This window comes from Oncorhynchus mykiss, chromosome 23 (genome assembly GCF_013265735.2).
Source record: "Oncorhynchus mykiss isolate Arlee chromosome 23, USDA_OmykA_1.1, whole genome shotgun sequence".
Taxonomy (NCBI): Eukaryota; Metazoa; Chordata; class Actinopteri; order Salmoniformes; family Salmonidae; genus Oncorhynchus; species Oncorhynchus mykiss.
The window spans coordinates 21,856,940-21,929,028 of record NC_048587.1 but is presented as its reverse complement, the minus strand read 5'-3'; the positions used below and the strand labels follow the sequence as shown (position 1 = coordinate 21,929,028).

The 72,089-nt window shown below is 43.6% G+C and overlaps 1 protein-coding gene across 1 annotated transcript; it reads right to left on the bottom strand.

Moving 5' to 3' along the window:
• Nucleotides 1-20,971: 20,971 nt before the first annotated feature.
• LOC110502453 (coiled-coil domain-containing protein 85A) lies at nt 20,972-71,466 on the bottom strand. Its single transcript, XM_021580478.2, has 4 exons — nt 70,823-71,466; nt 69,300-70,335; nt 21,757-21,814; nt 20,972-21,100 (listed from the first exon to the last, which is right to left on the bottom strand). The coding sequence occupies exons 1-4, from the start codon at nt 71,051-71,053 to the stop codon at nt 21,085-21,087; spliced, it is 1,341 nt and encodes a 446-aa protein (XP_021436153.2). The 5' UTR covers nt 71,054-71,466; the 3' UTR covers nt 20,972-21,084.
• Nucleotides 71,467-72,089: the final 623 nt, after the last annotated feature.

The following is a 72,089-nucleotide window of genomic DNA, read 5'->3' as shown; positions in this document are numbered from 1 at the left end:
GACACAAGACAATTAGTATGTTGATTTGCATGTGCCACAGTTGGGCTGTTCTTAATTTCACTGCTTTTCTCTAGCCCTAATGATTTTGGAACAGCAGATTTACCTCAAGTCTCTACCTAAATACCTACTCCATAGAAGTAAGGCAAGGCAACCTCAAAAGAAAATGCCATAAATGCATTAATCCATAGAATTCCAATTACAGTAGGTGTTGTCTCTTGTGAGTGCCCTGAAAATAGTGGTCAGGGCCTAGTTTCCCAGAGCCTTCGTAGCGTTAAGATCATCATTAGTAGCTGAGGTATTTCCCAAAGCCTTCGTTAGTAACGTGGCTCTTAAAACACTTCGCGCATCTACGAGTGATCCAGTCCATTCGCCAAAGTGAATCGTTAGATGCTTTTTTGCCCTTCCTCATCACTTTATTCACAGAAGATCTCAAAAGTAGGCTTTCAATATTTATACCACACGTAGTATGGGGATGTTCTGATACTAATCCTGTCATTAGTGGTAGAGGCAGGGAGAATGCCTTACTACAGTAAAACAACAGTAGTAAGATCACAGACAGGGAAAGGCCCCTGACAATTTAGGCACCTAGATTTCTGATGATGAGTAAAAATGCAATGTCATAGCGCTCTCTCTTTCTCAAATCAATTCAAAGGGGCTTTATTGGCATGGGAAACACGTGCCAAAGCAATTGAAATAAACAATCAGAATCTCTCTCCTCTTCCTCTCCACTCATTGGTGTGGCTAGATTAGCAGTGTTAGAAACTAAACAAAAAGGAATTTCCATAATTGTCAGCAACCCATAACCTCATGTGTTGTCCTTTTTGTGCTGACCAAGATTGTATCTGTTAATTACATCCGAGGTGAGACACTACTTTCGCTCTTGATATTTACAATAGCTACTATCTAAATATGGTCGATTTGGATTACATATCAAACTATGGTCTGATGGTTCCTGAAATATGACCTCAAAAGAGAAATGACTGGAATATTGATGCAAATTCAAGAATCATACACACACACACAAACATACGTATTCACACACACTAATTTGAGAGTAATTAAGGACTTGGACCCTCAAATCAAATTTTATTTGTCACACGCGCTGAATACCACTGGTGTAGACTTTACCATGAAATGCTTGCCTACGAGCCCTTCCCAACAATGCAGAGTTTAAAATAGTAACAAGAGGAATTAAATAAAATACACAAGACTGGAGCTACGAGTACCAGCACCAGATCAATGTGCAGATGCGCAAGGTATTTGAGGAAAAGACACTATATATAGTGCATTCTCTTCTCCACTCAAGCTCTGTCAGGTTGGATGGGGAGCGTCGCTGCACAGCTATTTTCAGGTCTCTCCAGAGATACTCGACCACGTTCAAGTCCGGGCTCTGAATGGGCAACTCAAGGACATTCACAGACTTGTCCCGATGCCACTCCTGCGTTGTCTTGGCTGTGAGCTTAGGGTTGTTGTCCTGTTGGAAGATAAACCTTCGTCCCAGTCTGAGGTCCTTAGCGCGATGGAGCAGGTTTTCATCAAGGATCTCTCTGTACTTTGCTCCTGTTTCTCTTTTCTTCGATCCTGACTAGTCTCCCAGTCCCTGCCGCTGGAAAATATCCCCAGAGTATGATGCTGCCACCACCGTGCTTCTCCGTAGGGATGGTGGCACGTTTCCTCCAGATGTAATGCTTGACATTTACAGTGGGGCAAAAAAGTATTTAGTCAGCCACCAGTTGTGCAAGTTCTCCCACTTAAAAAGATGAGAGAGGCCTGTAATTTCCATCATAGGTACACTTCAACTATGACAGACAAAATGAGAAAAAAAAATCCAGAAAATCACGTTGTAGGATTTTTAATGAATTTATTTGCAAATTATGGTGGAAAATAAGTATTTGGTCAATAACAAAAGTTTATCTCAATACTTTGTTATATACCCTTTGTTGGCAATGACAGAGGTCTAACGTTTTCTGTAAGTCTTCACTAGGTTTTCACACACTGTTGCTGGTATTTTGGCCCATTACTCCGTGTAGATATCCTCTAGAACAGTGATGTTTTGGGGCTGTTGCTGGGCAACACGGACTTTCAACTCCCTCCAAAGATTTTCTATGGGGTTGAGATCTGGAGACTGGCTAGGCCACTCCAGGACCTTGAAATGCTTTTTACGAAGCCACTCCTCCGTTGCCCGGGCGGTGTGTTTGGGATCATTGTCATGCTGAAAGACCCAGCCACATTTCATCTTCAATGCCCTTGCTGATGGAAAGAGGTTTTCACTCAAAATCTCACGATACATGGCCCCATTCATTCTTTCCTTTACATGGATCAGTCGTCCTGGTCCCTTTGCAGAAAAACAGCCCCAAAGCATGATATTTCCACCCCCATGCTTCACAGTAGGCATGGTGTTCTTTGGATGCAACTCAGCATTCTTTGTCCTCCAAACACGACGAGTTGAGTTTTTACCAAAAAGTTATATTTTGGTTTCATCTGACCATATGACATTCTCCCAATCTTCTTCTGGATCATCCAAATGCTCTCTAGCAAACTTCAGACGGGCCTGGACATGTACTGGCTTAAGCAGGGGGATACGTCTGGCACTGCAGGATTTGAGTCCCTGCCGGCGTAGTGTGTTACTGATGGTAGGCTTTATTACTTTGGTCCCAGCTCTCTGCAGGTCATTCACTAGGTCCCCCCGTGTGGTTCTGGGATTTTTGCTCACCGTTCTTGTGATCATTTTGACCCCACGGGGTGAGATCTTGCGTGGAGCCCCAGATCGAGGGAGATTATCAGTGGTCTTGTATGTCTTCCATTTCCTAATAATTGCCCCCATAGTTGATTTCTTCAAACCAAGCTGCTTATATATTGCAGATTCAGTCTTCCCAGCCTGGTGCAGGTCTACAATTTTGTTTCTGGTGTCCTTTGACAGCTCTTTGGTCTTGGCCATAGTGGAGTTTGGAGTGTGACTGTTTGAGGTTGTGGACAGGTGTCTTTTATACTGATAACAAGTTCAAACAGGTGCCATTAATACAGGTAACGAGTGGAGGACAGAGTAGCCTCTTAAAGAAGAAGTTACAGGTCTGTGAGAGCCAGAAATCTTGCTTGTTTGTAGGTGACCAAATACTTATTTTCCACCATAATTTGCAAATAAATTAATAAAAAATCCTACAATGTGAATTTCTGGAATTTTTTTTCTCATTTTGTCTGTCATATGTTGAAAATTACAGGCCTCACTCATCTTTTTAAGTGGGAGAACTTGCACAATTGGTGGCTGACTAAATACTTTTTCTGTAGGTCAAAGAGTTCAATCTTTGTTTCGTCACACCAGAGTATCTTGTTTCTCATGGTCTGAGAGTCCTTTAGGTGCGTTTTGGCTAACTCCAAGCAGGCTTTCTTGTGCATTTTACTAAGGAGTGGCTTCCGACTGGCCACTCTACCATAAAAGCCTGATTGGTGGAGTGCTGCACAGATGGTTGTCCTACTGGAAGGGTCGCCCATCTCGACAGAGGAACTCTGGAGCTCTGTCAGAGTGACCATCGGGTTCTTGGTCACCTCCCTGACCAAGGTCCTTCTCTCCCAATTGCTCAATTTGACTGGGCAGCCAGCTCTAAGAAGAATCTTGGTTGTTCCAAACTTCTTCCATTTAAGAATGATGGAGGCGACTGTGTTCTTGGGGACCTTCAATGCTGCAGACAATTTTTTGAACCCTACAGAAATGCTTTGTCGAGATCGGTGTGGAAGAACTTGACTGGCCTTCACAGAGCCTTCATGTCAATTTATAAAATATATTATTTCCAAATAGTCCGAATTTGCTACTCATCATCCGTAGAAACTGTACTGTTACTGGGGGAACAAATACATAGAGGCAATGTTGTTGGCTGATGTCCCGGGGCTGGTCAAAAAAAACAAGAAGTCACATAATTGTCCAATCAATCAACCTCAAACTAATAGATATCAGGGTGTTTTATATAGAGACCAGGACTACAGCACACACAGAACACAGGACACAGAGAGAATGGCTGTGGTTACACACCATGGACTTCTGATGGATCTCATGATCAGTACTGCTCTTCTCTTGGCCAGTACTGTAGCCCATGTTATGGGGAGCAGGGGGCTTGGAACATAAATTACATTAATTCATAAATACGGACTTTGTTGTAATTCTCGTTTTTCAACAAATTGTGTTCAAAATGTATGTTTTTGTTAGATACCTGTTTCGTCTATCCAGGTGTCAGTGGAGGTTCCCTTCTCTCTGTACTCTAGTGTGGGGGATGATGTCAGTCTGCCGTGTGCCAATGTGGTCCACTCTGACTGCTCCTCTACAGTTTGGCTCTACAGCAGAACTGGGTCTCACACTGCCATTGAGAAGGTATTTAAAAATTGAGAAAAGGAATGCAGTGAGAGACTGAGAGTGGGGGCTTACTGCTCTATACACGTTTGTAGCATCAGCGCTGAGGATATTGGAGTCTACGTAGCCGACAATGCCTTACAGAGGGTGAAGCACATCTTGGAGAGGATGCAATCTGTCTGTTCCCAACATATCCGTGTCCACACCAGAGACAGATATAAAGCATCCTAGAAACGTAACCAATCATTTCTGGGGGTAAAATACCAATGTAAAAAATTGGTGGAAGTAGCATTTTGGAAATAAACTCTTAATTTGTCTACCTCACTTTTAAGGTCTCAGGTGGTACTATGGATCCTGTCGGGACAATCATCACTGCCCCAAAACAACCTATTGATGTTCAAAGTCGTCCAAAGCCCTCTCATTCAGGTAGCAACAACATCAATTAGTTGCAAATCAGTGGCATAGGGCTCTGTGTGGCACTGTCCTGGATGGTAATCGTAATTGCAGTTTGCACAACTAGGAGGAACCGCCCAAAAGCAGAGGTGTCCTCTGGTATAGAGCTGTAAGTTTAGACTCTAAAGCGAACAAACCACTCTTCCTCACTCTGCCTCCTAGCTTAGTGCCAGACTTACTCTCCAGTACCTTTAATCAAATCAAATCAAATGTATTTATATAGCCCTTCGTACATCAGCTGATATCTCAAAGTGCTGTACAGAAACCCAGCCTAAAACCCCAAACAGCAAGCAATGCAGGTGTAGAAACACGGTGGCTAGGAAAAGCTCCCCAGAAAGGCCAAAACCTAGGAAGAAACCTAGAGAGGAACCAGGCTATGTGGGGTGGCCAGTCCTCTTCTGGCTGTGCCGGGTGGAGATTATAACAGAACATGGCCAAGGTGTTCAAATGTTCATAAATTACCAGCATGGTCAAATAATAATAATCACAGGCAGAACAGTTGAAACTGGAGCAGCAGCACGGCCAGGTGGACTGGGGACAGCAAGGAGTCATTATGTCAGGTAGTCCTGAGGCATGGTCCTAGGGCTCAGGTCCTCCGAGAGAGAGAAAGAAAGAGAGAAAGAGAGAATTAGAGAGAGCATACTTAAATTCTCACAGGACACCGGATAGGACAGGAGAGGTACACCAGATATAACAAACTGACCCTAGCCCCCCAACACATAAACTACTGCAGCATAAATACTGGAGGCTGAGACAGGAGGGGTCAGGAGACACTGTGGCCCCATTCGATGACACCCCCGGACAGGGCCAAACAGGAAGGATATAACCATTAATGAATGTGTAAAACTAAGAGATTATTTGCTGATGTGTTTGTGCTGACATAATACATAAAGGCTTTGAAATAAAACATGAAAAACTAGTGTACGTACAGTACATGGTATTTACTCAATGGGTGATGACAAATACTGTTGTACAAAGATGTTATATTTCTGTTGTGAAACAAGCATTTCTCTTGTCAATTGCCTAAGATTAAGGGGATTGCTTACTCGTAAAACTGTAAAAAAATATCTAACATTCTCTCTGTGTGTTTCTCTAAATCAATCTCATTACCAGCTTCTAGTATCTACAGTATAGTGTTTGTGTGTGTGTGTGTGCGTGCATGTGTGTGAGGTGTGTGCGCACGCGCGCATGAATACGTGCGTATGTGCGAGCATGTCTGTGAGTAGAAAGAGAGAGAGTTGGGAGGCAATGTGTGTATGGCACAGTAGGGCCTGTGAAATGACACACACAAACACTAACACAATCTACACACACGTCATTCTTCAGTTGTATTGTTTGTATATCGTCGTGTTTTACATTTGTGTAGCTGCTCTTGTCTGTCAGTTTATCAGTGTTTTGTTACTTGCCATGTTTTATGTTTTTGTGTGAACCCCCCCACCCCCACTCCCCAGGAAGAGTAGCTGCCGCTTCTGCAAAAGCTAATAGGGTTCAGAATAAACCAATAAAACCAATAACTCTCAGCTACTGCAACAATATAGAGCCAATTAAGAAACCACACTGTTTACTCATTAGCTGCCTCAGATGAAGTTTCCCTCTCACCACAATCTCTTCTTCTGCTTACCTTCTATCATAGAAAATAATGATGGAACCCGTGGGGCAATTTGTGGAGATGGTAATATGGCTTCCTGTAACTATGTGTTCATGTTCTATCGCATAAGCATGCCATAATTGGTTGTCTTTCTAACAGCGATGGCTTTAAAAGAATGCTTACTCCATTCTGTGTCGCTTAGAACCCCATTATATTTGTCTGCTAAAAACAATGCAATTGTGTTGTTACAGGAACAAAGATAACTGGTTGTAACAAACAGCTGGGGAGAACACTGGTGTGTGCAGAGGAAGCTCCTTTGTGAACCCTATGATTGACTGGTGTGCTGTAGAGCAATAGTATTGTCATTTAATACAGAGTGTTGATTTCTTGTTGGTTGATGAATCCGTCCATTCATTGTGTTCCTGTCTTGTGCACACAGTGTAAGAATATAATTACAGTGGTCACCACACCGCCATTCACACTGGGCTCATGCTATTGATTATAGCTAGAAATGACTGTAGCCTCTGTTTACTGTGCTATTGATGGAAACGCTCAGCCTTAATACCATTTGTTTATGCTTTGCAGGCCTCCCTGAAGTTGAAATAGTGGTCATGTGTGTTGTGTGCAAGGTTCAAATGAAAGGAGTGTAATTGGCTAAGTAAACTCTTGCAAATCAGGTAAGTCCCATAGGTTAACCTGGGAACCCCCATATGGTTTGAAAATTGGTTCCACAAAACATTTTCAACACACCAAATAGTTGTTAAATTTGAAACTGTGTGTGAGGATTTGGCAGTGCATGCGGATGTCCTTCAGCCTCTCTGAGTCAGCAGACAGTGTGTCCCACCTGCTCTTCCACTGTCATGCTGATACTGGCATAGCTGAGTCATCCTGGAGTATGGCCATGTTGGTTATTCACAGCAAAGTGGCAAATCACATCAACAGAAAATGAAGGATTCTGTGAATGAATGACCTGAGTGAACGAGGTTGATACATGTACCAGGTATTCCTGTCAGGAGGCTGCACATGTTTATTATGATTTTAACAGGATGTTTTACATTCTCCTGTCAGAAGAAATCTGTCATGTAAATAATGCTTCCAAACAGCAGAAACACAATCTTGAACGTACATAAATTACGCAACAGGTTGGCTTTGTGGTTTCAGCATTTCTTCATTGGCAAGTAAACTTGATGGGTTAAAATAGAGCCAAAATGGAGCAGCTGTTTCATATGAGCAAATCAGTAATTGTCTTTGTCACGTAGAAATCCAATTTCACTATATTCATATGGGCTATCGTGATGAGCATTAGCGTGGTTGAGAACAACCATCATTTCACCTTATATTAAATTCTCATTCAGACAACGTCAGGATGAAATACATTTGGAGGGAGGATGTGTAAAATGGGAAACTGTGACTCTGAGAATTCCGGTCTGGAATTCCACTCAGTCTGTTTAAGTCTGACTAAGACAAAGCCAATCCATCATCACAGGAATCTAATTTCCGCTCTTTGTCCGATGCAAATGAACAATGTTCCCAATCACCGTTGTCTTGCCAATACTCCAGGAGAGGTGGGAAAAATGTCAGACCATCCGTCTTCTGTTTAGTAAATAGCGTGGGTGTTCAACACGAGAGCTCACATCTCATCTGCATAACTGAACAGACACAACATTTGCTCTCTGTTATCACAAATGCTTAGTTTATCTGCTAAAGATGCTATTTAATGTTAATTTCAGAAGTAGCTCATCTTAGAAGAGAAGAGAAATCTGCACACTTCTATTGCTAGTAACAGTGTTGTTTATTGAAGAAATAGCCCATCTGAAATACATTATGTCATCTGTAAATGACCATTTAGAGTGCATTTTTGAAAAGCTCTGTACACATGATCTGTGTCATGCTCCGCCTTGTAGACACATCACAGAACAAAATGAAAGAGCTGAGCAAACGTGTCTTCCTGCTGAAAATATACTGATATCATAATTTCCCAAGAATTTTCCAGAGGGCGGCGCACCCCTAATTGCTTAAAAGGATTGAAATAGAAGTTGAATGAATTATGCAGCCGCGCCACAGACAGGAGATTTCAGGGTGGGAGATAGAGATATGTGAATAATAGCAACACACTGGAGATCCAGAGAGACAAATACACACACACAGTTTGAAAACACAAACTCCTCCATATACTGTACAAGCAAATACCGTACTAATAGGGTATGACATCTCCTTGGTCTTCTGTCGTCTCCTTCGTCCTGTTTTCAAAGGTTTGTAGGGTACAATGCAACTTATTCCGACGACACTGTCCTATAGTGTCAAGTAATGATGGATGAATAATAACAAAACATAAATTCTGAAGTTGCACATACAGTTGGTAAAACAAGCCAATGTCTTGTTTTTCAGCCAAACAAGCCAAATACTCCAAACGTGTTGTTTTAGACTGTTAACACACACCCCCGACAACTAGGGGTCGTGTTTTACAAGGCTTCTCAGAGCCTGAAAATCACATTAAAAGTACCTCGTAGACAAATGATGTTACCTTAAAGTTAAAAGTAGGGGGTTGTTATAAAGCTGTTGAAGAATAGGAAGGGCTCTTGAGAGTGGAGTTAAGTGTACTTTTACTACAGTAGATCTCTAAAGGAAATATTACCATGATGAATCAGCCAACCAACCCCAAAGCTGCAGTTGGACTTGCAGTAGAAGCCATCTGTAATGTTTCATGAACATAATGAATTAACGAGGATTCTTGCGTACAAAGATTATTTGATTATTTCGCGATTCTTTCTTTCATGTTTGCTTTGTTTTATACTGTAATATGAAACAATTTCATTATAATTCAAAAATATATGTTATTTGATAACTGTTGTTTTTCTTGATTAGCCTAGAGGTTTGTAAAAGCAGCTACTATCTTTTTGGAAGTCAATTCTAGTTCTGTTGAACTAACACTCAACCAACATTATCCTAAAAAACGTAGAGGGAAACTCAATAATAACTAAATCATTCAAAAAAAACTCGAAGCCACATTTTTCCTCATGGTTTCTCTGTACTCTCTCTCACTCTATGTCAGACCAGTAGGCTGCGTGGGTAAAATCACTGAGGAAGCCAAGACAGTAAAAAAGACATTTTACAACCTATGTTGTGATAATTGACTTGTTTGCTCAATAACCAATTAGTCACCGTGAGTCACCGTGATATACAATAAGTTTGAGTTTATTTACTCTTGCTCACAGATAAAACTGAAGAAATGCTGAAATTACATTACTAATAGTTGAAAAACAATCATTTTAAAATACACAACACATAATACGTGACATAAATAGAATATTGAACAATTGAAAAAACAGGACATTTTAATGATGGTGTCACGAATATTACCGAAGGTGGCTCCCCTTCTTGTTCGGGTGGCGCTCGGCGGTCGTCGTCGCCGGTCTACTAGCTGCCACTGATCCTTTGTTCGTTTGGTTTTGTCTAATTGGTTTCACCTGTTCATTGTTTGGTTGTTAGGGTGGGGTTATTTAAGTTTGTTTAGCCCGCTTCTGTTTGTGCGGGCTTGTTCTTCTGTATTTGTGAGAGGTGTTAGTGTTTTGTTGGGTTTTCTCGCTGTCCTGGTATTTTCATTATGGTACTATTTTTTGTTTTATAGTTACACCAGTGTTGGGTATACTATTTTGTTCCTGTGAATTTTTGGACAATTAAGCGTGTTTTTTCCCCGCATCCTTTGCTCTCTGCGCCTGACTCCACACCCATTCACTCATTGAGCGTTACAGATGGAAATTTAAATATTAAAATGTAATTTAAAAAATATATAATTTTGGGGTGAACCATTTAAGAGCTAGAGTTATTATACAATCTGATAGCTGTGGATAGAGTGGTGTTTCGCAGGTGATTTGTACAGGCAGTTTAACAGGACAGTTTGTGGCTATTTCTCAGGAGCCTAGTGGTGCAGTTACCTCTTTTTGGAGGGAGCAGGTCATTCAATGGATGGTCAAGAATGTGCATGTCCTTCAGGCCATGAAAACAAAAAGAAAGCAAAAAGACAAGTCACACAGTGGCTGAATAAATTCGATGATGTCCTTGTTTTTGAAAGAAAAGCATTTTTTTTGTCCATTAAAATAACATCAATGAATCAGAAATACAGTGTAGACATTGTTAATGTTGTAAATGACTATTGTAGCTGGAAACGGCTGATTTGTGACGGAATATCGACAGTTGAAGTCGGAAGTTTACATACACGTTAGCCAAATACGTTTTACATTTAAACTCAGTTTTTCACAATTCCTGACATTTAATCCAAGTAAAAATAGTAGAGAGAATTATTTATTTCAGCTTTTATTTCTTTCATCACATTCCCAGTGGGTCAGAAGTTTATATACACTCAAATGGTATTTGGTATTATTGCCTTTAAACTGTTTAACTTGGGTCAAACGTTTCGGGAAGCCTTCCACAAGCTTTCCACAATAAGTTGGGGGAATTTTGGCCCATTCCTCCTGACAGAGCTGGTGTAACTGAGTCAGGTTTGTAGGCCTCCTTGCTCACACACGTTTTTTCAGTTCTGCCCACAAATGTTTTATAGGATTGAGGTCAGGAATTTGTGATGGCCACTCCAATACCTTGACTTTGTTGTTCTTAAGCCATTGTGCCACAACTTTGGAAATATGCTTGGGGTCATTGTCCATTTGGAAGACCCATTTGCGACCAAGCTTTAACTTCCTGACTGATGTCCTGAGATGTTGCTTCAATATATCCACATAATTTTCCTTCCTCACGACATCATCTATTTTGTGAAGTGCACCAGTCCCTCCTGCAGCAAAGCACCCCCACAACATGATGCTGCCACCCCGGTGCTTCACGGTTGGGATGGTGTTCTTCGGCTTGCAAGCGCCTACTTTTTTCCTCCAAACATAACGACGGTCATTATGGCCAAACAGTTTAATTTTTGTTTCATCAGACCAGAGGACATTTCTCCAAAAATTACAATCTTTGTCCCCATGTGCAGTTGCAAACGATAGTCTGGCTTTTCTATGGCGGTTTTGGAGCAGTGGTTTCTTCCTTGCTGTGCGGCCTTTCAGGTTATGTTGATATAGGACCCGTTTTACTGTGGATATAAATACTTGTACCTGTTTCCTCCAGCATCTTCACAAGGTCCTTTGCTGTTGTTCTGGGATTGATTTGCACTTTTCGCACCAAAGTACGTTCGTCTCTAGGAGACAGAATGCATCTCCTTCCTGAGCGGTATGACGTGTGTGTGGTCCTGTGGTGTTTGTACTTGCGTACTATTGTTTGTACAGATGAACGTGGTACCTTGAGGTGTTTGTAAATTTCTCCCAAGTATGAATCAGACTTGTGGAGGTCTACAATTTTTTTCTGAGTTCTAAAGTCATGACATAATTTTTGGGAATATTCCAAGCTGTTTTAATGCAGAGTCAATTTAGTGTATGTAAACTTCTGACCCACTGGAATTGTAATACAGTGAATTATAAGTGAAATAATCTGTCTGTAAACAATTACTTGTGTCGTGCACAAAGTAGATGTCCTTACCAACTTGCCAAAACTGTAGTTTGTTAACAAGAAATTTGTGGAGTGGTTAAAAAATGAGTTTTAATGACTCCAACATAAGTGTATGTAAACTTTCGACTTCAAGTGTACAAAGGTGTACAGAAGCCCATTATCAGCAACCATCACTCCTGTGTTCCAATGGCACGTTGTGTTAGCTAATCCAAGTTTATCATTTTAAAAGGCTAATTGATCATTAGAAAATCCTTTTGCAATTATGTTAGCACAGCTGAATACTGTTGAATACTGAATACAGCTGAAGACCTTTCTTCTGAAACTCGTCAGTCTATTCTTGTTCTGAGAAATGAAGGCTATTCCATGCGAGAAATTGCCAAGAAACTTAACATCTCGTACAGCGCTGTGTATTACTCCCTTCACAGAACAGTGCAAACTGTCTCTATCCAGAATAGAAAGAAGAGTGGGAGGTCCCGGTGCACAACTGAGCAAGAGGACATGTACATTACAGTGTCTAGTTTAAGAAACAGACACCTCATAAGTACGCAACTGGCAGCTTCATTAAATAGTACCCGCAAAACACCAGTCTCAACGTCAACAGTGAAGAGGCTACTCCGGTATGGCGGCCTTCTAGGCTGAGTTCCTCTGTCCAGTGTCTGTGTTCTGTTGCCCATCTTAATCTTTTCTTTTTATTGTCTGAGATATGTATTTTTCTTTGCAACCCTGCCTAGAAGGTCAACATCCCGGAGTCGCCTCTTCACTGTTGACGTTGAGACTGGTGTTTTTTGGGTATTATTTAGCAAGCTAGCTATTGTGAGACATCAACACAAGCAGACCAGAAACAGACACGTTTTTCTGAAAATTACGCTTTGCTTTTTGCTTGCTCTTTTGGTCCAGACAGCATCAGATACATACACTTGTGAATTGACGGAAAAGTATGAAAACACATAGATAATTATTTTACAATTGTAATTTTTTTATTGGAAACATTTAGGTAATACACGCCACTGTCTCAGACTATAGCAGAGGGATATTTATGAGACTCCGATCTGATATATCTTCCTAGAAGCCACACATTCACACATACACACACATACACAGACCTGGGAGACAAACTGGAAAATTGAAAGATAGTGGCGGCACTGTTGACGCTGAGGGATGAGAAAGCAATAAAGCTGCACACACACACACACACGCACGCACGCACGCACACACACACACACACACACACACACACACACACACACACACACACACACACACACACACACACACACACACACACACACACACACACACACACACACACGCGCACACACACACACACACACACACACACACACACACACACACACACACACACACACACACACACACATACCACCCCCACCACATCAACTGAGGTGCACCCCTGATCTAATCAAAAAGTGACAACTGGGAGGGGGGGGGGGAGGGATAGCACAGAGCCAGGAAAGGGGAGATACACTGGTAATCAGTGAGAAGACAGTGTGTTTTAAGTGGCGTTTTAAATGTGTTTAATCCAGATGATAATTGCTGGTGATTGACGAGCCTGGGGGTGTGTGTGTGCATGTGATTGGGGAATCTTAACTGCATGCATGATCCAATGTTACAGTATTTTTTTATCCTTGGTCATTCTTACAGTTTCCAAACGACAAGGTGAGGAAGTGAGAGGAAAAGAGAGACCGAGAAAAAACAGGGGGGGGGGGGAATTCCCCTTCATATTATGGTCAGTTAGGTGCTTGTACATTTCCATACATATGTAAGATGTTAATTTGATCACCCTGTTGCAGGAGAACTTTCCAGGAAATGTAAAACTTGTAGTGTATTTTAGGTTTAAAAAGGCTTCAGAAGTTTGTTTCCACTTTACAATTTCAGGCTTGATTTCCCCTTACAAACAATGTATCAACCCCTACAAAGACGTCAATTAATTATAATACACATTATAATTAACATTTCCTTTTGCTACAGGATTATTTTCCTGCTGTAGCAACCTGACTCAAATTAAGATCCTGCATCTGTAGCCCCTAAGATGTTCTCTCTCTGTAATTGCTGTCCCCAGTCATAATAATGAGTATATTGTAGCTGAGCTGCGCTGGGTTGTATTGAGCTGTCTTCTATTGTAGCCTTGTACTGGTATAATGAAGACTAGCATTAGCTAATGCTAATCTTTCAATTAGCAGGTCATGGAGAATTTTGTGTGTGTGTGTGTGTGTGTGTGTGTGTGTGTGTGTGTGTGTGTGTGTGTGTGTGGTGTGTGTGTGTGTGTGTGTGTGTGTGTGTGTGTGTGTGTGTGTGTGTGTGTGTGTGTGTGTGTGTGTGTGTGTGTGTGTGTGTGTGGCTACTGGTGTATTTCTAAAGGTGCCAACCTGTCTCTGTTCTCCAAATATTTTCAATGAGCTTTCATGTGTCTTTACAGGAGTCAGAGACAGGTTTGAAGGATCAGTGCCTTATTCATGACTAAATGCTTCAAGTGACAGGCATAGACAGATAATTTGAGTTTGAGACATAATGCAGAGATTATTTTGACTTCAAAACATTAAGGAATGAAGTACAGTCGAATCCTGATAAGTGCCCATTGGATACATTCGAACTCGATTTAAGTGCAGTTCCCCAAGAAAAACATACTTTCTTATTTGCTCCAGCTTTCTGAATGCTCTGGTTTAGTGCACACTGACTGGACTTTAGCAGGGTCTTGCTGTGTACAGTTAATAATGAGAGACACAGACAGCAGGTGAGAGAAATTTGGCTTGTCATCTAAAACACTCTCAAACTTCTACAGATGCGCAATCGAGAGCATCCTGTCGGGGATGTATCAAACACTCTCAAACATTTACAGATGCGCCTGCGAGAGCATCCTGTCGGGGATTGCCTGGTATGGCAATTGCACCGCCATCAACCGCAAGGCTCTCCAGAGGGTAGTGCGGTCTGCACAACGCATCACAGGGGGCAAACTACCTTTCCTCCAGGACACCTACAGCATCCGATGTCACAGGAATGCCAAAAAGATCATCAAGGACAACAACCACCTGAGCCACTGCCTGTTCACCCCGCTATCATCCAGAAGGCGAGGTCAGTACAGGTGCATCGAAGATGTGACCGAGAGATGGAAAAACAGCATCTATATCAAGGCCATCAGACTGTTAAACAGCCATCACTAACATAGAGAGGCTGCTGCCAACATACAGACTCAAATCTTTGGCCGCGTAAATAAACTTACTTAAAACTTCTTGTGGCTAGGGGTTCCGCTAGCGGCACCCCTCGACAACATTCTGCTGAAAAGGCAGTGCGCGAAATTCAAACATATTATTTAGAAATATGTAACTTTCACATATTAACAAGTGCAATACACCAAATGAAAGATAAACTTCTTGTTAATCTAACCATCATGTCCGATTTCAAAAAGGCTTTACAGCGAAAGCACAACATATGTGCATATATGTTAGGTCAGAGCCAAGTCACAAAAACACACACAGCCATTTTTCCAGCCAAAGATAGGAGTCACAAAAAACAGAAATATAAATAAAATGAATCACTATCCTTTGATGATCTTCATCAGACGAAACTCATAGGACATCATGTTACACAATACATGTATGTTTTGTTCGATAAAGTGCATATTTATATCCAAAAATCTCAGTTTACATTGGCACATTACGTTCAGTAATGTTTTGCTTCCAAAACATCCGGTGATTTTGCAGAGAGCCACATCAATTTAACAAAATACTCATAATAAACATTGATAAAAGCTACAAGTGTTCTTCACAGAATTAAAGATAGACTTCTCCTTAATGCAACCGCTGTGTCATATTTCAAAAAACGTTTATGGAAAAAGCACACCATGCAATAATCTGAGTACGGTGCTCAGAGACCAAACCAGCCAAAGAAATATCCGCCATGTTGTGGAGTCAACATTAGTCAGAAATAGCATTATAAATATTTACTTACCTTTGATGATCTTCATCAGAATGCACTCCCAGGAATCCCAGTTCCACAATAAATGTTTGATTTGTTCGATAAAGTTCATCATTTATGTCAAAATTCCTCCTTATTGTTAGCGCGTTCAGCCCAGTAATCCATCTTCATGAGGCGCGAGCACTAGGTCCAGACGAAAAGTCAAAGTTCCGTTACAGTCCGTAGAAACATGTCAAACGATGTATAGAATCAATCTTTAGGATCTTTTTAACATTAATCTTCAATAATGTTCCAACCGGAGAATTCCTTTGTCTATAGAAAAGCTACCTCTCACGTGAACGAGCATCACGAGCTTGTGGCACTCTGCCAGACCACTGACTCAAGAGCCCTTATGAGTCCCTCCTTCACAGTAGAAGCCTCAAACAAGTTTCTAAAGACTGTTGACATCTAGTGGAAGCCTTAGGAAGTGCAATTTGACCCCATAGACACTGTGTTTTTGATAGGCCAAGCTTTGAAAAACTACAAACCTCAGATTTCCCAGTTCCTGGTTGGATTTTTCTCAGGTTTTCGCCTGCCTTATGAAATCTGTTATACTCACAGACATCATTCAAACAGTTTTAGAAACTTCAGCGTGTTTTCTATCCAAATCTACTAATAATATGCATATATTAGCAACTAGGACTGAGTAGCAGGCAGTTTACTCTGGGCACGCTTTTCATCCAAACGTGGAAATGCTTACTCCCCTATCCCAAACAGGGAGGTATCACTAGTCACTTTAAATAACGCCACTTTAATCATGTTTACATATCCTACATTACTCATCTCATGTATATATGTATAAATTATGTGGATATATTGAAGCAACATCTCAAGACATCAGTCAGGAAGTTAAAGCTTGGTCACAAATGGGTCTTCCAAATGGACAATGAACCCAAGCATACTTCCAAAGTTGTGGCAAAATGGCTTAAGGACAACAAAGTCAAGGTTTTGGAGTGGCCATGGCAAAGCCCTGACCTCAATCCAATAGAACATTTTTGGGCAGAACTGAAAAAACGTGTGTGAGCAAGGAGGCCTACAAACCTGGCTCAGTTACACCAGCTCTGTCAGGAGGAATGGGCTAAAATTCACCCAATTTATTGTGGGAAGCTTTTGGAAGGCTACCCGAAACGTTTGACCCAAGTTAACAATTTAAAGGCAATGCTACCTAATACTAATTGAGTGTATGTAAACTTCTGACCCACTGGGAATGTGATGAAAGAAATAAAAGCTGAAATAAATCATTCTCTCTATTATTAGTCTGACATTTCATGTTCTTAAAATAAAGTGGGGATCCTAACTGACCTGAGACAGGGAATCCTTCCTGGGATTAAATGTCAGGAATTTTGAAAAACTGAGTTTAAATGTATTTGGCTAAGGTTTATGTAATCTTCCGACTTCAACTGTAGTTATTTTCCTTTGAAATGTAGAATTACGTTTATTGTGTTAGCATGTTGTAACTGAAGATTATGAATACATTTAATAAGGAGCTTCTTGTTTGAGTCCGACACAAATAATCATTAGTACTATAGGCTATATTACATAGACGTTTGGTCTACACTTACATCTACAACGTTTAAATGCATTATTATAATCATCCACTTCATCACATATGTTTGGACCAGAAGTGAACAGTGTTTTCCTTAACAAAAATGTTCATCAAAAATCCAATCAAGTTGTAGAAACATCTCAAGGATGATCAATGGAAACAGGATGCACCTGAGCTCAATTTCGAGTCTCAGAGCAAAGGGTCTGAATACTTATGAATAAGGTATTTCAGTTTATTTTTAATACATTTGAAAATATTTGCAAAAACTAGTTTTTTTCGTTTTGTCATTATGGGATATTTGTGTAGATTGATGAGGGAAAAAATAAATGTTATCCATTTTAGAATAAGGCGGTAACGTAACAACATTTGGAAAAAGTGAAGGGGTCTGAATACTTTCCGAATGCACTATACTTCATGACAGCGTTTCCACAAATGTTATGATATAATTGTCAAGCCCATTCAAAAGATTAGGGATGACCCTGGATGTATGACGTAATGTCGTGTCACATTCATAGCGTGTTTTCGACTCTAGTCGCTTGCCCTCTCATCACTGACCATTGCCATGTGCCCTGCCATTGCTGTGTGTCTCTTTGTGTCATCCTTACATTAAAAATGACTGGTTGCTCATAGTTAGGTCGCTGAGTTAGACAGACACACTCACTGAAACACACAGTATAACACACAGTAACTGTGGAAACCTAGATAATCATAATAGCGTCTGAACGTTTAGGTTTGTTTCCATGGTGATGAGGTCATGTCTCCCATGGTTGTACACAACAGGGCAGTGTTATGTACGTGGTGGAGATGGGGGTTGAATACAACATAGGCAACATGGTGCAAGGCAAAGCAGTGGAAAGAGAAACTTGTGTGTTTGTGTGTGTGAGCATTCATGTGACCTAACAGTAGAGATGAATTAGGATTATAATTGATGTAGGGTGCTAAATGTGTTTAAGATATATGTCCATATTTGGCCTGTCAATCTGCCTTATTGTCGACTCCCCACAGTTGCCCGTTAAGTGTGCACACAGCACTTTTCACGACTTCATGCAGCTATCAAACACAACCTTTCAGTACATACTGACTCAATGAGGGTTTGATACATACTGTAAATCCATGGTACATTTGCAATCCTTTTTATTTTTATGATTCATTCACAAATCTGGATGTGGTACTGTATTTAACTGGTTTCAAATGTATAAGAAAATATTTAGATGGTGGTGGTAATGTATCAAACTTAACCCAGAATCCATTTGATCAAATTGGTTATCCTCGCATTGTGATAGCTACTGTAAGTGATCAAATCCAATACATTGTATATATGCGCTGGGGTCTTGCATTATATTTTTGCAAGCAGCCCCCCTAAGACATAGGCCAGCGGCGTGTTCAGTATGACTGAACGGTGTGAAATGCTTAATTAGACAGAAACAAAACGGTCCTGTAGGCCTAGTGGATGACCAGTTGAAAGACATTGTGATTATGGTGGCCTAGAGGGTGATTGTGTAGGGTGTGCTGCACTTTGATAAATTTGCGATTTCAAATGGTCACACCCATATTGATCAGGCCACAAATTGCCACATCCACCAAACAGGTGCAAACATACACTCTTAGAAAAAAAAAGGTGCTATATAGAACCTAAAAGGGTTCTGTGGCTGTCCCAATAGGAGAAACCCTTTGAAGAACCCTCTTTAGTACCAGGTAGACACACACACACACACCGACGCACAAAAACAGACACACACACACAGTCACACACGCACACAAACAAACCAGGTATGAAAGTGCTAACGAAGGCATGTTGCAACGTAGACAATCGCAGTCTATAGGAATTGTCTTATTTTCTTTGAACAATAGTGCAGTTATGAAATCTATGCCATCCTCTTCGGCCTCCCAGCCTGTTGATGTCTATGTAAGTACAGGATAGACAGATAGACACGGTGTGTATGGTAGTCAGGTAGGCTGACAGAGACACAGCTTGCAGGCAGTAGTGAAGGCAATCCCAGTAGGGCCCACTACTGGTGCATTGCAGTAGGACCATTGCAGTAGGCAGGCAGTTCGGCCCTGCTGACAGAGATAGTGGCAATAAGCACAACACAACACAACACTCCCCTCGCCTACGCCACCCACAGGTTTGCGTTTTTGCGAGTACAAATAATTGTGTGATGAAAAAAAAAAATCCTTTGTGTGATGTCCTTTGTGTGTGTTGGGTTGGAGAGTGTAGAGGTGTATGTGTGTTTCTAACTGTGAGTGAGTGAGTGAGTGAGTGAGTGAGTGAGTGAGTGAGTGAGTGAGTGAGTGAGTGATTGAGTGAGTGTCAGTGTGCGTGGGTGGGTGGGTGGTTTTTATTTGAATTTATTTGATCCGATGCCATCTGAGTAAATAAATAATGTGAGCCCATTACCCATTGTAGCAAGCTGTATCATATAGTGTGTTATGAAAACACACACACAAACAAGTTGACCATAGAGAGATATTGATCAGATAAGCCTCTGAAAATCATATCATCCTCGGTCAAGCAGAGAGGTGAGATTGATCATCATAAGCTCTTATCTGCTCTGTGTAGCTGTGTTGGTCCTGGATCAATGGGTTAAGTGCATAAGTGCTGAATACCTCTGTTGTGGTTCCTTCTGCTGAGGTGAAATAGTCGCTCGCTCTATCCTTAACATGAATCCATGCACTCCTACACACAAACACAAATATAGTGCCAGTGTATGGTGTGTGTGGGACCAAACAGAAGACTCTCCAGATTAGGTATTTTACATAAAGACACTTTATTATCTTATGCATACATCTCCTGATATGATATTTATAGATATAACACCAGTACATCAAAAATAATAACTTTCATTGTTTTATATATATATCTATATATATATATATATATAGAAAACTAAGATGATATACACTACTCTTGACTTATCTTATTTCTATCTTAGTTCTATCACCACAAATGTATCAAGTCACAGGGAGGGGAGATTATACAGCAGTCCGTCGGTAGTAATGAAATGTGTGTATGTTCGCACGCGCGTTTGTGTATGTGTGTGTGGCCCCGCACATATCACATGAATTGAGGATAGGATTTTGATATGTTTGCTCCACAGCCATTGTCATATGAGCAGGTTGAAACCAACGTTTGTGAATTTCAAAATGTATAATATGGGTCAATATGATGCAATCTTCTCAGTTGAACTTTGACACAAGGTTTATGTACTGTACTGTAACACTGGTTGGAACTTCACACAAAGCTGAAAGGGGAACAGAGTATTGCACTGTATTATGGGGAGCATGTGTTGGTCTGTAAAGGGCCCATGGCCTACAAGTCTTGTTCCTTTCTCTTTCATCAGGTTTCTTTCTCAAAGGAGGTAGGACTATTCTGTTGGCAACAGACAGATTATCATATCTCACTGACAGCAATATTCATTTGGCAATCATGGAGTGTTTGGCTTTGCCTCTAAAACCATAATGTTTCCTCTATTTGAAGTCAAGAAGGATCATGGCTGAAGTCAGAGAGTCACCCTCGTCAAGACATTGTCTTTCATTCTTTCTTTGTATCTTTCTGCCCGTCTTTCTTTCTCTCTCTTTATTTATCTTGAACTTTCTCTACTGCAACTGTCTTTATACTGTTTCTCTCTCTCTCTCCCCCTTCCCTTTAGAGACTCTGGTCACAGCAGCATGTATGACTGAGGCTTGTGGTGGTCAGGAGGCATCAAAGCTGAAAGACAAGAATGGAAAATGGGTATTACCATTACTGTGTATGCATGTGCACGTGCCAGTGTCCATGCGTGTGTTTGTGTTTGTGTGCATGTGTGTGTGAGCCTGTGCTCAGCAGAATGAGGAGAGTTAACCTCTCTAAGTAACCTGAGGGCTGATATATTCGGCCATTAAAAGTGCTTCATCATTAAATATTAACCCAGCCCATCACTCACCCTACAGGCAGCACATTAAGACTGGGGTCAGAGCAGAGGGAGCCCAAATACAAGCACACACACGCACACACACATGCAGACACGTAAGCATACAGTAGACGACTACACGTACACACACACACACACACACACACACTCAAGACACATGAAAGAGTCCATTGTCATCAATCTCTTTCCCGAAAATATTTGTGCAGTATGCCTGTGAGCGAGCATGTGTTTGTGTGTGTGCATCAGTGGTGGCTGGTGGGAGGAGCTATAGGAGTATGGGCTATTTCAAATGGCGGGAATGGAATAAATGCAACAGAGTCAAACGTGGTTTCCATATGTTTGATGTGTTTGATACCATTCCATTCATTCCATTCCAGCCATTACAATGAGCCCGCCCTCCTAAAGCTCTTCCCACCAACCTCCACTGGTGTGCATACCTGTGTATATGCCTTACCTGTCCCAAAGCTTCACACTCCTACAGGTGTTGGTGCAGCAGCCAGCAGATATGAGAGCTGCAAACAACATCAATAAATATGATACATAATTTATATGACCAAGGACAAGCACAACATCCTGATGACAATAATACAAGCAAATAATAGAATAGAAAATATTGAAAAGAGTATTGTTGTAATAGTGTGTCTGTTAAATGACTAAATTGTTACGGTACAAGACAATGGGGAGTCTTGATTCCCACAGTATATCCGTGTGTGTGTGTGTGTGTGTGTGTGTGTGTGTGTGTGTGTGTGTGTGTGTTATGTGGCTATAACAGTGAGTCATTGTAGTAATGACAGTCATTAGGTGGAAACCAACCAACTAATTCAAGTGTTTTGTAATATAGCACCATCACTTACAATGAGAGGGTCTGCTGGTTTAATTAGCTTATAATGATAATCTTAATTATGTTCGATATACTGAGTAAGAAGAACACACAGACAGACACACACACACACACAGTGCCCTCTGATACACAAAGGTGTGAAGACCCACAGTGAAAGGCTCAGATGTGTGGTTGGGGCATAAATTAAGTGGATGTATGAGAGTGATGTTACTCTCAGATCTCTCTTAATGTCTGTTACAGCATGGATGACCCCAACCTCTGGGCGCCACTTCCTGTTGCCCATCACCCTCTGCTTCAGTGTCTGTCAACATAGCACTGTGTATCTGCCTGGGAGTAAGAGACGAAGCGGTCTTCTGGTCAGGCTCCGGAGACGGGTACATCGCGCACCGCTGCCGAGCATACTACTAGCAAATGTCCAGTCTATTGACAACAAGGTTGATGAAATCCGAGCAAGGGTAGCATTCCAGAGAGACATAAGAGACTGTAACGTTATTTGCTTCACGGAAACATGGCTCACTCGAGACACGCTATTGGAGTCGGTACAGCCAGCTGATTTCTTCACGCATCGCGCCAACAGAAACAAGCATCTTTCTGGTAAGAAGAGGTAAGGGGGGTATGCCTTATGATTAACGAGGCATGGTGTTATCATAACAACATACAGGAACTCAAGTACTTCTGTTCACCTGACTTAGAATTCCTCACAATCAAATGTTGACCGCATATTCTACCAAGAGAATTCTCTTCGATTATAATCACAGCCGCATATATTCCCCCACAAGTAGACACATCGACGGCCCTGAACAAACTTTATTTGACTCTATGTAAACTGGAAACCACATATCCTGAGGCTGCATTCATTGAAACTGGGGATTTTAACAAGGCTAATCTGAAAACAAGACTCCCTAAATTCTATCAGCACATTGATTGTGCTACCAGGGCTGGTAAAACCCTGGATCATTGTCATTCAAAGTTCCGCGACGCATATAAGGTCCTCCCCCACCCTCCTTTTGGAAAAGCTGACCACGACTTAATTTTTGTTGCTCCCAGCCTATAGACAGAGACTAAAACAGGAAGCTCCCGCGCTCAGGTCTGTTCAACGCTGGTCCGACCGATCTGATTCCAAGATTGCTTCTATTGCTTCGATCACGCGGATTTGGATTGGGATATGTTCCGCACTGCGTCAAACAACAACATTGACGAAAACGCTGATTCGGTGAGCGAGTTTATTAGCAAGTGCATCAGCGATGTCGTACCCACAGCAACTACCCACAGCAACTTCCCAAACCAGAAACCGTGGATTGATGGCAGCATTCGTGCGAAACTGAAAGCGCGAACTACGGCTTTTAACCAGGGCAAGGTGAACGGAAACATGACCGAATACAAACAGTGTAGCTATTCCCTCCGCAAGGCAATCAAACAAGCTAAGCGTCAGTGTAGAGTCGCAATTCAATGGCTCAGACACAAGAGGTATGTGGCAGGGTCTACAGTCAATCACGGATTACAAAAAGAAAACCAGCCCCATCGCGGACCAGGATGTTTTGCTCCCAGACAGACTAAACAACTTCTTTGCTCGCTTTGAGGACAATACAGTGCCACTGACACGGCCCACTACCAAAACCTGTGGATTCTCCTTCACTGCAGCCTACGTGAGTAAAACATTTAAACGTGTTAACCCTCGCAAGGCTGCAGGCCCAGACGGCATCCCCAGGAGTGTCCTCAGAGCATGCGCAGACCAGCTGGCTGGTGTGTTTACGGACATATTCAATCAATCCTTATCCCAGTCTGCCTTTCCCACTTGTTTCAAGAGGCCCACCATTGTTCCTGTTCCAAAGAAAGCTAAGGTAACTGAGCTAAACGACTACCGATCAGTAGCACTCACTTCCGTCATCATGAAGTGCTTTGAGAGACTAGCCAAGGACCATATCATCTCCACCCTACCTGACACCCTAGACCCACTCCAATTTCCTTACCGCCCCAATAGGTCCACAGACGACGCAATCGCAACCACACTGCACACTGCCCTAACCCATCTGGACAAGAGGAATACCTACGTGAAAATGCTGTTCATCGACGACAGCTCAACATTTCACACCATAGTACCCTCCAAACTCATCATCAAGCTCGAGATCCTGGGTCTCGACCCCGCCCTGTGCAACTGGGTACTGGACTTCCTGACGGGCCGCCCCCAGGTGGTGAGGGTAGGTAACAACATCTCCACCCCGCTGATCCTCAATACTGGGGCCCCACGAGGGTGCGTTCTGAGCCCTCTCCTGTACTCCCTGTTCACCCACGACTGCGTGGCCATGCACGCCTCCAACTCAATCATCAAGTTTGCAGACGACACTACAGCGGTAGGCTTGATTACCAACAACGACGAGACGGCCTACAGGGAGGAGGTGAGGGCCCTCGGAGTGTGATGTCAGGAAGATAACACTCAACATCAACAAAACTAAGGAGATGATCGTGGACTTCAGGAAACAGCAGAGGGAGCACCCCCCTATCCACATCGACGGGACAGTAGTGGAGAGGGTAGTACGTTTTAAGTTCCTCAGCGTACACATCACGGACTAACTGAATTGGTCCACCAACACAGACAGCGTGGTGAAGAAGGCACAGCAGCGCCTCTTCAACCTCAGGAGGCTGAAGAAATTCAGCTTGTCATCAAAAGCACTCACAAACTTTTACAGATGCACAATCGAGAGAATCATGTCGGGCTATATCACCACCTGGTACGGCAACTGCTCCGCCCACAACCGTAAGGCTCTCCAGAGGGTAGTGAGGTCTGCACAACGCATCACCGGGGGCAAACTACCTGCCCTCCAGGACACCTACACCACCCGATGTCACAGGAAGGCCATAAAGACCATCAAGGACAACAACCACCCTAGCCACTGCCTGTTCACCCCGCTATCATCCAGAAGATGAGGTCAGTACAGGTGCATCAAAGCAGGGACCGAGAGACTGAAAAACAGCTTCTATCTCAAGGCCATCAGACTGTTAAACAGCAACCACTAACATTGAGTGGCTGCTGCCCACATACTGACTCAACTCCAGCCACTCTAATAATGGAAAAATGTATGGAAAAATGTATCACTAGCCACTTTAAACAATGCCACTTTATATAATGTTTACATACCCTACATTACTCCTCTCATATGTATATACTGTACCCTATACCATCTACTACATCTTGCCATCTTTATGTAATACATGTATCACTAGCCACTTTAAAAACAAACCAGTTGATTGCAATGAAACCAAACATGCCTGGAAAAGTCATGTTTCGTGTGTGTATTTACATCGAATGTGTCATCGAAAATGGAATGAGACGGAATTCACGACACAAGCGGTTCACAAAATGTTTTGTGTTAGGCTATAAAAATTGATTTTATCAAACAAAAGACCATTCATTGTGTAACAATGAGCATTGGGATTGCAAACAGAGGAAGATCGTCAAAGGTAAACGATTTATTTTACTGCAGTTTGTGATTTTGTTACGCCTGTGCTGGTTGAAATAGTTGTTTTTTATGGGGCTCTATCCTCAGATAATCGCATCGTATTCTTTCGCAATAAATCCTTTTCGAATCTGACAACGCAGTTGGATTAGCAAGATTCTAGGCTTTCGAAACATGTGAGACACTTGTATTTTTATGAATGTTTAATATGACTATTTATGTAGCGACCACCGTATGTTGTCGAATTTCATCCCGCTAACGGGTTCTGTGCGCAGAGAGGTTAAACAATGCCACTTTTATGTTTACATACCCTACATTACTCATCTCATATGTATATACTGTACTCTATACCATCTACTGCATTTGATTTGATTTGAGAGAGATGTCATCCTTTTTGGCTTTTCTGTCTGTTCCTCACACATCACATCTATTTCCTTCACTCTGTCTTCTTGTATGTGAATCTAGCTCCACCTGTCTATCCTTCTTTCTTTCTCACTCACTCACTCACTCACTCACTCACTCACTCACTCACTCACTCACTCACTCACTCACTCACCCCCACTCACCCCCACTCACTCACTCTCTCTTTCATCTCTGTCTCCCTATCTTTCTCTCTCTCTCGCCATAATAAAGGTGTTATTCTGTTAGGACTGAGATATCGGTTGTATGTTCAGTCACACTAGATCAGGCACACATGCAGGCACACAAACACACACACACAGCCTACACACGCATAGCGACAAATAGCATTCCATTTAGCCATAAATCACTTACACATTTTAACTGTGACCCTAGGCCTCTTTAACTAGAAATTACCATTATTGAGTATCAGTTGCCATGGTCACACTTTGGCTTTGAGCTAAACTGATTGTCTACCAATGACAAGAATACATATGAATGTCCTTGGGAAGGGGCAGAGATAAAGGCAAGGCACTGCTTTGAAAGCAATTATCAACACACATACCACTACACTGACTCTCTATGTGGAGCTAGGTACTTAAAAACCCAATACCTGGGTATCAATGGTCAAAATAACTCCTTAAAGCACTATTACTTCAGCATGTGTATTGTCACATCCACTCAAATTCCACTACAACACCATGGTACTTGCATACTGAGCAGCAAGGGGAACTGCCCTTCCCTACCTGAAGGCTATGCTCAAACCCTACACCCCAACCCGACTACTCTGTTCTGCCACCTCTGGCCTCTTGGCCCTAAGCATCACTCTCTAAGGGAGGGCAGCTCGCGCTCAGCCCAGTCCAAGCTCTTCTCTGTCCTGGCACCCAATGTTGGAACAAGCTTCCCCCTGACACTAGGACAGCAGAGACCCTGCCTATGTTCCTGAAAACGTCTGAAACCCTACCTCTTCAACGAGTATCTTAAATAATCACACAGCACCCACCCCCTTTTTTGTCCCTACTAGCACTGACTTTGCTGATAACTACTTTATTGAGTGAAAATGTATTTACTATGACTGAGATATGTGGTTGTCCCACCTAGATATTTTGAAATGAATGCACTAGCTGTAAGTCGCTCAGGATAAGAGCGTCTGTGTCACGCCCTGACCTTAGAGATCCTTTTAATTCTCTATTTGGTTAGGTCAGGGTGTGACTAGGGTGGGAAATCTATGTTTTATATTTCCTTGTTGGCCTGGTATGGTTCCCTATCAGAGGCAGCTGTCTATCGTTGTCTCTGATTGGGGATCATATTTAGGCAGCTTTTCCCACCTGTTGTTTGTGGGATCTTGTTTTTGTGTAGCTGCCTGTGAGCAGCCCAGAATATCACGTTTCGTTTTCTTCTGTATTGTTTTTGGTGAGTTTCATATTTATTAAAGATGTGCCTTGGTCCATTCATTCAAACGATCGCGACAGTCTGCTAAATGACTAAAATGTAAATGTAATGTGTTGTCGATATTAGGCAGTAAATTTGTACCGTTCAGAGCCCTCAGCCATCTTGGTTATTCATGCAGGACCAGATCAAACTTCCAGTGAGCATGTGGCAGAACAGGTGTTCAGAAGGAGAGGCAGGAAGAAAGAAGAGTTGACGAGGGACCACGGTCATTCATCATCTGTCATACACATGGAGTGTGTTTGTGTGTGTGAGCGTGCATTTGAGTCTGCGTTTACTAAATACATCCCTTTTGAGCAGAGAGACCCTGGTCCTCTGGCCCCTCTCTGCCCCTATTGACCTGCTTCCTCCTGCACTCCCATTGGTCCAGCCAGAGACGGGGACAAAGACCTCCGGCTAGTCCACAGCTGTCTGCTCTGCCTTGCTGCACCTGTGTGTGTGTGTGTGTGTGTGTGTGTGTGTGTGTGTGTGTGTGTGTGTGTGTGTGTGTGTGTGTGTGTGAGAGGGTGTGTTTTGGCTCTCCTTTGTTAGGGTCCTCTGAGGCATAGCCTCATTGTGAGGGGAAGATAGAAGGGAGCATAGAAAGAAGTGACTCTTTGATCAACAGCACCGTGCTTCTATGAAGATTTCCAAGAGTAAACACACACACACACAGACAAACACACATACCAAGGTGAAGACACACACACCGACCCACACGCAAAACAACACACACCACATCAACAATATTCATTATGTTCCTGAATACCTCCATGGCAGCCAACAGACACAGTGTCAGTGAAGGTCTGTTCTGAATCTGAACCCCTGCATTAGGCTATTTCCCTTGTGGGCGGCCAAAAAGCTCAAAGCACCGGGAACAACCCCTAAGTGTTGCTTACACTAGCAAATAAACAGTGCATCTATTTGATTACATAACACAGTGTACACTAGGAACAGTCAGCTGACGTGGATAGGGGAGTGTATATTATAATAATAATAATTTGATGGGTGCTTATATTTGTCCAATTTACACAAGTGTGTATTATACACGTGCAATTCATTTTTTTTTTGCATATCCTAACTACCCCTGAGACACCCTCAGAGATTCAAACTAGTGACCTTTAGGTTACTGGCCCAATGTTCTTACCGCTAGGCTACCTGCATCCCAAACCATTGCCCAACTTGGGACATGTGTGTGTGTGTGCGCGTGCGTGCATGCACAGACAGATATTCGCATGTATGCATGTGTACGTGAGTACATGGATCTGCTCATGAAAGTGTGTGTGTGGGTGGGTTAACTTCACACGTAAGCAATTAATATGTCAAATATTCCTCTTCAGAAGAAAATGCTTCAAAGTGGAAATGTAAATGAGAAGCCAGGGAAGCAGCTGTTGGCCTAGATTAGGAGCTGTCCCCAGTAGAGGACCTATGATCACTATCACACACACATACACACTGGACGAGGTATTGTGGCTACACTGCATTGCCAAAAGTATGTGGACATTGTCATGCTGAAACAGGAAAGGGCCTTCCACAAACTGTTGACACAAAGTTAGAAGCACAGAATCGTCTAAAGTGTCGTTGTACTTTACAGTTGCCACTATGCATTTGGGCAAGTAGCGTTCTCCTGGCATTCGTCAAACCCGTATTCGTCCGTTGGACTGCCTGATGGTGAAGCAGGATTCATCACTACAGGGAACGTGTTTCCACTGCTCCAGAGTCCAATGGCGGCAAGCTTTACGCAAGCCAATGCTTGGCATTGCGTATGATGATATTAGGCTTGTGTGCGACTGCTGGGCCATGGAAACCCATTTCATGAAGCTCCCGACAAACAGTTATTGCGCTAACGTTGCTTCCAGAGGCAGTTTGGAACCCGGTAGTGAGTGTTACAACCAAGGACTGACCATTTTTACGCGCTGCGCGTTTCAGCACTCTGCGGCCCCGTACCGTGAGCTTGTGTGGCCTTCCACTTCATGGTTGAACCGTTGTTGCACCTTGACATTTCCACTTCACAATAACAGCACTTACAGTTGACCATAGCAGCCCTAGAAGGGCATACATTTGACGAACTGACGGTTCCACATTGAAAGTCATTGAGCTCTTCAGTAAGGCCATTCTACTGCCAATGTTTGTCAATGGAGATTGCATGGCCGTATGCTCGATTTTATACACCTTTCAGCAACGGGTGTGGCAGAAAATAGCTGAATCCACTAATTTGAAGGGATATCCACATACTTTTGTATATATAGTGTATATGGTAGTAGAATAGTGGCCTGAGGTCACACAATGTGTTTTGAAGTCATTTGTAAAATGCATTGTAATGTTTTTAAAATTGTATTTAACTGCCTTAATTTTCCTGGACCCCAGGAAAAGTTACTGCTCCCTTGGCAATTGAACGACATCAATTGAAAAACATCTATTTCAGGATAAATCAGTGTTAAAGTGTACCTAGCTGGCCATATATGGATGTTAAATTTTATTTTATGGATTGGTTATGTAGGCGTCTTCTAACCCATCGCTTTCTACTACTCCAATAAATGTTATTCCCCTTGATCTTCAAGAATAAGACTTGGAAATATGGAAGTATGGATAAGCCAAATTGTTTTACCTGAGCATGACCCCAAAACTAAGGACTTATTGGCCAGCCCTACTCTGTTTATTATTTTGTTGTCATGGAGGACCGATTGGGCTCATTGATTCGAGTTTAAAAATAAATGTTGCGCTCATGGAATTACGTGCTCTGCCAAGAGTGTGCAAAGCTACCATCAAGGAAAAGGCTGGCTACTTTGAAGAATCTAAAATCTAAAATATATTTTGATTTGTTGAACACTTTTTTTGGTTACTACATTATTCCTTATGTGTTATTTCATAGTTTTGATGTCTTCTCTATTACTCTACAAAAATAAAGAAAAACCCTTTAATGAGTAGGTGTGTCCAAAATTGACTGGTACTGTATGTATAATTTATACATCAAAACATGGATGTAGTAAATACAGATTGCCCCTTTAAGTCTATCAAAAGTGTGCAAGTTTGAGCATGTGTCCATTAGGCCTATGGATTTTCAGCATGAATTAGATTGCGCAAAAAAGGCCCCACTTTTATTCCATAAACTTGGATCCGCACTATGCAGCTGTTGCAAGAGCGCATTTTTCACTGGCTGTCCACCGGTTTCAAAAATAATGATTGATAGGCAGTTTAAACTTCTTGAATTCAACCATTACTGGGTTCAAATACACATTTAGATTTGTGAACAGCCATAAAACAACAGCCACAATCCGTAAGCAGCAAATAGCTAAATGATAGAGTAGCAGTGTGATTCACATCAATGCGCTATGTAGATATCAATAATAAGTGCTATCCGTATCGCTGAAGACTACACCACTACTGTCATCCTTACCTCCAAGCGTTCATTCAAATTGGATAATCTTTGGATGCCTACAGCAGCCGCACCATTGGAAGACATAGCTTAGATTGTAGCCTACAAAAGCCTGTTCCTCATCTTTTCCCACAAACCATCAAACACATTTGGTGTGTCATCATATTGGTCGCTGACATCTGGTCAGACTCGCTCAGGTCGAACAAACTTAAACTTGCTCCTTTTTTCAATGTTGATTTGAATGTCATTAAGAAAACAGAAAAGTGTCAAAATAGTTTTTTTTCCGCAAACATCCTTTCTGAATTTAAAAGTAATCCTCGAAGTAATCATCTAGTTTTTCAAAAGAATCGGTAATCTGATAACAAAGACAGACACAAAGAAGAATGATTGCTGGCACTGGCTCTTGCCTCACAGTCCCATGGACCTCCCCTGACCTCCTCCAACATCCCATAATCCAACAGCACCCCAGGTCAACACAATGAGTTTCTTACCAAATATCTGTGGTGGGTTTACCACCTTATTGGCCTACTTCCTTCCTGCTAGCAACCAAAAGAGCAAAAAAATACCCAACAGTGGCAGCACATACACACTCTCACACTTCCAAACACACTTTCCAGTTGTAGTTGTTTTTTGTTTCCTAGCGCTCACAGCCGGGAGCCAGGAGACGGCGCCTAGAGATGGAGTAAATGTAAGTGATTGGAGCACGTCAGGGAATCAGCGCTGTTAGGAGGATAAACTACTATTTAAAAACCCTATGATCAAACACACTCACACACTGATGCTGTGTGTGTCGTCTCTGGAGGCAAATTAGGCTTACCCAGAACGTCTACCCACCACAGAGCAATGTTGTCACTCTTCTCTTCTCTCAGTAGAAACACAGCAGGGGTACTGGAGAACACTCAATACAATATATAAAGTCCTGGTCTAGCTACTGTTTGCCTGCCCTGGTACTGAGAGGTAGTGTGGTAAAAAGCATGTGTTGGTACGTTATATACTACCACAGAGAATTAATCAGAATTGGTACCAAATGGTATATACAGTTGAAGTCGGAAGTTATACATACACCTTAGCCAAATACATTTAAACTCAGTTTATCACAATTCCTGACATTTAATCCTAGTAAAAATTCCCTTAGGTCAGTTAGAATCACCACTTTATTTTAAAAATAATTATATTTGGTAGTATTGCCTTTAAATAGTTTAACTTGGGTCAAACATTTCGGGTAGCCTTCCACAAGCTTCCCACAATAAGTTGAGTGAATTTTGGCCCATTCCTCCTGACAGAGCTGGTGTAACAGAATCAGGTTTCTAGGCCTCTTTGCACACGCTTTTTCAGTTCAGGCCACACATTTTCTATAGGATTGAGGTCAGGGCTTTGTGATGGCCACTCCAATACCTTGAATTTGTTGTCCTTAAGCCATTTTGACACAACTTTGGAAGTATGCTTGGGGTCATTGTCCATTTGGAAGACCCAAGCTTTAACTTCCTGACTGATGTCTTGAGATGTTGCTTCAATATATCCACATAATTTTCCTACCTCATGATGCTATTTATTTTGTGAAGTGCACCAGTCCCTCCTGCAGCAAAGCACCCCCACAACATGATGCTGCCACCCCCGTGCTTCACGGTTGGGATGGTGTTCTTCGGCTTGCAATCCTACCCCTTTTTCCTCCAAACATAACGACGGACATTATGGCCAAACAGTTCCATTTTTGGTTCATCAGACCAGAGGACATTTCTCCACAAAGTATGATCTTTGTCCCCATGTGCAGTTGCAAACCGTAGTCTGACTTTTTTATGGCGGTTTTGGAGCAGTGGCTTCTTCCTTGCTGAGCACCCTTTCAGGTTATGTCAATACAGGACTCGTTTTACTGTGGATATAGACTTTTGTACCCGTTTCCTCCATCATCTTCACAAGGTCTATTGCTGTTGTTTTGGGAATGATTTGCACTTTTCGCACAAAAGTATGTTCATCTCTAGGAGACAGAACGCGTCTCCTTCCTGAGCGGTATGACGGCTGTGTGGTCCCATGGTGTTTATACTTGCGTACTATTGTTTGTACAGATGAACATGGTACCTTCAGGCATTTGGAAATTGCTCACAAGGATGAACCAGACTTGTGGAGGTCTACAATTTTTTTTCTGAGGTCTTGGCTGATTTCTTTTGATTTTCCCATGATGTCAAGCAAAGAGGCACTGAGTTTGAAGGTAGGCCTTGAAATACATCCACAGGTACACCTCCAATTGACTCAAATGATGCCAATTAGCCTATCAGAAGCTTCTAAAGCCATGACATAATTTTCTGAAATGTTCCAAGCTGTTTAAAGCACAGTCAACTTAGTGTATGTAAACTTCTGACCCACTGATATTGTGATACAGTGAATTATAAGTGAAATAATCTGTCTGTAAACAATTGTTGGAAAAATGACTTGTGTCATGCACAAAGTAGATGTCCTAACCAACTTGCCAAAACTATAGTTTGTTTACAAGAAATTGAAAAACAAGTTTTAATGACTCCAACCTAAGTGTATGTAAACTTCCAACATTAACTGTAGTAGTATTGTTGCTCTACATACACCAGAAACACATGCACACATAAAATCAAATACATACCAGACATAGTCCATGCATCAATTACAAAAACATCTTCCTTGTCACTATGCTGTTGGGTTGTGCAACGCTATATTGAGTTCAGCACTAATGCTATTCTGAAATGTTTACACAGCTTATCATTTAAAGTGAATGCAGCCCAGTTAGCACGCCTGTCATGACAACAGGAATGCTATTGACAGTTAAAACAGGATGTAGAGCATATGCTGACATCATATCCTCTTTCTCAGCGTCTTTATTCACAGCTAGAGCAGGGCTCAAATCTCAGGCCTAAAAATAGCCCAAGCACAATACACTATATGAGACCCTAGAGAATAAACAGCCACTGTTTTTCCTCTATTCGCCACTCCAATCTCTCTTTCATGCATGCTCGAATGCACGCACGCACACTGCCATGAGGAGAGGTAGGTGTGGTTAACCCTTTATTGAAGGAGTGAAGAAGCCATGTCATCAGTTCTGTAGACAGTCTGCCTCAGGAGCTTTTCTGCTCACTCTATATGACTTCCCGTTAGAACTTCATGTTGATCAGGTGTAGGGCTGTGGTGGTCATGACATTTTGGCAGCCGGTGATTGACAAGCAAATAACTGCCGGTCTCACGGTCATTTACTGTTAATTAACCCTTTAGAACCCATAGTTGCCGTCAACGGCATTTTTAAAATTACTATAGCGGCCGCGAATGGCCTTGTTTTCTAACAATATCTGTGTCAATACAGCAAATGAACTTGCTAACAACGTGTTCTCGTATTCACATGGCTGTTGTCATCAACCAGAAACAGGAAACAGGGATGCTGTCATTTGACCTGTTACGTATTTTTTAAACTTAATTACTGACAATGATTGTGCCAAAGGGGACAATACTTTTTACTGTGAAAGAGGCTGTATCTATATTGGTTGGTGATACGGATTTGGACACGTCCACGCACTTTGAAAGCGATGATGTCGAGGTGAGTGAAATAAGTAAACAGCAGCTATATGTTTGGTGTTGTCGATGTTTGATGCTGTGAAATTTGGGGAATAGCTCTCAGATTAGCAAGTCAAGCCATAATAACTTGGATGGTACAGGCAAGCATATCAGCGGTGGAGCTCATGGAAATAGTTGCAGTGTTTAGCTTTATAGAGTCAGTTAACTTGTTGGTTGTTTTGTCTTGTTTCTACCGAGGTAATACATATGGAAACGGACCAATATGCTTTCTATAGCTAGCTAGCTAACTAGTTAGTCTGTCAGGTAAGAAAAGTTGGGTGTTGTGGTAAATTAGGGCTGCACTCATGAAGTGTCAACCTCAGCTGTCACTTTCATAAGTTAGTCAACCAGCTAACCAGCCCCCGAAATGAAGGCTAGAGTAATTCATTTTTATCTGTTGGGCTTAGGTTATGGTTTGTCATGCTTGCTAGGTGCAGATATTCACAGTCTATACATTACCTCGTTTTCCTATCATTTGACAGCTCAGCTGCCGTGTTAGGCTAGTACATGCTCGCGCAGTGAACCTCATATGATGAGCTGGATATTTGTTTACATAGAAAGCTAACAAGTTGCTTGTTTTGTCCCGTTTTTACCGATGCAATTCATTTGGAAACTGTCCCAGCTTCGTAACTAATCAGTTAACATTGGTGAACACTGTAGTTTGTCTGTCAGCCAACAAAGCAAGAGTTGATTGAGAGAGATAGTGAGTGAGTGTGGAATGGGAGGTGTGTAACTTTATCACACAATTTATTATGGAAACTGTCTGAAAGCTTGAGTTCATTTGCACACAAAAAAATTCATACAATGAATGTAAGACCTGTGTGTTGTCCTTGTTAATGCAGACAGAGAAGAGCTCCAACTTCTTAATCATAGCCTCAATATTGTCCCGCACATTGAATATAGTTGCGGAGAGTCCCTGTAATTGCAACAGTATTCGTCGTCTGAAGAAGAGGAATCATCGGACCAAAGCGCAGCGTGGTAAGTGTTCATGCTTTCTTTATTAAAACTGAACACTATAACAAAATAACAAAGCGAATAACCAAAATAGTCCTGAAAGGTGCAAAACACTAAACATAAATTAACTACCAACAAAAACCCTGTGGGAAAAAGCTACCTAAGTATGGTTCCCAATCAGAGACAACGATAGACAGCTGTCCCTGATTGAGAACCATACCCGGCCAAAACAAAGAAATGCAAAAATATAGAAAAAGGAACAGAATGCCCACCCAAATCACACCCTGACCAAACCAAAGGTCAGGGCGTGACAGTAATCCTCGATTCAGATCATTCAGGCGAGAAAAGACATCACCCAGATAGGCCAGTCGTCTGAGAAACTCGTCATCATGCAAGCGGTCAAACAAGTGAAAATTATGGTCAATAAAGAAAGCTTTAAGCTCGTCTCTCAATTTAAAAAAACGTGTCAATACTTTGCCCCTTGATAACCAGGGCACTTCTGTATAATGTAAAAGCATTACATCGTCGCTGCCCATATCATTGCATAGTGCAGAAAATACGTGAGAGTTCAGGGCCTTACTTTAACCTGTTGAAACTAGGGGGCACTATTTTCATTTTTGGAAAAATAACGTTCCCAAAGTAAACAGGCTATTTTGTCAGGAAGATGCTAGAATATGCATATAATTGACAGCTTAGGATAGAAAACACTCTAAAGTTTCCAAAACTGTAAAAATATTGTCTGTGAGTATAACAGAACTGATATTGCAGGCGAAAGCCTGAGAAAAATCCAATCAGGAAGGAACTCTTATTTAGAAAGCTCTGCGTACCTATGCGTCCCTATTGAGCAGTGAATGGGATATCAACCAGATTCCTTTTTCTATGGCTTCCCTAATGTGTCTAGTGTCACAATACATAGTTTCAGGCTTTTATTTTGAAAAATGAGCCTGAACGACAACATTGCGTCAGTGGTCAGCTGAAGGCTCTCAGAGTGATTTGTGCGTAATAGACAAATGCGACCATTGTTTCTCTCTCTCCTACTAAGAAGCCACCTGTCCCGGTTCATATATTATCGAATAGATATTTGTAAAACACCTTGAGGATTGATTATTAAAAACGTTTGCCATGTTTCTGCCGATATTATGGATCTAATTTGGAATATTTTTCGGCGTTGTCGTGACCGCAGTTTCCGGTGGATTTTTTAACCAAACGTGTAATACAAACAGAGGTATTTCGGCTATAAAAATAATCTTTATGGGACAAAATGAACATTTGCTGTCTAACTGGGACTCTCGTGAGTCCAAAACGTCGATCAAGCTGTCCATTGGCAGCAAGAGCCTCTCGGTGGATGCTGCAGTGTACCCAAGTGGTGTCGGGAGCAACTGCTTGCATGAGCGTTACCACTCCACTATGTCTCCCTGTCATGGCTTTTGCACCATCAGTACAGATACCAACATGAGCAGCAGCTACGTTTGGCTACATACGGACCGTTAGTGGAATTCCCGTAAGAGAGTAACGGTTAATGTGATTGGATGTTAATTATTTGACTAAATAAACTCAAGGTATTGGTAGACTACCTCATGATAAGCTGAAGACCACACCATCTACCAAGAGTTCTCACATATATTTTTCTTAGCCGTCTATTTACCGCCACAAACCGTTGCTGGCACTAAGACCGAACTCAACAAACTGTATAAGGCCATAAACAAACCAGAAAATGCTCATCCAGAAACGATTAGACAGCGGAGGAGGTCAGAGACTTGGCAGTACGGTGCCAGGAAAGCAACCTCTCCCTTAACGTGAGCAAGACAAAGGAGATTATCGTGGACTACAGGAAAAGGAGGGCCAAACACGCCCCCATTCAAGTTCCGTACAGCCCATTACATCACTGGGGCCAAGCTTCCTACCATCCAGGACCTATATAATAGGCGGTTTCAGAGGAAGGCCCAAAAAAGTCTCCAGTCATCCAAGTCATAGACTGTTCTCTCTGCTACCACCTGGCAAGTGGTACCAGAGTGCGAAGTCTGGGGGTAGAAGATCCTTAACAGCTTCTGCCTCCAAGCCATAAGACAGGTGAACAATTAATCAAATTGCCACCTGGACTATTTGCATTAACAAACCTTTGTTTTTACACTGCTGCTACTCACGGTTTATTATCTATGCATAGTCACTTTACCCCTACCAACATTTACAAATGACATCGACTAACCTTTACCCCGAACACTGACTCGGTACCGGTACCCACTGTATGTAGCCTCATTATTGTTATTTTATTGTGTTACTTTTTAAAATGTATTTTATTTTTTACATTATTAATATTTTCTTAACTATAACAAAACGTAACAAAAACAACAAGCCCGCACAAACACCAGCGGGCTAAACGAACTTAAATAACACCAATCCCAAAACCCCAACAAGGAACAGGTGAAAACAATTAGACAAAAACAAACGAAAAGGAAAAAGGGATCGGTGGCAGCTAGTAGACCAGCGACGACGACCGCCGAGCGCCACCCGAACAGGAAGGGCAGCCACCTTCGATGGTATTCGTGACAGTACCCCCTGCCTGACGCGCGGCTCCCGCAGTTGCGCCAACACCAGCCTCGGGGACGACCCAGGGGGGGGTCGAGGCGCAGGGCGATCCGGATGGAGGCGATGGAACTCCCTTAGTATAGCTGGATCCAATATATCCCCCACCGGGACCCAGCACCTCTCCTCCGGCCCGTACCCCTCCTAGTCCACGAGGTACTGCAGGCCCCTCACCCGGCTTCTGGAATCCAGAATGGACCGTATCGTGTACGCCGGGGACCCCTCGATGTCCAGAGGGGGCGGAGGGACCTCCGGAACCTCAACTTCCTGCATGGGACCAGCTACCACCGGCCTGAGGAGAGACACATGAAACGAGTGGTTAATACGATAATACGAAGGGAGTAACAATCGATAACACACCTCGTTTATTCTCCTCAGGACTTTAAATGGCCCTACACACAGCTTCCGGCTGGGCAGGCGGAGGGGCAGGTTTCGGGTCAAGAGCCAGACCCTGTCCCCCGGTGCAAACATGGGGGCCTCACTGCGGGGACGGTCAGCGCTCCTCTTCTGCCGTCCACTCGCTTGACGCAATGACTCATGGACGGCTCTCCAGGTCTCCTTAGAGCGCTGCACCCACTCCTCCACCGCAGGAGCCTCGGTCTGCCTCTGATGCCATGGTGCCAGAACCGGCTGGTACCCCAACACACACTCAAATGGTGACATGTTGGTAGAGGAGTGGCTTAGTGAGTTCTGGGCCATTTCTGCCCAGGGGATGTATCTCGCCCACTCCCCTGGCCGGTCCTGGCAATACGACCGCAGAAACCTACCGACTTCCTGGTTCACTCTCTCTACCTGCCCATTACTCTCTGGGTGATAACCTGAGGTCAGGCTGACCGAGACCCCCAGACGCTCCATAAACGCCTTCCATACTCGGGACGTAAACTGGGGACCCCGATCAGAAACGATATCCTCGGGCACCCCGTAGTGCCGGAAGACATGGATGAACAGTGCCTCTGCAGTCTGCAGGGCCGTAGGGAGACCGGGCAATGGGATAAGACGGCAGGACTTGGAGAACAGATCCACAACGATCAGGATCGTCGTGTTCCCCTGGGACAGGGGTGATCAGTAAGAAAATCCACCGATAGATGGGACCACGGCCGTTGTGGAATGGGGAGGGGTTGTAATTTCCCTCGTGGCAAGTGCCTAGGAGCCTTACTCTGAGCGCACACCGAACAGCAGGAGACATAGAATCTCACGTCTCTCACCAAGGTAGGCCACCAGTACTTCCCTCTAAGACCTCGCACCGTCCTCGAAATACCCGGGTGACCTGACGAGGATAGACTATGAGCCCACCGAATCAATTGATCACGAACAGCGAGCGTACCTACAACCCTCCGGGAACTGTGGAGGCGCAGGTACCTCCCATACTACCGGTGCTACCAGCTTGGCATCCGGAATGATGGGAGTAGGATCGATGGACCGGTCATCAGTGTCGTATAGGTGGGACAGCGCATCGGCCTTAGCATTGAGGGAACCTGGTCGTTCTGAGATCGTAAAACGAAATCGGGTGAAATACATGGCCCACCTTGCCTGACGAGAATTCAGTCTCCTAGCTGATCGGATATACTCCAGGTTACGGTGGTCAGTCCAGATAAGGAAAGGGTGCTTAGCCCCCTCAAGCCAGTGTCTCCACACCTTCAGGGCCTTAACCATGGCCAACAACTCCCTATCCCCCACATCCTAATTCCGCTCCGCTAGCCTGTGCTTCTTCGAAAAAAAAGCACAGGGGCGGAGCTTCGGTGGCGTACCCGAGCGCTGGGAGAGCACAGCTCCAACCCCAGCTCCGGCTGCGTCCACCTCTACTATGAATGCCAAAGAAGGGTCCGGATGCGCCAACAGTGGCGCGTCGGTGAACAGCGCCTTCAAACGACGGAAACGTCCGCCTCTGCTGACCACTGCAAACGCACCGGCCCCCCATTCAGCAGTGAGGTAATCGGTGCCGCTACCTGGCCAAAGCCCCGGATAAACCTCCGGTAGTAATTTTCAAACCCTGAGAACCGCTGCACCTCCTTTACCGTGGTCGGAGACGGCCAATTACGCATGGCCTTGACGCGGTCACCCTCCATTACCACCCCCAAGGTGGAAATGCGACAACACAGGAAGGAAACGTCTCGTTTGGAAAACTCACATTTCTCCGCCTTCACATACAGGTCATGCTCCAGTAGTCGCCCAAGAACCTTGTGCACCAGAGACACATGCTCGGCGCATGTAGCGGAGTAGATCAAGATGTCGTCAATATACACCACTACACCCTGTCCGTGCAGGTCTCTGAGAATATCATCAACGGAGGATTGAAAGATGGCTGGAGCATTCTTTAACCCGTACAGCATGATGAGGTACTCATAATGTAACAGTAACAGTGCAGCTATTCCCTCCGCAAGGCTATCAAACAAGCTAAGCGCCAGTACAGAGACAAAGTAGAATCTCAATTCAACGGCTCAGACACAAGAGGCATGTGGCAGGGTCTACAGTCAATCACGGACTACAGGAAGAAACCCAGCCCAGTCACGGACCAGGATGTCTTGCTCCCAGGCAGACTAAATAACTTTTTTGCCCGCTTTGAGGACAATACAGTGCCACTGACACGGCCTGCAACGAAAACATGCGGTCTCTCCTTCACTGCAGCCGAGGTGAGTAAGACATTTAAACGTGTTAACCCTCGCAAGGCTGCAGGCCCAGATGGCATCCCCAGCCGCGCCCTCAGAGCATGCGCAGACCAGCTGGCCGGTGTGTTTACGGACATATTCAATCAATCCCTATACCAGTCTGCTGTTCCCACATGCTTCAAGAGGGCCACCATTGTTCCTGTTCCCAAGAAAGCTAAGGTAACTGAGCTAAATGACTACCGCCCCGTAGCACTCACATCCGTCATCATGAAGTGCTTTGAGAGACTAGTCAAGGACCATATCACCTCCACCCTACCTGACACCCTAGACCCACTCCAATTTGCTTACCGCCCAAATAGGTCCACAGACGATGCAATCTCAACCACACTGCACACTGCCCTAACCCATCTGGACAAGAGGAATACCTATGTGAGAATGCTGTTCATCGACTACAGCTCGGCATTCAACACCATAGTACCCTCCAAGCTCGTCATCAAGCTCGAGACCCTGGGTCTCGACCCCGCCCTGTGCAACTGGGTACTGGACTTCCTGACGGGCCGCCCCCAGGTGGTGAGGGTAGGCAACAACATCTCCTCCCCGCTGATCCTCAACACTGGGGCCCCACAAGGTTGCGTTCTGAGCCCTCTCCTGTACTCCCTGTTCACCCACGACTGCGTGGCCACGCACGCCTCCAACTCAATCATCAAGTTTGCGGACGACACAACAGTGGTAGGCTTGATTACCAACAACGATGAGACGGCCTACAGGGAGGAGGTGAGGGCCCTCGGAGTGTGGTGTCAGGAAAACAACCTCACACTCAACGTCAACAAAACTAAGGAGATGATTGTGGACTTCAGGAAACAGCAGAGGGAACACCCCCCTATCCACATCGATGGAACAGTAGTGGAGAGGGTAGCAAGTTTTAAGTTCCTCGGCATACACATCACAGACAAACTGAATTGGTCCACTCACACAGACAGCATCGTGAAGAAGGCGCAGCAGCGCCTCTTCAACCTCAGGAGGCTGAAGAAATTCGGCTTGTCACCAAAAGCACTCACAAACTTCTACAGATGCACAATCGAGAGCATCCTGGCGGGCTGTATCACCGCCTGGTATGGCAACTGCACCGCCCTCAACCGTAAGGCTCTCCAGAGGGTAGTGAGGTCTGCACAACGCATCACCGGGGGCAAACTACCTGCCCTCCAGGACACCTACACCACCCGATGTCACAGGAAGGCCATAAAGATCATCAAGGACATCAACCACCCGAGCCACTGCCTGTTCACCCCGCTATCATCCAGAAGGCGAGGTCAGTACAGGTGCATCAAAGCTGGGACCGAGAGACTGAAAAACAGCTTCTATCTCAAGGCCATCAGACTGTTAAACAGCCACCACTAACACTGAGTGGCTGCTGCCAACACACTGACACTGACTCAACTCCAGCCACTTTAATAATGGGAATTGATGGGAAATGATGTAAATATATCACTAGCCACTTTAAACAATGCTACCTTATATAAATGTTACTTACCCTACATTATTCATCTCATACGCATACGGATATACTGTACTCTATAGCATCGACGGTATCCTTATGTAATACATGTATCACTAGCCACTTTATACTATACTATGCCACTTTGTTTACATACTCATCTCATTTGTACATACTGTACCCGATACCATCTACTGTATCTTGCCTATGCTGCTCTGTACCATCACTCATTCATATATCCTTATGTACATATTCTTTATCCCCTTACACTGTGTACAAGACAGTAGTTTTGGAATTGTTAGTTAGATTACTTGTTATTACTGCATTGTCGGAACTAGAAGCACAAGCATTTCGCTACACTCGCATTAACATCTGCTAACCATGTGTATGTGACAAATAAAATTTGATTTGATTTGATTTGATAATGGCCAGATGTGGTACTAAACACGGTTTTCCACTTAGCTCCCTCCCGAATACGCACCAGATTATACGCGCGCTCCTGAGGTCCAGTTTCGTGAAGAATCGCGCCCTGTGAAATGATTCCACCGCCATAGCGATGAGAGGTAGTGGGTAACTAAAACCCACAGTGATGGAATTTAAACCTTGATAATCAATACACGGACGCAAACCACCCTCCTTTTTCTTCACGAAAAATAAACTTGAGGAGACGGGTGACATGGAGGGCCGAATGTACCCCTGTCCCAGGGCTTCCGTGACATATGTCTCCATAGCCAACGTCTCCTCCTGGGACAAAGGATACACGTGACTCCTGGGTAGTGCAGCGTTTACCTGGAGGTTTATCACGCAATCCCCCTGTCGATGGGGTGGTAATATCTTCTTATTGAAGGCGATAGCCATATCGGCATACTCAGCAGGAATGCGCACGGTGGAAACCTGGTCTGGACTCTCCACCGAAACTCCTAAACACCTGCTTGAACACTCATCAGACCACCCCTGGAGAGCTCCCTGTCTCCACGAAATATTTGGATTGTGAATAGCCAGCCAGGGAATCCCCAGCACCACCGGAAACGCAGGTGAATCGATAAGGAACAGACTAATCAGCTCCTTATGATTCCCCCGTGCAATCATCTCCAGAGGAATCATGGCCTCCCTGACCAGCCCTGACCCTAACGGTCGACTATCTAAGGAGTGCACGGGGAAGGGGGGGGGGTCTACCTTAACCAACGGAATCCTCAACCTCTGGGCGAGTCCGCGATCTATAAAATTCCCCGCTGCGCCTGAATCGACTAGCGCCTTATGCTGGAGAGAGGGGAAAAACTTCAGGAAACAAATTAACAAAAACATGTGACCAACAGGAAGCTCTGGGAGAGTGTGGTGCTGACTCACCTGGGGTGACCGAGGAGTGTTCTGCCTGCCCTCTCGACTCCCAGATGGACTCCTCCAGCACCAATCGGAAGTGTGTCCTCTCCGGCCACAATAGGTACAGGAGGGTCCTCCTCCTCCGGTCTCCCTAGACGCAGCCCCTCCTAGCTCCATCGGGATGAGAGCGGGGGGGCCAGGAGGTGGAACTGACAGGACCCTTTCAGAACATCCGCGAGAAGATGGTCTAGCTGGATTGACATGTCGATCAGCTCATCCAAGCTGAGCGTAGCGTCCCGACAAGCCAGCTCCCTGCGGAAGTCCTCTCTTAGGCTACACCTATAATGGTCTATCAGGGCCCTGTCGTTCTACCCCGCTCCAGCGGCCAAGGTCCGGAATTCCAGCGCAAAGTCCTGTGCGCTCCTCGTCCCCTGCCGGAGATGGAACAACCTCTCACCTGCCGCTCGGCCCTCCGGAGGATGATCGAACACAGCCCGGAAACGGCGGGTGAACTCCAGGTAGTTGCCCCTCGCTGAGTCGGGCCCGTTCCAGGCGGCATTGGCCCACTCCAGGGCTCTACCCGTCAGGCAGGAGACGAGGACACTCACTCTCTCCTCGTCCGAGGGAGCCGGCCGAACGGTGGCTAGGTAGAGCTCTAGTTGTAACAGGAATCGCTGGCACACCGAAGCCGCTCCATCGTACTCCCTCGGAGGCGTGATGTGCAGAGCGCTGGCACCCGGATCCCGCCGGAGGAGATGGTAGAGTTGCTGGTGGGAGGGTAGGTGGGGTAGTAGTGAGACCACTCCTCTCCCAACGGTCCATCCTCTCCATCATTTGATCCATCGCTGACCCGTTGCGATGGAGGATGGACGTATGATGAAGGACTCTATCCTCCATCGTGGGGAGAGTGGTGGTCGCTGCTCCTGCTGACTCCATATGGTGGCGCGAGCGTCTTTAACGCCGGGTGAATGATGGGTGTGGAGTCAGACGCAGAGAGCAGAAAATGAACGGGGAAAAAACGCTTTAATGTCCTCTTTCAAAGTAACAGGTCCAAACTTGGGTGAAGCCCTAAACACAGGTGCAAACAAACCCAAAACCACTGTTACAAAAATCTGGATAGCGAAAACCCAAAACCCAAAAGACAACGACACACCACTAACGTAACAATAACAACAAGCCCGCACAAACACCAGCGGGCTAAACAAACTTAAATAACACCCATCCCAAAACCCCAACAAGGAACAGGTGAAAACAATTAGACAAAAAAAACGAAAAGGAAAAAAGTGAACGGTGGCAGCTAGTAGACCGGCGACTACGACCGCCGAGCGCCCCCCGAACAGGAAGGGGAGCCACCTTCGTTGGTACTCGTGACAATAGATCCCAAATTAATACAACCACTCGCATCAAAAACACTTTTAAAAGCAATGATGCTGATGCAACAGATCAGAATGTTTAGCTTAAAATGTTGATAAACTATTAGGCTATTTATTTACATTATAAGCGCAACAATGCACACACAGCAGTAGGCTATAAGCGTGAATGTTCCAAAATGCAATCAATAGGCATTCATTTTTTTCTAGGAAGTGGCAGCAAATGTGATTACGCATGTAATGCATTTTTATGGTGAAAATGATCTTCCCCAAACTTGAAACTCACATGATGTATGACGCAACCTAGTTATGCCAGTTAGACTCTACACCGCTTATAAAGCAGATTAATGTGGTCAATTTTAAGATGTCATTTGACCACTTTAGTGATACAAACCTTATCAAAATAGGCTATGGGCTAGGCTTACATGAGGTGTGCGACTATGATTTGAAAAAGTCACAAAAAAAAAGGTATGCGCTGTTTCTTGCCATACTGCACAAGCTGGGAATCATTCACAAGTGATAATACATAATTCACAAGTGATAGGCTAATATTCACCCATCAGACTATTATTAATTTAATGTTGTCTTTACATAATACTAAATAATATATGTGTGTAATTAGTTTTGATTTGGAATGGACCATTATCATGCACCTGTCTAAGAACAGTGGCATGGGAAAAAAGAACACGTCATCAATACACTTAAAATGTGAATGGAGGATTTTTTTCCCGTGGTTGATTTTTGCTAGCTAGGTAGGTTATACTCCTGTTGGAAGGCAAAGCAATGTGCTTAATATTAGGAACATTTATAAATAAATATAGCAGGCCTAGCCTATAGTAAGCTGATGGGACCCTCCTCTTTTTAATAGAGGCCATCAAAACTGTTTTCTCGCACAATTGCATAACCTATAGAAATGTTGTGCAACATGAGCTCATTTTGGTTAGATTTTCAATTACATTTGCATTTATGTGATTAGAGGGGCAATAGAGTGCTGAGTATCAGGTAGTTAGCTAGTTTGGTAGGCTACTAATGACCATCAGCAGCATCAGAAGTCTAATTGCTGGGACTAAACGGTCACTTGGAATTCGACTGCCGCCATGACTCGTGACCGCCGGTATGGCAGTAATATGGTCATCGTAACAGCCCGAGTCAGGTGACACATTGCCAACTAGAGGTCGACCGATTAATCGGAATGGCCGATTAATTAGGGCCGATTCTCAAGTTTTCATAACAATCAGATTTTTTTTTTACACCTTTATTTAACTAGGCAAGTTAGTTAAGAACACATTCTTATTTTCAATGACGGCCTAGGAACGGTGGGTTAACTGCCTTGTTCAGGGGAGGAACGACACATTTTCACCTTGTCAGCTCTGGGATTCAATCTTGCAACCTTACGGTTAACAAGTCCAACGCTCTAACCACCTGCCTCTCATTGCCATCCACGAGGAGCCTGCCTGTTACGCGAAATGCAGGTAAGTTGCTAGCTAGCATTATAAATTATCTCATAAAAAACAATCAATCAATCAATCATAATCACTAGTTAACTACACATGGTTGATGATACTAATAGTTTATCTAGCGTGTCCTGCGTTGCATATAATCGATGCAACGCTGGGGGATGATTTAACAAAAGCGCATTTGCGAAAAAAGCTAAATCGCTGCACGACTGTACCTAACCATAAACACCAATGCCTTTCTTAAAATCAAAACACAGAAGTATATATTTTTAAACCTGCATATTTAGCTAAAAGAAATCCAGGTTAGCAAGCAATATTAAACAGGTGAAATTGTGTCACTTCTCTTGCGTTCATTGCACGCAGTCAGGGTATATGCAACAGTTTGGGCAGCCTGGCTCATTGCGAACTAATTTGCCAGAATTTTATGTAATTATGACATAAAATTGAAGGTTGTACAATGTAACAAGAATATTTAGACTTATGGATGCCACCCATTAGATACAATTCCGTACGGTTCCGTATTTCACTGAAATATTAAACGTTTTGTTTTCGAAATGATCGTTTCCGGATTCGACCATATTAATGACCAAAGCTCGTATTTCTGTGTGTTATTATGTTATAATTAAGTCTATGATTTGATATTTGATAGAGCAGTCTGACTGAGCGATGGTAGGCAGCAGCAGGCTCGTATGCATTCATTCAAACAGCCCTTTCGTGCGTTTTGCCAGCAGCTCTTCGCAAGCACAGATCTGTTTATGACTTCAAGCCTATCAGCCTAATGGCTGGTGAAATGGCAAGCTAGTTAGCGGCGTGCGCACTAATAGCGTTTCAAACGTCACTCGCTCTGGCTTGGATTAGTTATTCCCCTTGCTCTGCAAGGGCCGCGGCTTTTGTGGAGCGATGGGTAACGATGCTTCGAGTGTGGCTGTTGTGGATGTGTTCCTGGTTCGAGTCCAGCTAGGGGCGAGGAGAGGGACGGAAGCTATTCTGTTACACTGGCAATACTAAAGTGCCTATAAGAACATCCAATAGTCAAAGGTATATGAAATACAAACGATATAGAGAGAAATAGTCCTATAAATACTATATTAACTACAACCTAAAGCCTCTTACCTTGGAATATTGAAGTCCCATGTTAAAAGGAACCACCAGCTTTCATATGTTCTCATGTTCTGAGCAAGGAACTCAAACGTTAGCTTTTTTACATGACACATGCACTTTTACATGTGCACTTTCACTTCTCCAACACTTTGTTTTTGCATTATTTAAACCAAATTGAACATGTTTCATTATTTATTTTATTGATGTATTATATTAAGTTAAAATAAGTGTTCATTCAGTATTGTTGTAACTGTCATTATTACAAATAAATGTAAAAAAATGGCAGATTAATCGGTATCGGCTTTTTTTTGGTCCTCCAATAATCTGCGTTGAAAAATCAGAATCGGTCGACCTCTATTGCCAACCAACACTATTATCACAGGATGAATTCATACTTCTTATAGGGACACCAACATCCAGATTGGGAGACAATTAATGTGCATAGTACTTGCGCAAAAAGGAAACTTTTACCAGGATTGGGATTCAAACGGGTGAGGTTCGTGCAAATTTCCATTGGGTGTGTGGATGTTCTCTCTCAGTGAAAACAGCGAGTCAAGGTCCTGTCTTTGTGTTCTTTGCTTTGCCAGGCTTCTGCAGCTGTGTTTTTTTGTCTGGGTGAACAAGTTCTCAGAAGAAGAGCCTGAACAAAGAATATCGCTGATAACAGTAGCAGAAGAATCTAGAGCAGTGTGTGTGTGTGTGTGTTCATGTGCACACAGCCAGCTCCTGAAAGACAGAATGATATTCAGCTTGGCATAACAGTGGCATAGACCACAAAGAGTACTTCAAATACAACTGCTCAGTCTTCATCATTCCCTCTATGTGCATCCTACACTCATTAATTCACAGTGAGCGAACACAGTCCATTGCAGTAGCAGGAAACGTTTTTTAATGGAATATCTACATATCTACAGGCGTACAGAGGTGTTAGCTAATCCAAGTTGATCATTTTAAAAGGCTAATTGATAATTAGAAAACCCTTTTGCAATTATGTTAGCACAGCTGAAAACTGCTGATCTGATTAAACAAGCAATAAAACTGGCCTTCTTTAGACTAGTTGAGTATCTGGAGCATCAGCATTTGTGGGTTCGATTACAGCCTCAAAATGGCCAGAAACAAAGACTTTCTTCTGAAACTCGCCAGTCTATTCTTGTTCTCAGAAATTAAGGCTATTCCATGGGAGAAATTGCAAAGAAACTGAAGATCTCATACAAAGCTGTGTACTACTCCCTTCTCAGAACAGTGCAAACTGTCTCTAACCAGAATAGAAAGAGGAGTGGGCAAGAGGACAATTACATTAGAGTGTCTAGTTTGAGAAACAGACACTTCACAAGTCCTTAACTGGAAGCTTCATTAAATAGCACCCGCAAAACACCAGTCTCAAAGTCAACAGTGAAGAGGCGACTCCGGGATGCTGGCCTTCTAGGCAGAGTTCCTCTGTCCAGTGTCTGTGTTCTTTTGCCCAACCGTATTGTTTTCTTTTTATTGGCCAGTCTGAGATACGGCATTTTCTTTGCAACTCTGCCTAGAAGGCCAGCATCCCGGAGTCGCCTCTTCACTGTTGACGTTGAGACTGGTGTTTTGCGGGTACTATTTAATGAAGCTGACACAACGTGCCATTGGAACACAGGAGTGATGGTTGCTGATAATGAGCCTCTGTACAGCTATGTAGATATTCCATTAAAAATCAGCCGTTTCCAGCTACAATAGTCATTTACAACATTAACAATGTCTACACTGTATTTCTGATCAATTTGATGTTATTTTAATGGACATAAAATGTGCTTTTCTTTCAAAAACATGGACATTTCTAAGTGACCCCAAACTTTTGAACGGTATTTTACGTAAAGCTCCCAAACCTGATGCTTTTACTACTTCCTTCAATGTAATATGGTCCAAGTACAGTGCCTTGCGAAAATATTCGGCCCCCTTGAACTTTGCAACCTTTTGCCACATTTCAGGCTTCAAACATAAAGATATAAAACTGTATTTTTTTGTGAAGAATCAACAACAAGTGGGACACAATCATGAAGTGGAACGACATTTATTGGATATTTCAAACTTTTTTAACAAATCAAAAACTGAAGAATTGGGTGTGCAAAATTATTCAGCCCCTTTACTTTCAGTGCAGCAAACTCTCTCCAGAAGTTCAGTGAGGATCTCTGAATGATCCAATGTTGACCTAAATGACTAATGATGATAAATACAATCCACCTGTGTGTAATCAAGTCTCTGTATAAATGCACCTGCACTGTGATAGTCTCAGAGGTCCGTTAAAAGCGCAGAGAGCATCATGAAGAACAAGGAACACACCAGGCAGGTCCGAGATACTGTTGTGAAGAAGTTTAAAGCCGGATTTGGATACAAAAAGATTTCCCAAGCTTTAAACATCCCAAGGAGCACTGTGCAAGCGATAATATTGAAATGGAAGGAGTATCAGACTACCAAGACCTGGCCGTCCCTCTAAACTTTCAGCTCATACAAGGAGAAGATTGATCAGAGATGCAGCCAAGAGGCCCATGATCACTCTGGATGAACTGCAGAGATCTACAGCTGAGGTGGGAGACTCTGTCCATAGGACAACAATCAGTCGTATATTGCACAAATCTGGCCTTTATGGAAGAGTGGCAAGAAGAAAGCCATTTCTTAAAGATATCCATAAAAAGTGTTGTTTAAAGTTTGCCACAAGCCACCTGGGAGACACACCAAACGTGGAAGAAGGTGCTCTGGTCAGATGAAACCAAAATTGAACTTTTTGGCAACAATGCAAAACGTTATGTTTGGCGTAAAAGCAACACAGCTGAACACTCCATCCCCACTGTCAAACATGGTGGTGGCAGCATCATGGTTTGGGCCTGCTTTTCTTCAGCAGGGACAGGGAAGATGGTTAAAATTGATGGGAAGATGGATGGAGCCAAATACAGGACCATTCTGGAAGAAAACCTGATGGAGTCTGCAAAAGACCTGAGACTGGGACGGAGATTTGTCTTCCAACAAGACAATGATCCAAAACATAAAGCAAAATCTACAATGGAATGGTTCAAAAATAAACATATCCAGGTGTTAGAATGGCCAAGTCAAAGTCCAGACCTGAATCCAATCGAGAATCTGTGGAAAGAACTGAAAACTGCTGTTCACAAATGCTCTCCATCCAACCTCACTGAGCTCGAGCTGTTTTGCAAGGAGGAATGGGAAAAAAATTCAGTCTCTCGATGTGCAAAACTGATAGAGACATACCCCAAGCGACATACAGCTGTAATCGCAGCAAAAGGTGGCGCTACAAAGTATTAACTTAAGGGGGCTGAATAATTTTGCACGCCCAATTTTTCAGTTTTTGATTTGTTAAAAAAGTTTGAAATATCCAATAAATGTCGTTCCACTTCATGATTGTGTCCCACTTGTTGTTGATTCTTCACCAAAAAATACAGTTTTATATCTTTATGTTTGAAGCCTGAAATGTGGCAAAAGGTCGCAAAGTTCAAGGGGGCCGAATACTTTCGCAAGGCACTGTATGCAAAGTCTAGAATGGCCACAGTGAAAGAGCAGAGACATCAGAGTGATGTGCGCCCTCTCATCAAAAACAAAAGAGTTGCCTTCTGTTCAGAGCAAACACTTCTTTCAACCTATGAACAAACAATGAGAGCTAGGCCAGCTGAGACCCAAACAGCAGTGCTTTCACTAACGGCACTGTAAAGCACGTACACACAGACACATGCGTTCATAATCATATTCTCTGTGACAGACACACACCACCCACGCTAACACACTGTCACATACACACACAACATTTCTCGCTCAAACAAATGGAGCAGAATCTGTTGCTGCTCACGTCACTTCTGACCCCTACTAGAGGCCTTCACTTTTTGTACCGTTCTGAAATTAACCTGGGGCTTTCCCACCCAGACCCGTTATGCATACATTTGTTTTTAAAATATAAAGACCCATTCCGAATGGACCCGAGGACAACTAGACCCATTCAGTATAGACCTGGTTGGATCCAGACCCAGTCTGATACGGTCCAAGTGAGGGGAGCCGCAGAAAAGTCAGTTTTTAAGTGACTTTATTAACCAGAGATGTGTGTAGGTGTGTGTAGGCTACTGTAAGTGTGAGTGAGTGATATGGGGAGGAGGGAGGGAGAGACGAGAGCAACAAACCAGGCCGAGACGCGCTATAGTAGACTGATAGCTGCCATAGCTAGGTTATTTATCATCCGATAGGCCTCCCGGGTGGCGCAGTGGTTAAGGGCGCTGTACTGCAGCGCCAGCTGTGCCATCAGAGTCCCTGGGTTCGCGCCCAGGCTCTGTCGTAACCGGCTGCGACCGGGAGGTCCGTGGGGCGATGCAGAATTGGCCTAGCGTCGTCCGGGTTAGGGAGGGATTGGTCGGTAGGGATCTCCTTGTCTCATCGCGCACCAGCGACTCCTGTGGCGGGCCGGGCGCAGTGCACGCTAGCCAAGGTTGCCAGGTGCACGGTGTAGCCTCCGACACATTGGTGCGGCTGGCTTCCGGGTTGGATGCACGCTGTGTTAAGAAGCAGTACGGCTGGTTGTGTATCGGAGGACGCATGACATTCAGCCTTCGTCTCTCCCGAGCCCGTACGGGAGTTGTAGCAATGAGACAAGATAGTAGCTACTACAACAATTGGATACCACGAAATTGGGGAGAAAAAGGGGTAAAAATTGTTTGAAATAAATAAATAATAATTATCATCCGATATGATTATGTAGTACTTGTCTTGACAGCATCTCAGTGTCTCAGTGAATCCGTGCATCCGTGAAGACCTCTAACCCCTACAAACAAACAGCAAAATATAAAATATGTCAGTGTTTTGGTTTTAACAAAACACACACACAGACACACACTTCTCCACATAAAATCAGTCATCCCTTTCCCATCCATACAATCACTATCTAAAAATACATATTCAAAATAAAAATAAACTTAATTAATTATGCTATTTGAGGGCTGACAGCATAAATTAAAGCTGTGATTAATTAATTCACACACACAAGGGACCCCTTTGATGCAAGGGACCCCTTTACAAAATAAAAAGCATTACTAGCTTTTTTACCATAGAGAATCAGACAGAAATGTAGGCTACACTATTGTCTTCTTTGCATATCTCATAATACAAAACTGCCCCTATAAGGTCCCTCATAGAGGATGGTTAGCCACCCTTGGTAGCCTATAAAATTTGCAACATTATAATTACAACCAAATAATTTTTATGTCTTTAGAAAATAATTCCCTCTAGGGCTCGAAATTAAGTGCGTCCCATCATCCCTGAGAAAAAACAGACTCTGGGACAGTTCTGGGATGACAGATTCAAAATTCATACAACCACTGCACAGTTGTCGGAGAGGAAGGAAACCGCCCTGCGGTTTCACCATTAGTTTAATGGTTGTGGTAGGAGAAAACTGAGGATGGATCAACAATATTGTGCAAAACTGATAGAGACATACCCCAAGCGACTTACAGCTGTAATCGCAGAAAAAGGTGGCGCTACAAAGTTTTAACTTAAGGGGGCTGAATAATTTTGCACGCCCAATTTCAGTTTTTGATTTGTTAAAAAAGTTTGAAATATCCAATAAATGTCGTTCCACTTCATGATTGTGTCCCACTTGTTGGTGATTCTTCACAAAAAAATACAGTTTTATATCTTTATGTTTGAAGCCTGAAATGTGGCAAAAGGTCGCAAAGTTCAAGGGGGCCGAATACTTTCGCAAGGCACTGTATGTAAACATTTGCATGGTGCTGGAGATAATGATTATGAGGTTAAAACGTGGTGGAATTACCCTTTAAGAGGGCAGTTAAACATAGAATTAGAGTAATACCATCTGGGATGTATTTTACACTACATTATTCAAATCTGGCAAAAGCCTCATGCCCTCCCTGTCCCCTCCTGCCCCTCCACTGGCACTCACCACAGGACAGATCCATGGGCAGCAGCAGTGAAGGGGTTGTAACACGGGAACACACACAAATGGCACTGAGGAATTTTGCCAGAATGCCTGGACCAAGGACTGTATGTGACTAAAAATATTCAAGCATACCTTATTGTGAGGTTGCTGGACTCTCATTCCTCTAATCTACTGTTTTACCTCTCTTACACACCTGGGAATGAATAGGGACTTGGTTCTGAATAGAGACTCAGGTGTATGAAAGTAAATTTCTTCAGAATTTCACCACAAAAAAATAAAGGCTATCCTGGCAATGCTTTATGGGTGATTCAGCCAATGCTTTTTCACTCTCCCTAGTCCCACTTCCATATGGAATACAACATTGGCCTTTTTAAATGAGCCATAATAGGCCTGTCACACTGATGACTCCCTACCGTGATATCAGACATGTTCATCCTTATTGGACAACTGCTAATAGCGTTGTATGCATTGGACCACCTTTATTAAAATCCCAAGGTATTTTGAGACACTGGTCAGGGTGTTAACAAGCAAAGGCGGAAACATGGCCCTACTGCTCAGTGTACCAGACTGATTATTCAGAGAACTGGGCTTCCTCTTACCAACAGCTGGGCACATAAGAGAATGACTCATTTTCTCAGAGTGAGGAGGGAGCAAGAGAGCAAAAGAGGCAGAGAAACAGCTTGATGCTAAAGCAACCGATGTGTACCCTTTTACACCACCACCCCCTCCCTCCAACACTCATTGAAACCCAGAGAGCAATTCAAAAGCCCTCTAAATTCAATTAGTTAATCATGCAATATAAATGTCCTAAACAGAAAAGAAAAGAATATGACAGACCAGAGCAGTGCGGTGATGTCACATCAGGCCCAGAGGTACAGGAGCAGGATAAAGGAGGGGAAACCTACGGATCATGAAGCAGCCTGAACATTCAGCAAGGCATGTTGGGTGTCACATCTCCAATGCTAATGCCTCTTACCCTGGGCACACAACATGGAGAATGATGCCCTATTTACACAGTAACTGACACCACGCCTCACTGACTGACTGGCTGACAGATTGAGATCCCTCCACTAAGGCCCACAGAATATTAAGTAAGTGCTCTCAAAAGACATCGACTACACATCTATAGTGCTACTCTAGGGCTGTATGGCTGTAGCAGAACATTGATTTGTACCGATATATTGATATGTTGTTGTTACATTGGCCTAACAATACAATTGTGTCCTTATTACACCTGTGGATCAATATGAATTGATGTGCGTCGTAAAAACTAAATGGAAATCATATGCAGTGCATCATGTACTCCAAAATAAACCCAGTATTGCATTGTGTCCTTTGAGATCAATAGTGTTATATCAATATAACACTATTGATCTCAAAGGACACAATGCAATACTGCATATGATTTCCATGTCATTAGTCTGAGGTGTACACCTATAGGGAAAGGACATACTGGCTATCAAGCACCAACAAAACTATACCCACACTCCACAGGAGGTTGGTGGCCCCTTACTTCGAGAGAACGGGCTTGTGGTAATGACTTGAGAAGAATCAGCGTAGTGGTATCAAATACATCAAACAGATGGTTTCCAGGTGTTTGATGCCATACCATTCGCTCCATTCCATTATTATGAGTGGTTCTCCTCTCAGCAACCTCCTGTGGCAGACACTATACCTAGTGAATAAATAGGAATGTTATGGCACTATACTAACTGTGGATGACAAGCAAGAGCCATGATGCAAATCGAAGGGGACAAAGAAGAAGAGACACTTATTATGATGTTGTGTTTGGAAGTAGGGCTGGGAATTGCCAGGGACCTTACATACTTAGGTGCCGATAAGATACGTATTGCGATTCCCACGATATTCATGAATCTATATGATTCGATACTGTGATTTTATTGCGATTTGATGTTCCAAACATATTGCTCACTTTATAGTTTGTCTGCTACAGAGAGACAAGAGAGAGCACGAGAAAACTCATTTTGATCAGTCAGGAAAATAAAAGTGTTGAAAACATGTTGGCTCACTATTTAAAAACAAGATGGAGATCAAGCTATAGGATGAAAAATAATTAACTTTTGGCGCAGTTACTGCCGACTAGCCTTAGCTATCACTGCCTTCAGTACAGTAGCAATAAATAAAAACATATTTTTTCTTGTTGTCTTTTGCAAATCAATACTTGGAGTCAAATATCTATATAATATCGTCCAAAATTAATATCTCAACATGTAACTGTAACAGTGTCAGATTAATGCAGGGGCTTACCCTGGGGCCAGGCCCGTGGGGTGCCATAGAGGCAGCAAAAAAATGTAATATATATATTTTTACTTAAAAAAAAGATTAAATATATACATTATATCTTATCTATCCAGTATATATGTAGAATTGTATGTTGTTTTTTTTTTTTTACTGCAACCGTCAACTACAGGAGGACTCAGGAGCCTGCTCTCTGCCTGTTGCCGTTCTGCAAATCATCAGATGGGGGCAGGAGAGGAGGTAGGGGGCCCAGGTGGGTAACTGGAGGGCCCTGCCTTGATTGATTAATAAAAATAATAAACTGCTTAATTAAAAAAATTAACTGCATAATAAATAAATGAAAATCAAACGTATCAATGTTCTGCTTTACTGTGCTCTATTGTAGCCAAGGCCGTATTTCATTTGTTTATTTAGAGAAGACACACATGCCTATAATCCCATGCATAGGCAGTGCATCCATAAGGCTAGGGGAAGCTAAGCTTTCCCTAAAGTAAATGTAATTAAATAGCAAAAATGGTATAGCCTAATTATCCTACTCGTCTATACAGAAATAAATAAAATCATTCAAAATAGCCTACCAAAGCATGATTTGGCTACAGAGGAACATTCACTTCTTTAAAAATAATAAAGTGTATTGTTTTAAATCGCATTGCCTACAGTTGCAAGGCAAGGCAGCGTGCTCAATATGAGAAGATTATTGTTGAGTTGCGACTGTCAGTGAAAAGTAAAGGCCCAGACAGGCATATCGCAATATTTCCAAATACAATCGCAGGAAAACATATTTTGGAAAGCAAATGGCAATTGCAGCAAAGAGAAGGCAATGAAAGGACTACAATTTGTATTTTAGTTATAAAATTAAGTGAGCGAAGAACAGTATAGCCTATCTTACTGACACCAGCGGAGAGCATCGGCTATATACCAGGTGAATGCGTACTGCGCATATTCACTATCAGTTGGGTAAGTGCCACCAAAAGTTTGTTTTTGGGCAATAATTTCCTCCTCCAGTTTAGATGAACCTCATATTATATTTGTGTCTCCCCTTCTTGTAGGCCTATTATGTGGACAACGTCATTTTCATTGACATGTTTGTCAGTGTCAGCAAAGGGGACTACCTGTAATTTGTTGTATAAAAGAATATTCTACTAATGCCTCTAGCATGGCCGATTAATTAGAGCCGATTTCAAGTTTTCATAACAATCAGTAATTGGCATTTTTGGACACCGATTATGGCCAATTAAATTGCACTCTACAAGGAGACTGCGTGGCAGCCTGACCACTTGTTACGCGAGTGCAGTAAGGAGCCAATGTAAGTTGTTAGCTAGCATTAAACTTACCTTATAAAAAATAATCAATCTTAACATAATCACTAGTTAACTACACATGGTTGATGTTATTACTAGTTTATTTAGCTTGTCCTGAGTTGCATATAATCAATGCGGTGCATGTTCATTTATCATCGAATCACAGCCTACTTCACCAAAATGGTGATGATTTAACATGCGCATTCATGAAAAAAGCACTGTCGGTGCTAACCATAAACATCAATTCCTCTTAAAATCAATACACAAGTATACATGTTTAAACCTGCATATTTAGTTAATTTTGCCTGCTAACATGAATTTATTATTATTTAGATAAAATATAGAACAGTTCCGTATTTCACTGAAAGAATAAACGTTTTGTTTTCGAAATTAAAGTTTCTGGATTTTATATTCCTGTGTGTTTATTATATTATAATTAAGTCTATGATTTGATATTTGATAGAGCAGTCTGACTGAGCGGTGGTAGGCAGCAGTAGGCTCGTAAGCATTCATTCAAACAGCACTTTCTTGCGTTTGCCAGCAGTTCTTCGCTGTGCTTCAAGCATTGCGCTGTTTATGACTTCAAGTCTATCAAGTCCCGGGATTAGGCTGGCAAAACTATAGTGCCTATTAGAACATCAAATAGTCAAAGGTATATGAAATACAAATGGTATAGAGAGAAATAGTCCTAGAATTTCTATAATAACTACAACCTAAAACTTCTTAACTGGAAATATTGAAGACTCATGTTAAAAGGAACCACCAGCTTTCATATGTTCTCATGTTCTGAGCAAGGAACTGAAACGTTAGCTTTTTTACACGGCACATATTACACTTTCTTCTCCAACACTGTGTTTATGCATTATTTAAACCAAATTGAAAAAATATCGGTATCGGTGTTGAAAAATCATAATCGGTCGACCTCTAGCCATATAAAGTGTAGTAGAATTGCATAAAATGTGTCCAAATATTTCCTGTGCAGAGAAAGAAGAAAGGTAGGCTATCTGATATAGCCTATAGCCTAAGCTATATGTGCTCAGCCATGTATTGAACAGTCTTTTTTGCTAAAAGTTATTGAGTTATATTATTAGCCTAGATTATGACAATCCAATCTACTCATCACGTTACGAATAGTGGGCTCTCACGTAAGTCTGCAAATGTGATGATGAATGGACTGCTTTGCGGGGTGCGCAAAGTGTTTCTGGGCTTATAAAACAAGTGTCACTAGGAGGAGCAGTGTGTGGGTAGCAATTTTCTTGGCCAAATATCACATAGCTTATGAATGCATTTCTAACGGGTAATAGACCAAACAATGCAATTATTTGGAAGGTGCTTATTCAAGGTAGTCCAGGTCACAGCCCATGTCCTCTCAGATGAGCACCCTAGCACTGGATTAGTTTCCCCTAGGGAGAGTGTGTGTGTGTGTGTGTGTGTGTGTGTGTGTGTGTGTGTGTGTGTGTGTGTGTGTGTGTGTGTGTGTGTGTGTGTGTGTACCTACGTGCGTGCATATGTGCATGTATGTTAGGGTAGAGGGCAGATTCAAGGGGACCCTGTCAGGAGGTATGCGCTGTGCAGTTACACACAAAATAACACACACACACACGTAAACACATCCCTGACTCCGGTAGCACTTTTCTAACTGGGATAAAGGTTAAAGCCCCCCAGGGACAGTCCCAGGGAGGTGTGTGTGGAGCTGGTCTGACCTGCACAGGCCCAGCTGATGTCCATAAAGCAACTACAATGCATAAACAAACTCTTACCATTCGGAAATGTTTACTGATTGCCAGAAGGCTGGCCTTCTCAATTATTGAACACAGCACAGCCATAGTGTTGACGGCCATCATTTGTTAAGGTGCTGGCTCTTGTCGACAAATCTCTGTTTTATAATGAAGATTTACCCATGCCAGAGACTATGGCACATAATACCATGCTGAATGTACATGTACAGTTGGTTATTTGGAAGAGAGAGGACATTGCTGACCTTAGATGAAAAATCTAAGAGCAGAGGAGTAGCAGGCAGGACAGATGGAGACCAGAGAGAGCACAGACACACAGACATGGCTAGAGCCCATGGAAACCATACAGACAGGAAGCATGTTATCTTCAGGCTTTTGAAAAATGTGATGAAGCATTCATTAATTGCTTGTTGTGATTAACCATGTTATTTACCACTATGGCAATATTGGACAAAAGTAATGCCAATACAATTGAATTCGATTTGATAGAGCACAACACAAGGCACACACATTGCACACAGACATAGGGAACCGGATTGTCACCGACACATACGGGGCTGCAAGTAGCTAAGTAGCCTAGTGGTTAGAGCGTTGGTGTCACGCCCTGACCTCAGAGATCCTTTTTATGTCTCTATTTTGGTTTGGTCAGGGCGTGAGTTGGGGTGGGCATTCTATGTTTTCTATTTCTGTGTGTTTGGCTGGATGTGGTTCTCAATCAGAGGCAGCTCTCTATCGCTGTCTCTGATTGAGAAGCATACTTAGGTAGCCTTTTCCTACCTGTGTTTCGTAGGTAGTTGTTTTGTGTCTGCAACATACAGAACTGTTTTGGTTTCGTTCATTCATTCGTTCGTTCTCGTCGTCTTTGTTATTTAAGTGTTCCATTAAAAAATCATGAACACGTACCACACTGCACCTTGGTCCTCCTCTTCTTTAAACAGCCGTTACAGAACTACCCACCACCAAAGGACCAAGCAACGTGGAAGAGAGGATTGGACATGGGAGGACATCCTGGACGGCAAGAGATCCTACACATGGGAAGAGATCCTGGCTGGAAGGGATCCCCTCCCATGGGAACAGGTGGAGGCAGCCAGGAGAGCGGAGGCAGCAGGAAAAGGAAACCAATGGTATGAGGGAACACGGCTGGCAAGGAAGCCCGAGAGGCAGCCCCCCCAAAAAATTTGGGGGAAGTGGCGGAGTCAGGTTGGAGACCTGAGCCCACTCCCATTGCTTACCGGGGAGAGCATGTGACTGGTCAGGCCACGTGCAATGGGATGATGCGCACTGTGTCTTGGCCGAGCATTCACAGGCCGGTGTGCTCGGTGCCAGTGTCCCGCATTTGCCGGGTGGAAGCTGGCATCCAGCCAGAACGGGCCGGGCCAGCTCTGCGCTCGAGACCGCCAGTGCGCCTCCACGGCCCTGTGTATCCGGTGCCTCGGCCAAGAAAGAGGCCTCCTGTATGTCTCCCCAGCCCGGTGAGTCCTGTGCCTGTTCCCAGAACCAGGTCTCCTGTGTGTCTCCCCAGCCTGGTGAGTCCTGTGCCTGCCTCCTGTCCGGAGCTGCCAGAGTCGCCCTCCTGTCCGGAGCTGCCGGAGTCGCCCTCCTGTCCGGGGCCCCCGTCCGGGGTCGGCGGCGAGGGTCCCCGCTCCAGAGGCGCCACCTAAGTGGGCCAAGCCTAGGGTGGAGCAGGGTCCACGTCCCGCACCAGAGCCTCCACCGCGGATAGATGCCCACCCAGACCCTCCCCTATAGGTTTAGGATTTGCGGCCGGAATCCGCACCTTTGGGGGGGGGGGGGTACTGTCACGCCCAGACCTTAGAGATCCTTTTTATGTCTCTATTTTGGTTTGGTCAGGGCATGAGTTTGGGTGGGCATTCTATGATTTGTGTTCTCGTTGTTGTTTTTGTTATTTCACTGTTCCATTAAAAAATCATGAACACGTACCACACTGCACCTTGGTCCTCCTCTTCTTTAAACAGCCGTTACAGTTGGACTAGTAACCGAAAGGTTGCAAGATTGAATCCCCGAGCTGACAGGGTAAAAATGAGTCATTCTGCCCCTGAACAAGGCAGTTAACCCACTGTTCCTAGGCCGCCATTGAAAAAAAGAATTTGTTCTTAACTGACTTGCCTTGTTAAATAAAGATTCAAAAAAATAAAAACTTAGCCTGGCTGGTGTTCTGCCATTGTAACTGGTGCCTCTATGTGCCTGAGACCAACAGACCAAGCCACACACAGTATGTGAGAGCCCAATCACTTCTGTAACATTGAGAGGGCTGGAGATAGAAAGAGGGGAGGCAGAGGGGGAGAAAGAAGAAAGCGCTGGGAGGAAGAGAGTGAGGTAGGGTGATTTGAGGCTATGGGGTGAGAAGATGAAGGATGGAAGAAGAATAGGGATAAAAACAGAGAGGCAGGAGGATATAGAGAGCAGTGTTAAGCGGCGGAGCTCCTGAAGACTGTTCTCCCATCGTTTTCTCATGGTGTCAGAGGGATGAGTGAGCACCAGACATTAATTTCCCAATAAACTCCGCTTCCACAGCAGGGAGGGAGAGAGCAGAGAGAGTGAAAGGCTGACAGAAAAAGAGAGAGCGAAGGATGAGGGAGAGAGAAAGAAATATGAACACACTTCAAGCCTTTCATACTTTACTGTACACCCTGTTCTGACAGGGATGTGAGTTCAAAGCAAATAAACTATTGTGTACACAGTAACACAGGCCCACTTCTCAATTACACTCTAATCCCTGTTCAATATGCCTCTAAATGATCAATCCTCTCATAAAAAATGGATCTTAATGTTAGGCTTAGTGAAATTACATTGCCATGAGCAGCACCGGAGATATTGAGATGAGCGAGATTCACCACTTCGCTCTCACACAGTCACTCACACACATTATCTGCTCATGTGCACGGGCACCAAAACAGCAGAGAAGTTGAGCCTTGCACTTCAACGCTCTATGTTGGCAATTTGAAGGCACAGAGATACCGTGACGAGATCCTGAGGCCCATTGTCATGCCATTCATCTGCCGCCATTACCTCATGTTTTAGCATGATAATGCATGGCTCATGTCACAATGATGTGTACACAATTCCTGCCCAGTCATGTGAAATCCATTGATCAGTGGTGTAAAGTACTTGACAACATTTATTTTTACTTCACTACATTCCTAAAGAAAATAATGTACTTTTTACTCTATACATTTTCCCTGCCACCCAAAAGTACTCGTTACATTCTGGATGCTTAGCAGAAAAGGAAAAGGGTCCAATTCACAAGCTTATCAAGAGAACATCACTGGTCATCCCTACTGGCGGACTCACTAAACAGAAATTCTTTATTTGTAAATGATGTCTGAGTGTTGGTGGGTGCTCCTGGCTATCCATTAAAAAAATTTGGTTTGATTAATAATATAAGGAATTTGAAATGATTTACACTTTTACTTTTGATACTTAAGTATATTTTAACATTACTTTTGATACTTAAGTATATTTAAAACCAAATACTTTTAGACTTTTACTTAATTAGTATTTTTCTTGGTGACTTTCACTTTTACTTGAGTCATTTTCTATGAAGGTATCGTTTTCTTTTACTCAAGTATGACAATTGGGTACTTTTCCACCACTGCCATAGATTAAGGCCTACTGAATTTATTTCAATTGACTGATTTCCTTATATGAACTGTAACTCAGTAACATCTTTGAAATTGTTGCATCTTGTGTTTATATTTTTGTTCAGTATACAGTGGGGCAAAAAAGTATTTAGTCAGCCACCAATTGTGTAAGTTCTCCCACTTAAAAAGATGAGGGAGGCCTGTAATTTGTTTCATAGGTACACTTCAACTATCGCCAAACCCACTGGCTCCATGTCATCTACAAGACCCTGCTAGGTAAAGTCCCCCCTTATCTCAGCTCGCTGGTCACCATTGCATCTCCCACCTGCAGCACACACTCCAGCAGGTATATCTCTCTAGTCACCCCCAAAACCAATTATTTCTTTGGCCGCCTCTCCTTCCAGTTCTCTGCTGCCAATGACTGGAACGAACTACAAAAATCTCTGAAACTGGAAACACTTATCTCCCTCACTAGCTTTAAGCACCAACTGTCAGAGCAGCTCACAGATTACTGCACCTGTACATAGTCCACCTATAATTTAGCCCAAACAACTACCTCTTTCCCTACTGTTTTTAATTAATTTATTTATTTTGCTCCTTTGCACCCCATTACTTTGCACATTCTCCCATTGAAAATCTACCATTCCAGTGTTTTACTTGCTATATTGTATTTACTTTGCCACCATGGCCTTTTTGCCTTTACCTCCCTTATCTCACCTCATTTGCTCACATCGTATATAGACTTGTTTATACTGTATTATTGACTGTATGTTTGTTTTACTCCATGTGTAACTCTGTGTCGTTGTATGTGTCGAACTGCTTTGCTTTATCTTGGCCAGGTCGCAATTGTAAATGAGAACTTGTTCTCAACTTGCCTACCTGGTTAAATAAAGGTGAAATAAAAAAATAAAAAAATAAAAAACTATGACAGTCAAAATGAGAAAAAAAAATCCAGAAAATCACATTGTAAGATTTTTTATGAATTGATTTGCAAATTATGGGGGAAAATAAGTATTTGGTCACCTACAAACAAGCAAGATTTCTGGCTCTCACAGACCTGTAACTTCTTCTTTAACCTCTAGCACTTAGCCATCCCGGATCGGGATCGTGAATACAGCCTCAAGCTCATTACCATAACGCAACGTTAACTATTCATGAAAATCGCTAATGAAATGAAATAAATATGCTAGCTCTCAAGCTTAGCCTTTTGTTAACAACACTGTCATCTCAGATTTTCAAAATATGCTTCTCAACCATAGGAAAACAATCATTTGTGTAACAGTAGCTAGCTAGCGTAGCATTTAGCGTTAGCATTAGCATTCAGCAGGCAACATTTTCACAAAAACCAGAAAAGCATTCAAATAAAATAATTTACCTTTGAAGAACTTCAGATGTTTTCAATGAGGAGACTCTGTTAGATAGCAAATGTTCAGTTTTTCCTGAAAGATTATTTGTTTAGGAGAAATCGTTCCGTTTGGTGCGTCACATTTGGCTACCAAAAAAAAAACGAAAATCCAGTCATCAAAACGCCGAACTTTTTTCCAAATTAACTCCATAATATCGACTGAAACATGGCAAACGTTGTTTAGAACCAATCCTCAAGGTGTTTTTCACATATCTCTTCGATGATATATCGTTCGTGGAAGTGTGCTTTCTGTTCTGAATCCCAGGAGAAAATGCCCGCACCTGAAGATTACGCACCAATTTAGACAAAGGACACCGGGCGGACCCCTGGAAAATGTAGTCTATTATGGCCAATCTTCCAATTATATGCCTACAAATACGTCACAATGCTGCAGACATCTTTAAGAAACGACAGAAAGGGCAGGCTCGCTCGTGGTGCATTCACAGCCATATAAGGAGACAATAGAAAACAGAGCTTCAGAAATTCTGCTCATTTCCTGTTTAAAGTTTCATCTTGGTTTCGCCTGTAGCATGAGTTCTGTGGCACTCACAGATAATATCTTTGCAGTTTTGGAAACGTCAGACTGTTTTCTTTCCAAAGCTGTCAATTATATGCATAGTCGAGCATCTTTTCGTGACAAAATATTGCGCTTTTTTATCCAATAATGAAATAGCGCCCCCATAGACTCTTAAGAGGCTCCCCTGTCCTCCACTCATTCGTTACCTGTATTAATGGCACCTGTTTGAACTTGTTATCAGTATAAAAGACACCTGTCCACAACCTCAAACAGTTACACTCCAAACTCCACTATGGCCAAGACCAAAGAGCTGTCAAAGGACACCAGAAACAAAATTATAGACCTGCACCAGGCTGGGAAGACTGAATCTGCAATAGGTAAGCAGCTTGGTTTGAAGAAATCAACTGTGGGAGCAATTATTAGGAAATGGAAGACATACAAGACCACTGATAATCTCCCTCGATCTGGGGCTCCACGCAAGATCTCACCCCGTGGGGTCAAAATTATCACAAGAACGGTGAGCAAAAATCCCAGAACCACACGGGGGACCTAGTGAATGACCTGCAGAGAGCTGGGACCAAAGTAACAAAGCCTACCATCAGTAACACACTACGCCGCCAGGGACTCAAATCCTGCAGTCCCAGACGTGTCCCCCTGCTTAAGCCAGTACATGTCCAGGCCCATCTGAGGTTTGCTAGAGAGCATTTGGATGATCCAGAAGAAGATTGGGAGAATGTCATATGGTCAGATGAAACCAAAATATAACTATTTGGTAAAAAATCAACTCGTCGTGTTTGGAGGACAAAGAATGCTGAGTTGCAACCAAAGAACACCATACCTACTGTGAAGCATGGGGGTGGAAAACAGCATGCTTTTGGCTGTTTTTATGCAAAGGGACCAGGACGACTGATCTGTGTAAAGGAAAGAATGAATGGGGCCATGTATCGTGAGATTTTGAGTGAAAACCTCCTTCCATCAGCAAGAGCATTGAAGATGAAACGTGGCTGGGTCTTTCAGCATGACAATGATCCCAAACACACGGCCCGGGCAACGAAGGAGTGGCTTTGTAAGAAGCATTTCAAGGTACTGGAGTGACCTAGCCAGTCTCCAGATCTCAACCCAATAGAAAATCTTTGGAGGGAGTTGAAAGTCTGTGTTGCCCAGCAACAGCCCCAAAACATCACTGCTCTAGAGGAGATCTGCATGGAGGAATGGGCCAAAATACCAGCAACAGTGTGTGAAAACCTTGTGAAAACTTACAGAAAACGTTTGACCTCTGTCATTGCCAACAAAGGGTATATAACAAAGTATTGAGAGAAACTTTTGTTATTGACCAAATACTTATTTTCCACCATAATTTGCAAATAAATTCATTAAAAATCCTGCAATGTGATTTTCTGGATTTTTTTTCTCATTTTGTCTGTCATAGTTGAAGTGTACCTATGATGAAAATTACAGGCCTCTCTCATCTTTTTAAGTGGGAGAACTTGTACAATTTGTGGCTGACTAAATACTTTTTTGCCCCACTGTATATTGTAGTGTCTTTCCTACTGAGTAGACAGTAGTGTGTAAATGAGAGTGTAGTTCTGTGGTGATAAGTGCAGTGTCAGGCTAACTGCTCACCTCCAGGACTCAAACCCTGTGGCCTTACAAACAGCATCCACTCAGCACTCTACAGTAATCTTTACCAACTCTGGGCTGCACGCACGCACACACACTTACTCAGTCTCTCTCTCTCTGTCGCTTTCTCTCTCTGTCTCACACACATTTAAACATGTGCACATTCATTCTTAAAAGGAAAGACACAATCACATAATTTATCCCCAAAACATGCATAATGCCTGCTTCCACTCCCCATCTCAGGCGCTCGAGGATGCCAGGCTACCTTTCATTAAGCACACCTGTCACCATCATTACGCACAGCTGCGCAATATTGGACTCACCTGGATTCCATTACTTTGTTGATTACCCCCTCCATATCTGTCTGCTCCCCAGTTTGTTCCCTGTGTCAGCATTGATGTCATTATTTTTCCCCTGTCCAGACGCTGTTCCTGTTCTGCTTCATGTCCTTGTTTCATTAAATGTTCATTCCCTGTACCTGCTTCTCGTCTCCAGCGTCGATCCTCACAGAATGCTGACACCACTAAAGGAAGCATCAAGGAGTTTGGGGTTTTTGTTTCGGTTGGTGAGGTAGCGTCCGGGTGCCGTCGCCGATGGAACCAGGGCTGCCTCAGCTAGCTCGTCGGGATTCCACGCCCTAGCTGGCTCGAGAGGTCTTTTTGCCCTGGTTGGCTCGGCAGACGGCCACCCCACATCATGCTTCAACCGGCCCATCAGGCTCCCACGCCTCAACCGGTTCATCAGTTCCCACGCCTCAACCAGTCAGCCGGGCTCCCACGCCTCAACCGGTCAGCCTGGCTCCCATGCCCGAGCCGGTCAGCCGGGCTACCACACCCCAGTCAGTCAGCCGGGCTACCACGCCCCAGCCGGTCTGCCGGGCTCCCACGCCCCAGCCCGCTCACCTGTCACCATCATTACGCACAGCTGCGCAATATTGGACTCACCTGGACTCCATGACTTTGTTGATTACCCCCTCTATATCTGTGTGCTCCTCAGTTGGTTCCCTGTGTCAGCATTGATGTCGTTATTTTTTCCCTGTCCAGACGCTGTTCCTGTTCTGTTTCATGTTTCATTAAATGTTCACTCCCTGTTCACTCACGTACTTCTCGTCTCCAGCATCGATCCTCACAATATTTGTACATATAAATTAGGCTTTTACTATGAAAAGAGGAACATTTGTCTAGGTTATTATTATTATTATTATTAAATCTGTTTGATGTAATGTTATTTAAATGTAAAATAAAAGCCTCTTATTTAACTAAGTGGACAGCCCTACTCCCTCTCTCTCTCTGTTTATCCAGGACACACAGTCCTGCAAAATAACTCCCTGAACTCTTAGACACACACACAAATGCCCCTGGAACAGTGGGTAAAAATAAATAAAAGATGCTGATAATAATAATAATAAAAATTAACCAAGGAGGCAGGACCCTGCTGTGCTTAGTGGCACAACTGCAGGCTGTGTGCATGTGTGTTGCCTGACTCACAGCCCTGAACGCACAAGACTGTGTTACCTGTGTTGACTTAAGACACCCTGGGGAGTGTTACATCATATGCCCTCCCCCAATCACTCATACACACACGAACACACACCCATGCACGCACAAACTCCACCACAACTCCACAGAGAGAGAATCCCACAGAGCGGTGACATCACTGCTGATTTGCTAACACTGTAACTACTGCTGAACCACATTGGTGATACCACTAGCGATGGTACTGTTTCTGTATCATACCGGGGTATACGGTATTACTGAAAATGCACACAAGGGGCGCAAATAAAACATTTTAAGTACAAACTACACTATATATACAAAAGTATGTGGACAGCCCTTCAAATTCGGCGATTCAGCAATTTCCGCCACACCCCTTGCTGATAGGTGTATAAAATCGAGCACAACGCTATGTAATCTCCATAGACAAACATTGGCAGTAGAATGGCCTTACTGAAGAGCTCAGTGACTTTCAAAGTGGCACCGTCATAGGATGCCACCTTTCCAACAAGTCAGTCCTTCAAATTTCTGCCCTGTTAGAGCTGTGCCGGTCAACTGTAAGTGCTGTTATTGTGGCGTGGAAAAGTCAAGGAGCAACAACAGCTCAGCCATGAAGTGGTAGGCCACACAAGCTCACAGAATGGGACCGCCGAGTGCTTAAAAGCGTAGCGTGGAAAAATCGTCTGTCCTCTGTTTCAACACACACTTCCGAGTTCCAAACTGCCTTTGGAAGCAACATCAGCACAATAAATGTTTCCCGGGAGCTTCATGAAATGGGTTTCCATGGCCGAGCAGCCGCGCACAAGCCTAAGATCACAATGCGCAAAGCCAAGAGTCGGTTGGAGTCATGTAAAGCTTGTCGCCATTGGACTCTGGAGCAGTGTAAACGCATTCTTTGGAGCGATAAATCACGCTTCATCATTTGCCAGTCCGACAGATGAATCTGTGTTTGGCAGATGCCAGGAGAACGCTGCCTGCCTGAATGCATAGTGCCAACTGTTGTGCCAAAGTTTGGTGGAGGAGGAATAATGTTCTGGGGCTGTTTTTCATGGTTCGGGCTAGGTCCCTTAGTTCCAGTGAAGGGAAATCTTAACACTACAGCATACAATGACATTCTAGACGATTCTCTGCTTCCAACTTTGTGTTGCAATAGTTTGGGGAAGGCCCTTTCCTATTTCAGCATGACAATGTTCCCGTGCAAAAAGTGGGGTCCATACAGAAATGGCCTGCACAGAGCCTTAAACTCAAACCAATTGAACACCTTTGGGATGAATTGGAACGCCAACTGCGAGCCAGGCCTAATCGGCCAACATCAGTGCCCGACCTCACTAGCTCTTGTGGCTGAATGGAACCAAGCTTGATCTTGAAATCTAGCCACTTAGCTAGCAAGTTAGCAAACCAAATGCATAGCTGGAGCCCTGAGGTGGATATAATTTAATTGACAGATTTGAAATTTCTTATAGTTAAACTTAACTTAAAGTTATAAGCAGTGGCGTAGCACGCACCCACGCAAGTTTTTTTTTACGATATAAAAAATCATACCGTCAGTATTTCAAAATACCCCGGTATATAGTATAAACTGTATATCGCCCAAGCTTAGATTCCACGGTGACTGATCCTGCCATAGCCTAACCTACCCATTGGCTACTAGACACAAATTGCAAGGACAGTTTTGTTACACATGTCTAGTCAATTTCCCCCTGTCTTTGTGTACATATCTACCTCAAATACCTTGCAGTATCACAGTGATTTGGTGTTGGTACTGCTACTCCCTGTATATAGCTTAATTCTTGTGTATTTTATTCCTCTTTTGTTAATATTTTGCATTATTTTTAACTCTGCATCATTGGGAAGGGCTCGTAAAAAAGCATTTCATGGTAAAGTCTATGCCTTTTGTATTCAGTGCATGTGACAAATAAAATTCTATTTGATTTAAACGGTTGACCTAGCCATATACAGTGGTCATCAACTTTAGTCCTAGAGGGCTACAGGGTGTGCTAACCCACATAGCCACACCAAAAGACTGTGTAAGCACACTGAGCTAAAACCTAGGCATGAGTATTATGTCTCAGATGGGGTTAATGTCTCAAGACTCATCACACAAACATAGTTCCTTGAACCACCTCAGCTACATATTGTCCTGTATAAAAAAAAATAAAGCATTATTACTATTCTGGATAAAAACTCACCGTTCATGCCACTGTAGATGCTGCCGTGGTGAGGGGACAACTCATCTCCAGTGGTCCTCATCTGTCCCCACTCCCTGCCTGCTGGGAGGCTGCTGCCGTACCTCCCCTTCCAGTGCTCTGAACTGGGGCTGTGGTTGTGGTGTCGTAACACTTCAGGGCTCCCCACAATCACCCGACCCTTCCTCAGGTGCTCTGGCGTCCCCGTCAGTGCCTGTTTGGGCTCAGGGGTCCAACATCCAGCCCCAACCCCGATCGCATTAACCCTGTGTCTCTGTGAGAGGTCAGGACTTGACTGGCCTGAACCTTGGTTTGGCCCTATCCCTTGCCCAGACCCCAAAAGCGGTTTCTGGGCCAGCATGCCAGCACTGTTGGGTTTGGAGTGGGCCTCAGCCGCCAGTCGGTTAGGGAATATGCCGTGTTTCTCTGGGCTGCAGGGCCCCCGGAGGCCCCTGGGATCAGGGCTGGTGAGGGACCCCCCGCGGGGCCTGCAGGCCTGGGGGAAGGTGTGGTAGTCCGGGGTGGAGCTGTGGCGGCGGCCTGTAGATTCGAGGCCCGGGCCTTCTGGTTTGTCATGGTTGGAGCCAGGGTTGGAGCTCAGGCTGGAGCCCTGGTGAGGGGGCTTGCGGTGGGGGTGGTCGGGGCTATCCGTGCTTCCCGCACTCGAGGTGCTGCTCCCATCCCCCACGTCTCGAAGCAAGCCCAGTGTAGCCCCCCCAGTTTGAGACAGACTACTCTGGCTGTCGATGGAGCTTCTGCACCCTGCACTCTGCCCTGCTCCTCCCCCTCTCTCCTCGTCCAGTAGAATACACAGCTCTTTGAGCTCCAGGTTCTCTCTGATCACTTCTCCCTGGCGCTGCTCCAGCTCCTTGAGTTTCTGCAGGTAGAGGGCCACCTCTTTCCTCATAAGGCCGGCGCTGTAGCGACCCAGACGCTGCCACTCCCGAGACACACGCTTGCCCTTCTGACGGTCGTCATCAAGGAAACAGCACAGGTCCCGCAGCTCCTGGTTATCCTCCTGCAGCTTCTGGTTCACATCCTGGACACACACACACACACACACACACACACACACACACACACACACACACAGGTGTTATATAATTTATCATATGGGATTTCTGATAAATAATGTTGAGCACGCAATTGTGTATTGAGTGGGAGCATGTGTGTGCGTGTGATGGTGATGTATTTAATTGATGATTTACTGTGATTTTGAAACAAATCATAGGCCTTCCTAAATGTACTTTTTGGTTGTGTTTAAATATCCTCAGCAGTTCCATCTGTAATAGGAAAAGCATAAAGGCAACAAGTGGATCTTTGGGTTGGATTATGATATAGGCTACTTGCTACCTTCGAACCACCTACCTTCATTATTTTCAAGGAGTTTGCAGAGGTAACACTATAGGCTACAGCGTTTTTTAACGCATGATTGATTTGGAAACATGCCTACAAAGTCTACACAACATGAGACCGTTAGACATCCATAGAGCAGTGCGCGCCCGGCATTATCACACCTGCCTCACCTTCAAACCCCGGATCTCGGTCAGGTGCTGCTGGAGCCGCCGGTTCACCTCCCGGATCAAATTCCCGTGGTCAAGCATAAAGCCCATCTTCACTGCTTCTGCCCTCCGTAGCCGCCGCACCAACTCCTCTTTGCTCCACTTGAGCAGCTCCTCATCGCTTATCTTTGAGAGCTCCTCCGTCGGACTCTCTGCGCTATTGACCATCAGCTGGGGCTGCGTCGCCTTTTCCATCCTTGTACTAGACTACTCCAATGGGAGGATAAAAGTATCTATCCTACAACGGTCAGTAACCTACGAATTCAGTGCACAGTCCAACCAATCCCAACTTCACACATGGACCAAAATATACACTCTTTATCTAACGTCCATATAATTATACCAAATTCATGTTTGTTCTATTACTCACACGCCCATTTTGAAGCTCTCCGAAAAGAGCGGTATTCTCCTATATTCCCGCCTTTCTCAAAGTCGTCTGCGCGCGGTCTCTTCAGCAGAGCCGGCTTCTGGGCATGCCTGCCTCCTCGCGCATACAGCTGTGCCTAAGGCACTCCCGGGTTTCGGCCAAAAGGGAGAATAGGGAGTGGCTGCTGCAGATGCATAGCAGCTCGCGCTGGGGAGTCGAGAAGCAAGGGTGCGTGACTGCAGTTCTGAGAAAAATTTGGCTGACTGGAAAACTCGTGCCCCTCTCTCTCTCCCTCTTCGGAGTGGCGAGGACGCGTTGTCTTCTTGCGCCATCTGCTGTATGACTCTCTTAAACTTTAGGAGGAGCATTCTGTTTGTGTTGTGTTCTGTTGTGATGACAGATGGCAGGATTTAGTCAAGGGATGCCATGTACCCCAAACATGGAGGAAGCACAAAGTATGACAGGATGGCAGAGGGGGGAAGAATTTTGCATTTTTAATAATTATACTTAATTCAATGTAAACAAAACTATATGTATATTTTTCTGCATATCTAAGCGCCTCTTGAGATGACAACTAACCCTGAAAAAATTCAAACATGTTTATTTTTCTGCATATTGCCAGCAGGCATGCCAGCTAAGTGAGTTAGCGTTTTTGTAGTGTATCTCTAACTCTACTAGTCACCTAGCAATTTTATGAAGTTGGCTTCAGCTAGCCCAGATAGATTCCCCAATCTCCCAACCTCAAATATACAAACATATGTGGATACCCCTTTAAATTAGTGGATTCAGTTATTTCAGCCACAACAGCTGCTAACAGGTGTATACAATCGAGCACACAGCCATGCAATCTCCATAGACAAACAT

Excerpts from the sequence above, each read along its gene's own strand:
- LOC110502453 (XM_021580478.2), bottom strand. The coding sequence starts at position 71,053 with ATGGAAAAGGCGACGCAGCCCCAGCTGATGGTCAATAGCGCAGAGAGT. Across the intron at positions 70,336-70,822 it reads CCGAGATCCGGGGTTTGAAG|GATGTGAACCAGAAGCTGCA; the intron begins GTGAGGCAGGTG and ends GTGTGTGTCCAG. Across the intron at positions 21,815-69,299 it reads CATCTACAGTGGCATGAACG|CTCTCATATCTGCTGGCTGC; the intron begins GTGAGTTTTTAT and ends TGTTGTTTGCAG.